The sequence below is a fragment of the Excalfactoria chinensis genome, chromosome 1, assembly GCF_039878825.1.
Source record: "Excalfactoria chinensis isolate bCotChi1 chromosome 1, bCotChi1.hap2, whole genome shotgun sequence".
Lineage (NCBI taxonomy): Eukaryota > Metazoa > Chordata > Aves > Galliformes > Phasianidae > Excalfactoria > Excalfactoria chinensis.
This window is the reverse complement of record NC_092825.1, coordinates 34,976,131-35,048,219: the sequence shown is the minus strand read 5'-3', so window position 1 is coordinate 35,048,219 and position 72,089 is coordinate 34,976,131.

Sequence of the window (72,089 nt, the reverse complement as noted above, 5' to 3'; positions counted from 1 at the left end):
GCCCTTGTGGTGAAGAAGGCCAGTGGTAGCCTGGAATGTATTAAAAAAGAGTGGAAAAGTTTCTTTGCAAGAATCTGTTTGAAAAAGAGAATTAAAGCTACGTGTATTTATATGTACAAAAGTATGTAAAGTCACACACAGTGCTAGGCAAGACTTGGGATATTTCCTATAACCTTAAATACCTGGGAGCATAGGCTGAAAACTGCTGAAATAAGTTGAAAAATACATTTTCATGTGAAGGATTTTGTTCACAAACTAGTAAAGTCTATAGCAGGAAAATTTAGAGAGGAAATGTCTATAGCATCTACTTTGTAGTGAATCTTTCATGGTAAGTTTCCAGCCCCTATAGAAAATGAGGAGCTTTGGTTTTCCAGAGCATCAGATTGCTTTAAATTTGCACTGGTTTGAGAAGATGTATTTTTCTAGAGTGAGTGTCTCTTTTTTCACAGTATCACAGTATTGTGCAAGTTGGAAGGGACCTTAGAGAACATCTAGTCCAACTCCCAGGATTCGAGCCTTCTGTTCAGAGCGGCACTTCTACTACTTGCACCACAGGGGGGATTCGAACCTGGGCCTCCGGTGTTGCAAGCGGCACTTCTACCACTGCGCCACTGGAGTTCCTCTGTGGTAGGAACACAGTAAGCAGACTTGGACTGTGCCTAAGTATGGGACAGTTCTCAGTCAATGCACAAGAAGAGTCCTCAGCAGGGCTGGAAGCAGAGGGCTACAGGGAGATCTGTGAGCAGATAAATCAGCCAAGGTCTTAGGTAAACCTTTTCCAGGAAAGCAATACTTTGGGGCCTATCACTATTTCATATTATTTCAAGTAGATCTGCCAATTCCAAAAGCTTTAATCATCATGACAATAAAAATACAGTAGATGAATCAGTACAAACTCTACTCTGTATTCCATGCGCAATTGTCTCTTATTAATCTGGAGTGTATGGAAGGAAATTGTCTTCAGTCTGTAAGTAATCATCGTGACAGTTCTTGTTTACTATTTTTACTTCTCAACTTTTTATTCAAACTCATTTTATTGCCCTATAAAATTTGATAAAATGTATTTGGTACTTTAGCTAAATATTGATCAGTATGTTTATAGGGAAATTACTATGCCTTCTGGTTGAACAGCAAGAAGCTATAAATTGTTTTTAAAAGAAACTTCTACATACTGAGAATCCCATTGTATCTTATAATCTAATACATTACTTTTTTTGCAATTAATTTCCCTAAATGTGCCCAATATTTTTATCATTTACTACAGTTCTAGTAGAGTCTCAATCGAGTTACATAGATTCTTAGTGGGTAAGCATGTATCAGTAGCAATTAGTGTATATTAGCCAGATTGAAAACAGAAGTGAGGAGAGATTTGCCTTGTTAAGTGAAATTCAGATCTGATGTAACTCAGAGAAAATGAACTAGAAATTTGTAGTCTAGTAGCTAAATTGAGATAAACTTCATTTTGTCATAGTCTTATTTCTTTTAGTCTCCATCCCACAGCTTTCTTCTTAAGTTATTGTTCATGGCTATTGCTCATTGAGAAAGTGTCACTTACACAACAATAATAAATAAATAAATGCATTGATTGCTGCTGACCTAGATGTATTTTCATTCTTCTTCCACTGTAAAGGATAGGTAAAGAAAGATCATCAGGATGACCATAATGCAATACTATATCAGAGTTTTTTACTGAGTGCATTAATTTTGTTGCAATTGGCTTATAGTTGAATAAGCTTCTTTCAAGAATGTAAAGAATGGGTTTGACTCTGCAGTAAAACTAAATACACTTCACAATGATTTTATTTTTTCTGTTGAGGCATGGCTTTTCAATTTAGGTTTATCCTAGAAGGTTCAAGGAAGAAATGTGTGAATTATCCACCTGCAACATCACTGCTGCATATAGAAGTCTCTGGAGAATCCAGTGTGTAAGCCAGATTAACCGTTTTCTCATTACCTTTGTATATCCTTTAATTCTCAACTTCTCGTGTAAATGTGTACCACTGGTAAGGACACTGCTTTATTAGATAGTTCAGTGATGAAATCCAAGCTTTCACACATGCCAGACTAACCATGAGAAGAGCATGGTATGATGTACTCTGCGCATAAATTTGGCATTTACCATATCTGTAGCATTGACTGTCTAAAGCAATAAGCCAGCACAATGTGTAGACAGCAAGAGCAGTGGGCTGATTTCTACTTTGAGTTTGTTTAAACATTAAAAATAAATAAATAAATAAAAATCTACTCAAGGAGAGTAATACAAGCTGTTCTACTAGCCCTGTTGTAATTTAGTGTTTGACCACTCTTCTTGGTCTTTTCTTTCTGGTTCATTTGCACTTCACAAATCTTTTTCTTCTCTGCTAAAGAAAGCTATAGATAATTTAGAGCAACACTGAGGATATAGACTTGTGCATTTTCCTCTAGGAAGCCAACAAGTTTTTTTCTTAAATTAATCTTTCTTTTTTGAAGCTATGTTCACTACATCACAGCAAACATTTCACATGAAATCAGAAAGGAAACTCTAGCAGTTTTAAGTAGGTAACAAAATGTGCAGATTGACATAACATTTGCCTTTCCACACATAGATCACACAAGTCATTTCAGTTGACCTTACATCTCTGAAGTCCTCACAGCATAGTTAACCACATTTTACAGACTTGAAAGCTAGAACTAGAGATCTTCTGACTGACCTACAACTGCTGTATTTCAGTGGAGTGTAGTAGTGCTTTATCCATAACTATGTTATCCAGTTCCATGCAAAATGCCTATTCTGATACCAAGAGACAGATGCTTTGCATTTCTCCATCAATATGGTCTATTGGTAACTGCCTGAACTATTAAAAAATCTGCAGCTTATTCACAATATTAGCTTGTTTGTCTTTTAAATACTAGCTATTTCTTGCTTCTGGCTTTCTGTACTAGATTTAAAAATCTCTTTTGCATATTCCTTGACGGGACTTTATTTACCTCAGTCTTATTGTCTCTCAGTCATCTTCTCAGTTAACTAAACATACTGAGTTTTTAAAACATATTCTGTAATATGTGAATTTTCTTATATTCACCTCTGCTTTTTCAGTAAATTCACTGAAGTATTTCCTTGTTTGAGTTTTATTCAGTAAATCAAACAGTAGGCATCAAACCAAAAGGTGGTCCTCAGTCTCATGGACCTTGTCTACTATCAAAAGCCAAGAGAGGGATGCAGAGGCAGAGTGGGAGTAAAAGGAACCATTGGGGCCCAGAGCCAACATGACAAGCAGTTATCCCAGCACAGTCAGAATCAGCATGATGAGTAATTAACTCAGCTCACCCAGAGACTGACAAGTTTTTTGTAGGAATCATGGCAAAGGATAACTTTAATGAGGGATTTGAAGGAAGATAATGATTTAGTTTCACAAACTGCTTACATGGAGCTTCATCCAAGCATAAGTAATTAGCTCTGATAGTGCTTACTATCTTCAATGGGTGTGGAGGTGTTAAAGAGTGTCTGAATTAGATAGTTTAGGTACACCAGGCATGCTGTTTTCGAACATTTTGACAGTATACTGTTGCAAACACAACCAGCTTCTCCACACAGTTAATTAGACAAGATGAAGACTAGCATTATATTGTTTCCAGTACTTTGAAGCATTATTCAGAAGTAGTAGAACTATCCTTATGTCACTGGTGTTGCGTGGGTTTTCCCTAAAATGCCAGTACATTACAAATAGTGAAATATAGTAGGGTTGTTCTATTTACTTTCCTCTGAATCTGGAAGTTTCTTGATAATACATTGCCTTTTCTGGGTCATATTTAAGAATAGGAAATAACATATTGATTTTGTCATGCCAGTGAAGAAATGTTAACCTGTCAACATCTGTAGTCACTCCATCCAGCATCCTGATCCTCCATCTTTCTGCCAACTGTAAAGCGATGAAAAAATAGTCCTACTGAAAGGGGGAAAAAAAAAAAAAAAAAAGAAAAAAAAAAAAAAAAAAAAAAAAAAAGGACAATTAATCAACATTCAACCTGACTTTAACTGTTTGACAGTATGTAATAAAATTGCTTTTTTTTTTTTTTTGCTTTTTTTTTTTTTTTTTTTTTTTTTTTTTTTCCCTTCTGTTCCGAAACAAATCTATTCTGGCAGCATGCTCCATGCAGTTACATAGCTACAATAAGTTCAAGCCAGTTCCAGCTACAATAAGTTCAGCAACTTAAGCAATGTGATTTTAAATTAGCTTGTGGGAATTTAATTTCTGATTAAACATTCTGCATTTCTTTTTGGATGGCATTCACCTCTGCACAGACTATATCTCTTGGTCCAAATGTTATGGTTCAACACTCTTTGTGACTGCTGATTGAGAGTTATAGCAGTCAGTATAGCTCTGTAGTTGAGTTCTAAGTTTTTATCCATAGAGAGTTACTCTTTGTGGTGACATTGTTTTCAAATTGGAGTCTCCTGAGAGATTCTCAGTAGTGTTTCCCCAAGGATAAAGAAAGAAAAAAGGACGGGGGAAGATGTCATACAAAGGATGATGAACTGCTTATGATGTAGAGGGATGATGGGAGTAGCAGGAGCAAAATGAGTTGCTTCTGGGATATTCCTCTGTTCTTTTGCAGCTATTCTAAATAGCTCTGCTCCTCTCCAGATAGAAATATCTACAAAATTTTCAGGGGCCCATCAGGATTGGTTAAGAAATAAGGTGTGGCTGTACTGACACCTCCAGAAGTGGAGGTGTAGCCCCTCTTTTGCCTATAACTTCAAACAGGTCTGCCTGCATTTGTATAATATGAAAATGCATTAGTTATAATGCACATTTGTAATGAATTCACTATAGCTAGGAGTTCTCAGTGTTCAAGAAAGACATTATTTTTACAGTTTACGGTGGAGTTGTAATGTATTGAAAATATAGGTCTTAACTGTCAGTAGGAATTTTCCAAAGAACTGCAAATCTTGCTCCCAAATGCAGCAGGATTTCCCCTTAGCCTTAAATGCATTGCTTTATTTGCTCAGAGACCACCTTTACCTTTCCATTAGACACTGAATATTTTTGGATTCCAGATGTTGCAAGTCTCTTTCAAGCTCATAGATCACAACCAAGACAGGCAACAAAGGGCAGACCGGGGCAACAAAAAGCAGCCAGAGGCAGCTTCATGAATACGAGACAGTAGCACTGACTAGTAAACTATTTCAGTGTTAAACAGTTTAAAATCAACATTGAGCCTTGAACCACAAAATAAATAAATAAATAAAAATAAAAATAAATAAAAAAGTTAATTTTCTAGCTACAAAGATTAGATACATACTTTTTGACTACATCCTTCCTATGACTCAGAAATATTCATTCTAACCACACTATTTTGCCCTTCTGCAGTGCAGAGACTGATGAATGATAACATAAGTAATCTGACTGGCCAATGTATGGTTTTAATTTTCTGAATATCATTAAAGCAAAATCATAAAATATAAAGAATGCTACTCACTAATAAGAATGATAGAATAAAAGTCTGTATCTCCACATGACTGTGATATTAATCCAATCATAGACTGATTTCAAGAAAAAAATCAACAGCTAGCTCTTTACAATATCTTAAGTCATCAACATGCTTCTAGTTGACCTCTTGTCCCTGGGGAGAATTTTCTTGCCTGGTATTGTCTAATTAGACTTCAAAATTTTGACTTTTAGCAGACTGTATTGTCGTCTATTTAAATCAAGAGTTATTCTCCCATATTTGCTGATAGAAGGAAACAGTAGAGAAAATCTCTGAACTTCCTGCAGCTTACAGAGGGAATTAAAGGGGATGGACTTAGAGAATAGCTTCAGAGACATCACCTAACTTCAGCATCACTGCCGCAAAACTCTTTGTTTTTGCTGTAAATATTGCTGATTAAGGAGAGAAAAACCTGTCTACTGATCCATTTAATATCTTTCAAATCCCTACCCTTTAATCCATCATTTTTGAAGTGACAACACTTCTCACCACCTCATCCATTACATACAGTACAAATGGAAACTTCCCACAAATCAGACTCATATTGAAGAATGCAGACATTGATGAAAATATATATAAAGGTCTCAAACTGGGAGCTGAGCTAGTGAACTGTAGCACGTTACTTTTAAACCAGTGTAGAGGTTTGTATTCTTTTACTTACTTCTGAAAAACATTTCACATTCACTCTACTTTGTTTTCCATCTGTCAAAGTTAGAAGTAAATCTAGTTTATCCCTATTGTTTTTATGCTTTTACTTGAAACTACTTTATATTTGACACTTTAAAATCCAGTGCATATATTTTTTTAGCATTCAAACTGAATTTTAGAATGCTGAAGGAAAACATTACAATGTATTTTGTCCATGCACAGTTAACAGACTGCAAACATATAAACTGTATTAAGTTAAAAATATATACTTTTCTAAATCAAATTCATTTTCCTCAAAAGTGTATTTGGAAATGAAAATAAAATGCCTTTACTTTGGCATTTTAAATTGTGCTGTTGTTTTCAATCAACTGTGACTTTCCCTGAAGGTAAAGTCCCAGTTTATGCTGAACGTAATACTTCAGGCTTCAGAACTTCTGATATTAGCATGAGTTGAAGAGTCAAACAGACAGGAATTGTTTCTATTCTGGAGATTAATTTGTAAGAATTTTGTCTCTTTTTGCCACACTGAGAAGAGTCTTTTTCTTCTCTATCCCCTAACAGATAAAAAGATCCTTGAAATCCTCACTAAGGAAGAGTCAAGCATTAAGAGAGTAAAAGACAGAACAGAATGAGGAAACTGCGTACAAAAGAAAGCAGCAGCAAGGACTTATTCAGCATGATAGTTAGAGTCTAGGCAGTAAGAATGCCTTTCTAACAGTCAGTCTCCTAGTTTTCAGACAGCTGTTGGGATGCAAACCAGGCAAACTAGATAAAATGCAAGAAAACACAGAGAAAACACATTCTCATTTACCTGCAGAGGATAACCAGTTAATTAAACTGATGATGGCAGGACTACAGAGTCTGAGTACTGAACATCTCCTAATCTTTTGCAAAAGAAAGGAAAGAACTGCTAAAATTACTAACTACTCCTAAATAAGTGAGCAATATTGCAGCACTATTTCTTTCTACTATATATATACATATATATCTGCTGTGAGGAGACATCATTGCAAGCTTCCAGTACTTCAGAGGGGATTATAAGAAAGATTAGAGTCAAATTTTATAGGGGTAGACAGTGATAGGACAAGGGGGAATGAGAATCTCAAGGAGGGAAGGCTTAGACTTGAATGTTAGTTTTTCAAAAAGAGAGTGTGGTGAGGTGTTGGCACAGGCTGCCCAGAGAGGCTGTGGATGCTCCATCCCTAGAGTTGTTCAAGGCCAGGTTGAATGGGATCCTGGGCAGCCTGGTCTAGTACCATATCTGAAGGTTGGTTGCCCTGGAAGGGGGTTAGAGCTTGACGATCCTTGAGGTCTCTTCCAGTCCAACCCATTTTATGATTCTATGATTCTGTGATTCTATGCTATATATATATATATATACATATGTGTATTATTTTATTTTATTTTATTTTTCTTATATATAATTATATACTTTATATATAATTTGGTCAAATGTAATCAAGAACTGTAACTTCACAAACTGATGTACTCAGTCCTAATGTCTTCTCTGATACAGGGTCGCATCAAGGATAAAAATATCCCTTTCAATTTTGAGATTGAAAAGATCTATACATTTCTCTGGTTCTTCCTGTAACGTTTAAAATTCTTGCCTACAGAAAGGTTTTTACGTCCTCAGAGAAATTTAATTTTAAATGCACTGTGTGCTCACTGGGGGAAAATTACCCAGACTAATAGAGTTCACTCTATTCTGTTCTCATATTCTTCTTCCTGTATCACAAAGACAGTACACATATATTTTGATTTTCTTTATATCACAGAACTGCCTTGTTACTTCAGTATTTCTTCCATTTATATTTCAGTATTTTCAGAAAACACATTCTTGAGAAGAAAAAAAACCACAATTTGCAAACGTAAATCAATGTTCAAAAGGCCATTGTTGCCTTTCTTGACTTCTATAATTTTCTACTTTTTTTTTTTTGTTTGTTTTAATATAAATGTTATTTGGCAGTTTCTATGCTATGACTATGATGGGTCCCTAACTGTATAAATATTTCATATACTCATAGAATAAATTATCTAACTGCATATAATTCCCCTCTGGATCTATGTAAACATCTGTAGATAAAAAATAAAATAAGTGCATGTATAGAAATGTTTAGTTATCTATTATTTTTAGCATAATTTCAGTCCGCATCTTCTTAGACTGAATTATGAAATAATGTTTTGGTACTTTCACACCATCAATCTGACTACATGTGAATTATTATTTTTGTTTGAAAATTTTGAGTTCAAAAAAATGAGAATTGTTTAACCTACACATGTCTTCCTTTAAAAATATATAGATAGATATGCCCCGCATGTAATTTAAGAATGCATAAATAAGCTATTTTTAAGCACATAGTTAAAAAAATCCTACCGCCCAAACAGGTAGTGCAGAGGTGTTCTGAAGACCTACTGTCTTCAAAATAAACTCATTCAAGTGAACAGCAAATATTGGCAAAACCAGTCCAGCTGAAGGCAAGGATAAATTTAAGCTGCAGCTTCTTACCATATGGGGGTGGAAAAATCCTCATAATTTTTTCTTTAGGTTCATACCTTCATCTGCTAATGCTACTCTGAATATCATGCTGGTCCTGCATGACCAGCATGTATTATACATTGGCATCTAAGAAGTATGTCTACATAGAAAGCTGAGTACAATTTGGTAGTCTTATCTAAACTCCAGACTGAACTCTTATCATGATACTAAGGCCAACATGATGGAACTGATCTTGTCAGTGTCCTCTTCAGCACTGAAGAAAAATCTGGAAACCCTCAGATGAGGAAGGAATAGAAACAAAGTCTCCATGGAACTAGATGGCCTTTCCTGGTAGGCTTAAACAGAATTGGATTGAAAGGAGGCAGCTGTATTACCACCTGCAGATATCACATTAAAAGAAAACACTGTTCATGTTAGCAGCTCCTAACCAATTTACTGCAATTGAATTAGACATTCATTAGATTTTGTTAGTAAGCAATATAGGTAATTCTAAAAGATTGTGGGGAAACTATAGAAGTTAACTCAGGTTATTAATTCAGGTCTACATCCTGGAGGAATCTTTTGTAGTTTTGGAACACTTGATATTTGACCCAGATCCATTAAATGGAATTATTACATTAGAAATTCTTCAGAGTATAATCTCGGAGACAGAGTTCTCTCCAGTCACTGTCTATAATTACAGCATGGCATCAGGAGTGAAGTTTGAAAAAGAAGAGTGACTTAAGAAACAGTGGAATAGAAGAGGAATAATTGGACAATGTGGAACATGAATTTAAAATCTAAAGAGGCTGAAACTCTGCAGGAGTACAGCAGATGACTGAAAAGGTTCAAGGAAGATAATTGTATCTTTATGAAGCCAAAAGAAAGTCATGAAAAGAGAAATGGAAAAGGCAGGTTTTCTCATTTTAATATTGCAAGGTGTGGGATTAATTTAATGATCAAGAGATAAATTACGAAGAGCAAGCTACACAACACACTATGTTACTGAAATTTAACAAGTATCACAATCCAAGGAGTGGGTTAATTTAGTATGTATTTAAAGAGTGCTGAGACAAGCGCACTGTTTTGGGAGCTTTGACAAATCTTTAACTTCAGATAAGACTATACTGAATATCAGAAATCTGTAAAAAGATATAAGAAACATACAGCTAAGAAAGAACATTAGATTTACATTGGATTAGATTGAGAAAAAGAATATAATGGTACCAGTCTGCATAATAGAGAGATTAAATTGTAATGTTGCAGAAGAAAAACTAACTTGCAGGTATGTCTAACATCATAGAAGTGGTCCAAACAAAAAAAAGAATGCTGAATAGATGACAATACAAAACTGAATCAGGAAAAGAAAGAGAGAAGTATAAAAAAAGAAAGCTCATACTTATCAGTGCTCAGATTTTCAGTGGAACCACTATATTAAAGGGAAGCTAAAGTGTCCTGTAAAATTTGACAATAAAAAGACTGAAACTACATAAAAGAGTGAAAAAGAAGAGTCATTTCTGAGAACAGTGCATATTTCAACAACGCTCTTTGATGAATCTGAACCTCAGAAAAATCTTAATTTCATAGACACTTATTGTTCATGGACAAGCTAACATGATATCTAAAAGTATGATAAATTATTTTAAAGATAGAGCATAGTCTTATTTACACATGTAGGTAGGAAATGTTCTGATAGTTCACAAAAGAAGTTCTTTCCATTGAGGAAAGCAGAAAGTAAAATAAAATCTTGAAAAGACAGTTTGAATTGTTGCAGGAAAGGGAGCACATATTACAGGGCTGAAAGTGTGTCAGACCCTAAATCTCACTGACAGAGGTTATTGTGAAGAGACAGAAGGCTGAGAAGATGGAAAATAGAAATGACAAAGAAAAAGTAGGACTAAGAGAAACTACAAACCAGAAGAAGCATCATGGGGGAACTTAAGGGTTGTGTAGTCACAAGGAAAAAATCACACCACTCAGTGCCATAAAATTTTAATTATTATTATTTTTTTTATTTTTTTTTTTTTGCTAACCAGCATGAATAGAGTGAGTTGGTAGCACTTTCTGTTTTACAACATGTATGCACAGTGCGCAGGTACACCCTCACCAGCTCTGGTCTTGGGTCCACCTGGGAGAGACACCACAGACTCAGGGTAACAGAGTGACCCACAGCCAGCCAACAGGACTGAGCCTGGGCTTTCACATGGTTCTTCCTTCTTTGGCTTACCTACATTGTGCTGGGAGGTCCTTCAGGGAGATATTCCCTTCTGAGAGTCCTTGTTTTACCTGTTCATTGCTTTTTAACATAGATAGTTGGTATAACTTTCTAAAAGCCTCACTGTTCTGTTATGCCAAGACGAAAGTACTTTCAGCTTTCTTCATATTTAAACCAGCTAGCTGTTTCTACATTTCATCTTAAGTGTGTTACATGACATAGCATTCTTAAGGAACCTCTGTGTTTCTTGGTTTCTTTTTCACACATTGCTAAGCCAGTGATTGTGGACAGATGCCGTTCAGAAATACTGGGTGTGGCTCCATGATCAGTATTTGTGCTTGGTTTATTTTCCCCATACAAATTGTTATCTTCTAATAAGTAGGAACCAGGCAGATATAGCCAAGTTCTCAGTTAACAGATTAGAGCATTCAGGTAAGCTTCAGTTAAAGACACAAAAGAAAAACTGTATTCTCAGAGAACTCAGAAGTTACATAAATAAAATTCAATCATAACACCAACGCTTTTGAATAATTACATTCAAATCGGATTCAGAGTGGGATTTAAAAATGCTGTATTGCATATAAGAATATATAAAATTAATAAATGGTCCACAGTTCATGTGGACATTTTTAGAAGTGCTAGAAAATACCAGTTGATTTTGGATTATGATTCCACTTAACAGGATAAAAAGTAGAAAATACAACCATTACAAATTTCATTTCATGGGTAAATCAATACAAGATGTGACACGTGAGTCAAAATAATGACATATAGCAAACAAGTTTTAGCACTTCAAAAATTATTTTAGGTATATTTCTTCAGTTCCAAGAGACATGCAGTCAAATACAAAAATTAAAGCAAAATTAACTCAAATATTTAAAGGATTTTTAAATAAATAGCACAGATGACTGTGCTAGCTCTCAGTCCTGGTAAGTTTTTTAATCCAAGTTCTTACTTGCTTGATGTTATTTAGAAAAAGAAAACAAAGATTTAGACCTGCCTAGCTTCTTACACAGCTAAAGCTGCTGAAAACAGGAATATTGTGAACTCTTTTCAAGTGTAATGAGAACAACAAGCAGAAGGGTCATATATATTAAAAGTGTAATGACACAGCCATATCACAGTGTGCATAAACCTGAAATGTGGTCTTCTTTCCCCATGAAGCTCTTTTTTTTCCCAGTTATCACTCCTTGAGAAAATTATTCTGACTGCATCATAACGTGTGGTAGTGGTTACACTTATGTGCCGCTTGATTATGGTTGTTAGGTGATTTGGCTTTGGGAAGAACTTTTAATCTATAGAAGGAAGACCTTCTTCACCAGACTAGAATCAGGAAATCAGATTAATACTTACGAAGAGGCTACAGAATTGCTTTTCATTTTCACCTTATGTTCCTGTCTCTAAATAAATATTTATGTAAAATTATGTTACTAATAACATCATAAAAATATGATGAGTAGGACTTTTTTTTCTGTTGAGCAGTATGCAACTTAAGCCTTTTTAATGACAAATCTAGAATTAAAAACATTAAAAAGTAACTATGATTATCATATGGTAACTGCAATAAATGACTTGAAAAGACTCCAAATATATGCAAACAGTACATGGAGAAGAAAAGCAAATACCTGACATAATTGTCAGGCTGCATCAAATTGAAACTGAAGAGATGCACCAAGAATATAAAGCCCTACTGTCTCCTATGTTGTATACCCAGAAGTTTTGTTTCCCAGTACAACAGCTTTTGCAGATGAGGGAAGGCAGAGAAAAGGTGACATTCAGACAAGCAGTCTTCAGTTCCTTCTTGGCTGCAGCATGCAAGTTTTGCAGCTTTTTTTTTTTTTTTTTTTTCCAAATTACCTCTCATGACACACAAGAGGAATGGACATAGATATGAGTTTAAGACAGAAAAATAAACGAATGAATTGGGAATAATGGCTTCCAGAAGAGCAAATTTGATATTTCTTATTTACATAGACACTCTGCCCATCCTCATGTTTTCCGGACTGTTTATGAGTACTTGCTAACTGAAGGATGTAAGGTCCTATCAAAGGAGCCTGCTTTTTTCAAGCTTACATGGAAGGTGCAGAAAAGACTTATATAAGCGAAGCTCTGAGTTAACTATGTATCATGTCCTTAGATTCTGAATTGTTTCTGAATAGTAATGAATCCAGAGGTAAATAGGTCAAGGTTTAGGAAGCTCCAAATAACTCAAATTAACTACTGACAAGTTCAGTTTTGCTAAAAGTGCCATCAAGTATTTTCTATGTAACTCAAGATCTGAACAGGGCCCTCAGCTTTTATGCACTCTAATTTTCTGAAAGTAAGGACCATTTAAATATTCATACACATGGTGGCTATTTTTTTCTTTTCTTTTCTTTTCTTTTTTTTTTTTTTAATCTTAAAGACTTCCATTGTTTGATCGAAAATTGTTCAGAAATTATTTTCCTTTAAGCAAATTCTAATGGCTGTCACTATGATTTAAAGTCTTCTACAGAATCTCTCACATAAGGTATGGCTGCCTAAATTACTTTGGACCTAATTTTAGATAAACTGCTATAGCGAGTTTTGAATAAATGCATGAGTAAGCAAAGAAAAGCAAAACAGATATTTAGCGTTTGTGACTGGTGTTATCTTTCCAGAGTATTTGAATAGAAATAGTTTAGGTTTGTTAATTAGGTTCCACACAAAAAATTCATGTTCAAAGACATTACATTACATTCATCATCTCTCTAAAAGGCTTGTCATTTCATTACTACTGGCTAAAAAACAACTCAACGCAGATCAATGCCAGATGCATTTCTCTGTAAGACATTTTCTCATCCCCTGGCACAGTAAAGGCAAGTATGAGGTGAACACTCACGATGAACATGTATTTAAACCAAGTTTATTTTGCTGAAAACAATAGGAAAAAAAAAAAAAAAAAAAAAAAAGTCAATAAAAAAGAGAATGTGGAAGAAAAATAGAATTAGTCCATACTGATACATATTAAAATTGTACATGCAAAGTGTTCTTCTGAGCTGATCTTCTTGTTAATAAACATTTGAGATTATTCAGTGACCACTGGATTTGGATTTTTTTGTATGTTCTGTTAACTTTAAAAACAGTATAATGCCATAGTGTTAAAACTTTCTGGTTTTTAATCTTTCAGTTTGAGGATGGAGTGGAAGGACCAAGCAAGTACAATGAAACGTTGAACTGTGATGTCTATGTTTCCTCTCAGGTTTCCTGAAACCTGAATTAGGGCATCCAGTATTCAGCCTAAGGCTTCTATGATATAGAAACAGTATATACCTAAACCTAACACATACACCATAACAGGTGACCATAAAGGACCCTTTGTTTTAGTTACAGGGTTGCAGATAGATGTTTTCCCACTATTTTTATTGTCAGTTCAATTTCACCCTTTATTTTATCCAGTCAGAACCGTAAGAATCAAATTATTTGTACTGGAAGTCACACAGCATCCAACTTTATCTAACTTTCACCAACCACTGAAAATTGGTTTTTCAGAGCTATCATTCTGCTTGGCCAAATCCCTTTGAAATCAATGGGATTTTGAGAGCAGAGTGACTGAGATGGTGTGCCCGATCAATAGGGAGAGCAAATTTTGCATACAGGTTAAAGATGAAAGCATCATAGGTCATAAGAGGAACGATATTAAATACTCTACTTTACATCAGGAATTTTTTTGTGTATCAAATATACCTGAAAATCAATTAAAAGGAAAAAAAAAAAAAAAAAAAAAAAAAAAAAACCAGACACCTGTCTTCTATAAATAGGCAACAGCTGCAATTGATGTCTAAGCCATTATCTCTCATTAAGCTGAACTGAACTGCAGCTCAGCTCACACTGTACAAACACAGGTGGGTCATGGGAGTGACATAAACCTCACCTTGTAGCTCCTTGTCACAAGGCGATTTCTGATAGTTATCAACTTTAAGCCTCCTGAAAAATGCTGTAATTCTAGTTCCAGTGGCAGCACAGATTTGAATTGCAGCTTTGGATCAGCAGAATTGGGGGAAGAGGCAGCCTGACTCACACAGAGAGCAGTGGAAAAAGAGACTCAGCAGGGGAGAAATAAGCATTACACTGACAGAAGGCAGGTCTCATCCATGCCTTGTAGCCACAGTACCTCTGTGGTACCCTGATTAGCAAATGGTGGCTCAGCAATGCTGTCTCTTCTGAGTATCCCGAGTGCAGTTCAGCAGGAATGCAAGGAAAATCTCTTTCTGGGAAGTAAACTCTGGCAACATGGATGACCAGCACCATCAGAGACCTATGCAGCCGTGTTCAGCCAGCTTAAAGCCTGCAGGGCCATGGAAAACAGCATATCCTGGTGATCCACTCATGAATATCCTGGAGCTGCTAGGGACATTCCCAAAATCATCTAACACTAATCAATGGTGCTCTTGTGTGACCAGTCTTAGGCCATATGCCAGCTGGAAACCCTACCACTGTTAATACATGTACTGAAAGATACAATTTAAGCAGTGTTGTAATTATTTCCATCCAGCAGAGAATTCAAATTCTCTTGGAACTGGAATAGAGATCACTGCTCTGGGTGATGAGTGATGTGCAGCTTTGCTTTTCCAAGTAGGAAAATGCCAGTTTTGCAAACAGCTGCATATTTACTTTGATCTTTTCAGTAATAAAACACTGAGATCAATAAGTAGTAGTTTCTTACACGCATAATCATCATGGTTATTTAGCGTGTTTTTTTTTTAAACGTTTATCCCAAGCAAATACATTACATCTCCATAGCATTTCCTGAAGATATATTAAGTTACAGAGATGTTGCATAAATTCATACTTATGGCAATGGTTGACTTGTAGATGCCAGCCTGCTGTGCCAAGATCTGCAGTAATCACTCTTTTTCCAAGCTCTGGGTAGAGAGGGCTTATCAGTCTCCTGATGAGTGTGAAGTCTACCCTACCAATTCTGAGGCAGATTTCTGACACTACAGTGAAAACTGTTTACACGTGTAAACAGTGGCCAAGTTTTGTTCACCTCAGTTATTCCAACCCTGTGATGACATCAGGGTAGCAGATGATAAACACCCATAACTTTGTAGCCTTCAGAGGTGTGCATGGAGGTGCAGAGCACTTGCCCATCTAGTCAGCTTCTGACATCCACCAGCTGGGAATTTCATCTTGTCTGAGCTTTGGTGTGCATTTTAAGAGCAATGGAGACAGCTTGCACATCCTTTCTGAGAAGTTGTATGGTAGCACATACATACATGGATTGCACATGGAACATACAAGAAGGATGAAAGATTAATGCTGTGGCAAGGCTTGTGGAAAATAAGCATCCTCAAGAGCACTCCTGAAAGTGAGCATGCCTTGAGCCTTCTGCAAGCATACTGGCAGCCTACTGTGCAAATGCTGATGAAGATTCCCACTGCTGGTGCAGCTACAGGGGGAGCCTCAGGGAACAGCATAGTACTACATGGTTCCTGTGGACATTCCCACTTGCATAGGAGCTTTGGCCCAGCACATTATCACACTTCATGATCACAATCACAGAACTTTTCATTCAGGCGAGGCACCACAATGAGCACTCATAAGAATTCCATATGGAAAACCAGTGCAATGCAGAAATAAATCAAGTGGACTGTATTTACTAATGGTTAATATCCACAGCCAATGAGTGGTTCTGCTGAAATCAGTGAAGTTGTACTGATTTACACTAGCCCAAGCTCCACTCTAGTATTTTAGAAATAATAGTCTAAAAGCCTCAGATAATATATACTAGAACAACTCAAGTTCATGCATTAACTGATGATCTGACCTCTTATTGAAATGAGAATGCTCAAATTCCCCCTTGGTTTGTCTGAAACATTGCAAAAGGGTTACGTGGTTGTTGGTTGGCATGCTACTAACCCAGAGGCACAGTAGTTCAGATGCTGCTTGCTGCGTGGTTTTGGTTTGTCTGTTTGTACTCAGCAACACTGTAAAAGTATTTCAGAGCCCTGACAGAATAGGTAGTAAGAAAGTAAACCTGCCCTATGGCAATCCTTCATCATGCATCTCTCACTCTGCCAAATTTCAGAGTGAATGTTGCATATGGATTTTGCCTTCTGGAGCATGAAGTCTCGCTTTTGTTGGCTTTTTTCTTTTCTTTCCTTTTCTTTTCTTTCCTTTTCTTTCCTTTTCTTTTCTTTTCTTTTCTTTTCTTTTCTTTTCTTTTCTTTTCTTTTCTTTTCTTTTCTTTTCTTTTCTTTTCTTTTCTTTTCTTTTCTTTTCTTTTCTTTTCTTTCCTTTCCTTTTTTTTCCTTTTCTTTCCTTTTTTTTCTTTTCTTTTTTTCTTTCCTTTCCTTTTCTTTTCTTTCTTTTCTTTCCTTTTTTTTTTTTTTTTTTTTTTTTTTTTTTTTTTTTTTTTTCCGTAGCTTCAGTAAGTATTTATCATGGCTCATCTACTTAGAAAGGGATAGAGAAAAAAACTGTGCAAATATAAAATTGAAAGCTCAATGGATTTCACAAGCTCTTGGCATTTTTTGTTTTCTTGGCTTAACTTCATTTCTGAGAAGAAGATAATTTAAGTAATAAGCAGATGCACATACAATTTTTCAAACTGTAGGTGAGCTGCATTTGCACAGAAATGAAAAAAAAAAAACTAAATATCTAATATCCATCCCATTTTTCTCCACTCTATATTCCTTAATCTCCACGTGTTATGATGACTGCTATTACTGGATTAGTGCATAGTCTCTAACAATGCATTAGACAGTTTACAGAAATCATAGCCATGTTCAGAAATAGCATACAATCTCAGGCATACTATGTGCAAATACTCATGGTTGGGAATAAATTCAGATGATACAGTTTAGTTCTTCTGAACTCCATGGGAATAGTTCTGTGAGTAAACTAACTCATAAATTAAAAATGCTTGCAGTGTTAAATTTCAGATTTAAGTGAAATGGTGACTTTCTGAGGTTTAAGAAAGGAAATGAAAACACTGATTTTGGTAGCAATTCTACCTCAAAGGCAACAGATGTGCAGGTACACTAAATAAATAAAAAAAGACAAGAAGGTAAGTTCATTTGTTCAGCTGAGACACACAATTGCTACAATGAGCCATTTAAATCTGGTCAAGTGTTTTAGTGCTATTATTCTCCTTAAGAAAATCTACATTGCTGTGATGAAAAAAAAATAAAATAAAATAAAATAAATAAGGGGGAAAATAAGCAAGTCAGAATAGTCCATAATATGGGTCTTTTTTTCTCTGCACCTCCAATACAGGATTTTCTAAGAAAAGCTCCAATCAGTGAGAAGTCAATGCCAATCAAACCAGCGCAGGGAAGTTATTCTAAAGATTAGAAGGCATCATTAAAATGACATAATCATGAATAATTACAGTAATGACCTTGCTTACAGACGTCAGGGAAATCTGAGTCACTACCGGTTTCAGTCAAAATGTATTGATTAAATACCAAAAGAGCAACATCACTAGATCAAACCTATTTTTTTCACGTTTTCATGGGATGTGTTTGAATGACTGTCTTCATACTTAAAATCTTCAGTGAGTTTGAAACCAGAGTTGACAGAACAGAGTTAGAAGATGGTTTTGAAAGGATTAGTAGCACAGACCTTCCACTAGGAAGAAACTTAAAATTCTTCTCCAGTACTTTCTTTGTTCTCAGGAGAAGTAGATAAGGCATTGAAATCTCTGAGACTTAAGAATGCCTGCCTTGTCCTTCACAATTAAATTCAACATGGCATACCTACAGTTCATGCCTGAATGTCACTTGGTAGCAATTTCATCTGTATTATACCTACATTTGTCTATATTGTACCTGTATAGTGCAAAATTATGATTGCTGCACATTGCATTCCAAGTTACCTTGATTCAGTAAGACACAACATATGGTCATTTTATGCATTAACTGTTACAAAATGATACTGCTGGAAAGGTACATTGCCTCTCCTCTCCCAGACATCCAGTTCTCCAAAAGCAATATAAAAACCTTATGCCTGAGTCTTTGGCATACAGATGGATTCTGGTAGCAGCTTGGAATCTATCTACCAGTCAAGTCATATTAGCCATGAGAGGTGTGTGCAGTAGGTTCTGCTGAATAGCATAAAGGGGTCACAGTGGTGGGAATAGAAAGGGAAAAAGCATTCAGAAAGAAAAAAAAAATAAAAATAAAAATGTGAGCTTAGGAAGAGTAAACAAAATTGCTATGATGTGCACACTTTTGAATCATTTGATTTTCTTCCTTTTCTTTTTGTCTTTTAAGAGTGCTTGTGTCTGATATTTTTCTTTCTGCTCACTCTCCACTTGATGTTACTGTAGCTTTAATCTCATTGTTGGTTTTTTTTTGGTCTTTAAAGCTTTCCCAAATACACTGTAAATCACAAGAAGTACACGCTGGACATTTTTAATCTTCAAGGCCACAAAACACTGAGTGCAGATTTGATATTACAAATACACTGGGATAGGCTCCAGTGCTGAATTAACTCCCATTCTAATTACTTTGTCAGCAGGAATTTGCTGTTAAGAACAGGAATACATTCCTAATGACATGCTGAAACCATGCTTTTAACACCAATGATCTAGTGAACTTATATTTCTCAAACACAGAAGGCTTCACCCTGAAGGACTGTGCTTTTTCCACAGCTAAACAGCTGGGAGAGACAGCCTTCTGAGTCATGCCTTAGCATGAACATGCTGTGCTGTCAGATCTCATGCTGTGGACATGTTTTTGGCGGGGAAAAATGCTCACTGTCCTGCCATAAAATGTATATATATAAAAAAAGTCTAGCTATATATAAACTAACTCTCTAAAAATCCGGCATTCTAATGACCCAAGGAAGGAAAATAGGAGAAAAAAATAAAAAATCAATAGTCTGAAATCAAAAAGTAAACTGTTTCTTCTGTTCTCAATTCTGCAGGTGCAGGTGTGCCTATTAGAAAATAATCCCCAAATGTTCTCTTTTTGACAGGCTGATATGTTTGAGGATTTAAACTGCAGAGAATGAAAATGTCACACATACCTTTAGGCTTTTTCTGTAGAGCTGAGTTTGATGTGATTTGATGGCTCACAGGGCTGGTTTAGAATTACCATAGTCATGCTCAATACCTGACCTCCCAAGGACTTGCTGGTGGCCCAAAAGTACAGAGTATTCTTTGTACTTCCTTTTTCAGTCATCTGTCATCCTGGAACATCTGGAATGAGAGCACACATGAAGAAATTTTTTTTGTAAATGTTTATTACCTATGGATTCTACAGGTTACTCATTATATATATATATATATATATAAATAAAATAAAATAAAATAAAATAAAATAAAATAAAATAAAATAAAATAAAATAAAATAAAATAAAAATAGATACTAAAAGAATTAGAAATTTACCTGGCAAGTAAAAAAGTGAGGTGAGATTTCTTTACAGAGCTAAGACAGCTGGTTTATCTTGTCAGGCACACAGTTATTCAGCTTTTGTTCTTGATGAGCATGACCAGTTTACTGAGAGTTTACAAGTTATGAAATAATCATTTCTAGGACGAAATTAGGAAGAGATATTCCTTTCCCATTCCTAGCATAGTACACTGAAGATACATCTCACACATGACAGTAGGAAAAAAAAAAACAACAAAGAGAAACTTTAAACTAATAAGTACTGTCTTTGTTTATGTGTGTAATTACAAGTGGCCAGATTTTGAATCTTATTTATTTTATGCTGTGCCTCTAGCTCAAACCAGAGTTCCAGTCCTGCAAACATATGTCCATGCCTCTCTTTATATAACCTCACACATGCCTAAGTATATATAGCTACCATCAAGCCACCAAGCAAGAGAGAGAAAACTTACGTGTATTCATCAGTACTCTGGGGACAAGAAACTCCTGAGAATTAGTCAAAGAATGAGTTATAAGGTAATATAAGATAACTAAAAAGTGGAATGATGTTTTTAGAAAAACCTGCCTATGCTGTTGTGCAAAAAGGCATGCTCACAAAATCTTATCTCACAAAGCATCCAACAGCATTAAGTTGAAGAGGCTGCAGGAATTAAGTCCTGTGAATATGAAAAGAAGAAGAGGAGAAAAGAGGAAAAAAAGTGGGACAAATCAAATGGGTTATGTTTGGCAAATGATTTGGAATCAAGCCATCTTTTTCTTTCTGTCACCACCGAAAGAAAAGCAAGGTGCTTTCATCTGTAACAGTGTTTACAAATTTGCAAAAGCATATTTCCCCAAACAAAATTATTACTTAGGAAGTAAATTGAGGAAAGAGCAATAATGCAATTATAATTGTTCACTCTGCACTACGAAAGAACAACTGTCTAATTGCCATCACTGAATTTTAATAATGTGGAGGATTTTTAAACAAAGAGGATAGACTTCATAACTAGTGAATACTGGCCTTGCAAGCCAGCTTGCCATTCCCCTCTGCACTCCCTAGGGCCATAACCAGATTATTTATTTAATCACAGATTGTTTGGCATGACTGGAAGTGCTGAGATGTGAAAAATTACGTATAAACATTTGGGAGTTTAAATTATAGACATCTCCTCAGAAAAACCCTCAGATATGGTTAACTTTTTTTGAGCTGATTTTCAGCGCTACGGGGAGATTCTGGTGAAAATCTGGGGAAGTCTTGTGTTTTCTTTTTATCTCTGCCTTAATTTTATTTCTTAGTCTGTTTGTGGCAGCAAATTATTTTCTGCAAAGACAGTTCACCTAGAGACAGATCCGTCCCCAAGGTTTATTGCTTTCCCTTAGGTAAAGCAGTAGCCAAATCTTTTAGCAGCCAAATGTTGTTTGGGGATTAGTATGAAAACTTTGAATCTCTGAGCCAAATCCTAAAACATAGCTGTTCATAAAGTAGAAGTCATTGTTCCTGAAGATCCTTTCAGGAACAGATGCATAGACTTAAAGAGATAAATAAATGTCTACCTTTTCCAGCAGTTGATATACTGTTATGGTCCATTTTTCCATTTTCCATTCAGAAACCACCAAGCCCACAAATGGGAGACAAAGAACAACATCACTCATCTTTAACAGCATTAGAAAAATAAAATGTGGGCAGATTCATTTCTAATTTTCCCATTATTAGAGGTTTTAAAGCCTGCTCATATAATCATAGAACCATAGAATCATGGCCTGGGTTGAAAAGGACCACAATGATCATCTAGTTTCAACCCCTCACCACTATGTGCAGGGTCACCATCCCTGCTGCCCAGAGATACATCCAGTCTGGCCTTGAATGCCCTCTGGGATCATCATCCTTATTTTCTTTTCTTTTCCTTCCAAGCTGAGTAGTGGTCCTGGAAAGTCTTCAGAAGTTAACTAAAATGTTTGAAATTTCCTCAGGAAAGAAAAAAAAAAAAAAAAATTGTCTATGCAGTAACTTTCCTATGAATTTGGTTATTCATCTAGAGGCATTTATCTTTAAAAGGCTTGGATCTCATTCATTTCAGCATTATTCATGTTCCTTTCCATACGCTCTTGGATCACGAGATGTTTCGTGCTTAACAATGGAAATTGTACTGCACAGCACATTAAGTTGCTTATTTTCTGTTAGGCAACACTGCTTCTCTTTCAGCTGTGAAATGTTATACTCTCTTTCCTCACATGGATGGCATAGATGCCACTAGGAAGAAAATATTGACTCTTATCTCTGCAAATATGTTTCAAAATATTGTTTCTTTGACAAGCAGACAGCTGAACTATTTCTGACAAACTATGAATTCAGTGCTGAAAGTGTCTACTACAATGGGAAGTTTTACACTTGTGCATAATTTCCTCCAAAAAAAAAAAAAAAATGAGGAAAAAAATGAGTCTGAAAGTTTATGCAATTAGAAAGAGTGCACTAAATATCTACTGTTACTGATACAGTGCTGATAAGGAGCGCAAGGTTGAATGCAGATAAAGTTACTGGCAATTTGCTAAACTGCAGAGAATGACTGTTTATAATGCAATGAGAAAGAGACTACTGCACTATTGGATGTACTGTGATTGTTGTATGGCTAAGCAGAAAACGTTTATAGCCAACAGTGTAACAAATTTCCTGGAAACTATATGTAATTGTACTAAATTAATTTGGTGCTTAACTTCTAAATTTGTCAGTCAAAAAGGATCTCAAAGAGAAATCACACTTTTCTGCTATGACTTCTTGACTGATTCCATAATTAAAAGTTGATTGGAATTGATTTTACTAGTGGAACTAGTATATTTAAGGAATTGTATCAAAATTTGCTCTTCCCAGAAATTCAAGAAATTGATACACCTGAAATACCTGGAGGTAATTACACAGTTTAAATATGACAATCCTCATTAATTACCAATTTAAAATTGTACCATACTAATCACCCCGATTCTGACAATTTCTTTAAATCTAGTGATTTATGGTGAATAAAAGTTTATGGAAACTGCTGAACATTATCCTCTACAAGTCATTCAAGTATCTTATGAAGTCTGACTCTAAATGTAAAAGATGTTTATTAGAAATTCTGACGGTGTTTTCAGAGTAGAAACAAAACAAGCCTTGTATGGCTGGATCTCTTACAATTGTTTATACTGATATTTCTTCAGTATACATGGAACAGTAAAAATGAAACTTGACTTGCTTCAGTGCTCAGTTTAGATTAAAGAGATGGTGGCCATCATCAAATAGGAGTAACCTGAAATTGAAATGAACCTTTCAGTAGACTGTGACTCTTCAGATAAAGCAGACTTTGTTTGTACCACTTATCTCTCTAAAACTCAGTATTTCATTGTTGGCCTACATAAACAGGCCTCCTTTGTGTAAAACAGTGCCCGCAATTACATACTGGTGACTTGTAATCAAAATGCTTTTACACAAATTCTTTTCCCATTATAGAACTGACTAGAGAGTGAAAACTCCATTTCACAACAAATACTGAGCTTTTAAACTTCTTTTCTCCTTCCTGACTGATAAAAATCAATTCTGCAAATGTTTTCAGAAGAAAAAATAATAAATAAATAAATAAATGTGTTATTCAGACTGCTATCTTCACTCTTTGCTTGGAAGTTCAATGCTTGTTTATCTGTAACTCTTTATTTGGAACCAACAAAAAAAAAAAAAATAAAAAAATCACAAAACATTCAGATAATTCCTCTTTAAAATAACTACATGACTCTAAAGCTTCATGTTGTTCTTTCCCCTCCCTCTTCCAAGGGAGGTATTGGTCAGAACAGCTTAAGATTCTTCGGGTTTTAAATTGATTTCCTTTACACAAAATATGTCCCAGATACAGAGGTCAATCCTGTGTAACAACTTTATCGATGGCCTGCACACAATGGAACACAGTGCACTTTCTTCACTCTCTCTTTGTGCAGATGACACAAAACTGGGAGAACTGACTAATATGCCAGAATCATGCTGCCATCCAGAGGGATATCATTGTTGAGAAATGGGGTAGCAGGCCATGATGCTCAACAAAAGGAAATGCAGAATCCTGCCATTGCAGCAAAATAATGCCAGGCACCACAAAAGATTTGGGCCAGGAAGACTTAAAAGCAGTTTTGAAGAAAAGCCCTGAGACCCCTGATAGACTTTTAGTTGAACATGAGCCGGAAATGTGCCCTAGTGACAAAGAAAGCTAGAAGCCTTCTGGACTGCATTAGGAGGATCTCCAAATGTCTCATCCAGCCTGAACCACTGACTTACTCCATGAAAATCCACCGTCAGCTGCATTCCTTTGTGAATGTCCCAACAGAAGTAAAGCCTGCAAAAACAGGCCCTCATTCTTTTAATATGCTACTTCCTTCTGTTTTCCCTACTGATCTTCAGAATTGTATGCTTTGCTGGCTTTCTGGTTTATGAGTGCTGCCCCCTGTGATTCAAGAGTATGTGCTTTCCTCTAGTGACAGGACGCTATTTAAACTTTCTCACTTAGATGTCCTGTTGCTCCCAACTCTGCAATATCACCATAAAGAAATATTTAGAAAGGTGCTGGGGAGGAGGGTGACGTCCTTTTCCTCATCTGACCTTTAGACAATCATTTTCAACCAAGAGCTGTCATCTGAAGTCAATGTACTGGCTTTAAAAAGTGCATGCAATCTCAGATTGTTTTTCCATAGAGGATGCTGCATCTACTAAACAAATTGGAATGAAGCTTATTTACCTGTAGGCCATTAAAACAACAGTGGCATCCTGGTAAAGCAAGAAACATACAGCCAATTTAATCTGCAACTAACAGGATAAATCTATTTGGCATGGGAATATAAGGGGAAAAAATGATAAAAAATAAAACAAAACCCAAGAGCTAAGACTTAAAGACAAGAGAGAGTCTCATAGGACAAGCTTCTCTTTCTTCGTCTCTTAGAATAGTGCACTTTTTTATTTCTGGGTGTTTTGTTGTTTTTTTTTTTCCTTCTCAAGATTTTTTACTTCTTTGTTTCACTGTACTTGCTAAAATGATTTTCTATGTAACAGCAAAGGTTGAAGAGTATGAATATTCTTTTATCTGCAAGACGTCAAGGTGCATGCAGGTTCCCTCCGGGCTACCTGGAGGGAAAAGGCAGTGGCCTGTGCAATAAGCAGACATTCACAGAAATATTTTAGACCTTCATGAACCTCATGGGAGGAAGCAAGCTTCAGGCTTCTGCAGCCTGGAAGGAGAGCAGACAGGCTGATAACTTCAGACCTCGGCAGCTCTGTGCTAAATACTGTCTAGAAAGAGAGATGCTCTGAGAAGCACCAAGGGAAAAATAAGAGAAAGGATGAAAACCAATAGGAGAACTGACATTAATTTATATTTATCTCAGGTTACAATTGTGTGACTACTGATAAACTGCTATTTTTACATTATGTTGCAGAAATCTTGTCCAGCACCTACCAGTTCTGTGACCAGCATACATTTACAGGTATGTTTCTAAATCTTTCTCTTGAGAACTTAACCACTCTGATTCCCCTAGCAGAAATTCTCCAAGTGATGCTTCTCAGTTATTTCTCAGTAATATGTCTAGTTAATAATACAGGCCACGTTGCTTCAGGAGGAACCAATTAAGTGTGTTCTATCCAGCACTAAATATGAGAAAAGGAACATCATCTATGGCATGTGACCTGCTTTGGCACAATGCTTTGGCACACCTGTCTGAAGGAAGTACTCGTTACCCACCTATATCCTCTCATCCATCCAGTACAGCAGGAATTTTTAATTTCATTTTATATTCCTCAGCTATCTTCAGACATATGGTGCAAAATACAAGGTGCATAATTGAATTTTCCTTGTTTTACTGACATTTCTCATCTCATTCTGACATCAAATTTTGAACATCTAGTGAGAGCCTGATACTGAGCAAACCGGTCCCATTATGAGGAGAAATCAAGGAAAGCAAGCTTTAAAATTAAGTCACTCCCTTACAGGCTAGTGCTTGGGAACCTATAATGAGGAGGGCATCAAAGTCCCTTTAAAGGACTCCTGGCTGTTTCCATGCACTCAGGACATTAGTTTTTAAAAGCATTGGTTTCTTCTGTGACTCTTTTCAGAGAACAGAATGAAATGCTTGTGATTCATTGCTGTACTGATTCCATAAAAACAGATAATTCTGGAGCGATGCAATAATTTTTCATTTTCATTTCCAATCTGCTTTCCAGTGATCTTAATATTCTTCAGCTGAGATTCAGTAGCACGTTATAGGATACAAATTTCCAAGCTTCTGGGATGCATAACACCCCAACTGCTTTGGCTTGGGATGACCTATGGTCCCACCTGTATCACCAGCTGTTTCTACCATCTTTCTGTGACTTTACTTTCTTCCTCTCTGTCTTTATCTGACATTTCACATTGTTTCCAAAATATTTCCAGTAGTTTTCATGTTAAGCAACAGCTCACTTTATTACTGATATTGCATATATCTTTTTCTCTCTCTTAGACTGTTTTTGTTATAACCTAGGATGCTGGCTGTTGCGGGAATGTTATGGGAAACATATTTAATTTTTCATTTTTCCTATTCAATTGCATTTTTTCAAATTATGTCTCTCATCACCCACTAGATAAACTCATGCTGCTGATATACTCCTATGGCAACCAGTTTCCATTATGACTATTTGTGCTTCTGGAACCTTGTGTTGAAATGCTAATAACATTTAAGTTAAACCTGTAAGTTTTAACAGCATAGGAGTCTCCCATAAATCAAACTAAAAATCTGCTCAATTATGTTTCTCAAAAAATATCTTCAGTTTTAAATTAAACTATTTAATTTAGATGTAAAGTTGTGCCTAGTAATAATAATCCTGAAAATATGCAGCTTCTTTTTGACTAATAGATACAAATTATCCATCATTCTAAACCTGATATTAATACTAATATTGATATCATACCACTGAGATGAACTTCTTTTTTGTGAAGTGTTATCATTGCAGACATCTGGCAAATTTGTTGTTAACTTCTAACACAATTGATATGCCATTCATTATTATAATATTCTGTTTCAACAAAAGAGTGCCCATTTCCCAGCGATGAACCATTTTAATGACTTCATGTAGGAATACAGTTAATGAAAAAAAAAAATAAATGACAAGGGACTTATGAATTCAGTTTTCTTTTTTTCCCACTCCAGCAGTGCACATTACAATATTGCAAAATGATGTCTTATGAAGATGACACACAGGTACACCTCAGTCTCCTTTTCAGGCTGCTTAACACAAATAGGAAAAATTATGCCAGTATCAGGAGAATGCCCTACAATGCTCAGATTGTCCAGCAAATAAAAGCATTGTAATAATTTATTCTCTCTACTACATTTGACACATGCATTATTTGAAGCATTCATCTTTCCCAGTTATGCTGTTCTCTCTTGATACAAACATCCAAATGAGAAAATGAAAGTTCTAACTAAGGCTAAATTTTAAAATCAGACTAACATTATTTCTAGGTTTTAGAATATAAATAAGACACTAGAATCATGATTGAAACTTCTTATTGTCACTGCCACTATATTATATTTTTTCTTGACCAACAGCTTGTGGCAATTATCCAGAAATATGAAAGAACAGAATGATATCAAAATGATCATGCTTGCTTAGTTCATCGGTCTATTTGCCTCAATATCCAGTCTTTATTAATAATAGTTAATGGCAAATGTTTCCAAAGAAAGTATGAGAATGATGTGATCCTGTAAGGATGACACTTTTTCCTTTCATTTAAGGGGTTAAATTATATGCCACACTGTGAATGGTTATGTCCCTTTCTATCTTACTGTACCTGCCAACATGTGGAAAATGACTCAACAGTCATGGAGATACTGTGCTCAACAACCTGACTACTCCTCAGGCACACAAAAGAGCGAGGTTTTGATCCCCATTCCCTTGCCACCTTCCGTCTTTTGAGCTATGACTGGTTTTGGTGGTTTTTTTTGTTTGTTTGTTTGTTTTGTTTTTCCAATTTATTTTTTTAAGGTAAAGCAACTGATGGTAATGAAGAAGGTGCTGGAACTGCTTCATGGCACTGTGCATTAGTCCGACACTTCCAAGTTGCAGGTTAGATAGCCTAATTTTTTTCTTAATATGCTTAATGTGCTGATAGACTTTAAATGTGCAGTTCCTTTTCAACAATTATGCTGACAGTTTCAAAGTTTTTGTATAAGATTTCTGAGACTGCAAAGAAATTCAAGAAGAAACACCAGCTTCTATTTGCTCTACCTGTAAAATGTTTTGTTCCAGATATGTCTTTTTTCTTGTCAGGAAGGTGTTAATTGGCCTTTTTATTTATTTCAGCCACTTGAAATGATTCCAAAGCATGGTTCAGTGATCAGCTCTATTTTGGACAACATCCACATGGTTTCAAGATATAGAGATATTCACTACTGTCCAGTCCCACGGGGTGGTAGATGAAGCTTTTTAAACCCTTCCCTTATTAGGTCAGTATTTAGAGTGCTTTTTATTTTTTCAAAACTGTACAAAGCACTTAGTCTTTGGAATTTACAACTTAATTTACCAGTTTGGTCTAGCATGTCCCACATGAGTGCTTCCAGGACTCTAAGCACAGAGTGGGGGAAAAGAACAGTCCTGCACAATGATAAAGTCCAGCACTTTGCTGAACAGTCTTGTAAGCACAATAAAACCTGAAACAAAATACTTGCAGAAAGTATGCAATTTGTCTGTGCTCCAGGAGATACAAAGCACAGCCCAAGAGCAGTGTAAGTGGCACACTGTTCTGCACTGTAATCATGAGAGAGTCTCACAGCAATTTGCTGGAAGTCCTGGAAAAAAAAAAAAAGAAAAAAAAAAAAGCAAGTCAGAAGAGTTTTGAAGGATGCGGAAAGCAAAAAGCAGAAAGGCTCATTCATGTTCAGAGGATAGCACTGAAAAAAAGGCTGAAATGGCAGTACAAGAAGGGTAGAAAGAACAGCTGTGTAAAAGTCATCGGCTAAATGGAAATGTGTTACCCGTGGAAATCTTCTGGGACTGAACCATGGAAGCAGTCTGTTCCCAGCTACAACTTGGGTCTGTAATGGGGAAGCTGGTCACACACAACTATATTTGTTCTCCCTGAGGACAAGCTCAAAGAAGAAAAGCTATTAAAAGAGTTCATACCAAGCTAAAAAAGAATGAAGGAGAAAACTTAAGAAATTAATGTAGGAGGATATGAAGGGGAAACTGAAGTGAAGAAAAATGTAGAGAATATAGAGGGAGGCCACAGGGAATTCTCCCTTGCAACACATTATAAATGAGTCCTGATTTGGGTGGCTTGGAAGGGATCTAGAATGGGAGACATCAGATTCTAAATATAATTCCTTAGTAAACATGATATAACTTCATGAGTATTTTTACTCAATACACTACCTTTAAAAAGCTTATTTCTTTGTGGGAAAATAAGTATAGGCTCATCATTTTCATGTGGGCACTGTACAAATCATCACCTGTGTTAAACTCAATATCAGTGTCTCTGAAGTGCCATTTATTGTACTGTCAGTAAAAAGAAAGCTGTGCTGAAAAACATTAATAAGCCAATTATTTATTTCCTTTGCCAAAGTAATTGACAGGATTCTATTTTGAATAATGCAGCAATTAAAGTTGAGTTGATACAGGGCAATATTAGCATAAAGGCAGTTTTCCATGCTTGCTTTAACAGAACATAGAACAAACAAAATGGAAATACGCACTAAATGCCATCCATTATTCTTTTAATAACATCAGCCTATCTTGCTGACTAGCAAGTCCACTAACACCAGATCTTAAATCATACATAAGCTGATGCAAATACCCTGATATCTAACCCATAACAGCTATATGCAATAAATTCTATTAACCCATATCATCTTTCTCTGAGGATAAACACTGCCAGACTACAAATCTTTTACTAAATAGACATTTCAAAATTACTAGGAAGAAGTAAACATGATTTCATTCTGAATCAGTCAGGATCACATTAGGAATTGTGATACAGTTCATTACTTGTGAGATGTTACACAGCATTAGAGAGTTCTATAGGCTTAATTTGACATTAAGCCATCAAACTATGTAAAATATTATAAGAAAATAAACTTCAAATACATTTACCTTCCAAACATATCTGAATTTTCTGCACATTTGTATTTCATGGGCCTGTGAAGGTAGAATATGATGATACACTGATATTTTATTAGAACAAGCAGAAGTATTAATATGAACCCTTCTTTTTCCTTGATCTTTTAGCTCACAATTAAATGTGAGGAAAATGAATACTGAAAAAGTCTAGTATAACAGTTATTCCTACTTAAAATTTCTGTAACACTTGAGTATTTTCAGTATGCCAACCATCATACTAAAACAGTACAAATGGTTTGCTACTCTTAATATGGAGATTGGTGTTTGTTGTCCATAAATTACTGGAAGGAATTCAGAATACTTTGGTCTTAATGTCAACATATTTTAGCCTTTGAATTCCATGCATGTTTCATTTGTGCTTCAGTCTGAGCATTGCTCTAACCAATCAAAATAAGCAATGCATGATTGTATACAAATTCATTTTAAAATATAATCGGTCAGATCAAAGGTGACAGACCTGTACTTCAGACTAAGTACTTCAGATGAAGTATAGGTAGATTAAAATCCCTCCAACTGGCTCACCTGTTACATTAGCATTATGAGAACTGTGTCTTTTCTCCTTAATGTATAGAAGGGGGTGGGGAGCACATTGGAGCATCAGCATGGCACAGGACTGCCTGACACATGACTCATGACCTTTGGTTCTAATGAAATCTACTGCAAATCTCCCTTTGCTTCCAGCAGTGCAAAAGGTTTCATCTACCAGGTGAGCAGGAATGAAAATTCTCCATACATCTGATTTGGAGATTTTTCAGATCAAGATTCTCAGAACTACACATTATTCACAGGTGAAATTGTTTTCACATGATTTTAACTTCTCTTTTTGGGGTTGTTCACATGATTACGGATAGATACTTTATGTAATCTCCCTATATTTATTAATTTCTCCTTTTCCTCTGCAAGGCGTACTCCTTTGGAATAAAAACCTGCTTAAGTCAGACTATTTTTTATTTCTGTTTCTCATTTTCTGGTTAGTGGGTTCACTGTTTTGACCGCCATGTGGAAGTCTTCCCACTTTTCATCTTTTATCTGCATCAGACTCTGTTAGGCTCCTCTGTGTGTAGATGCCTGGCCTTCAGAAGAGGAATGCCCTGAGGGAACAAAGGGATCAGCATGGACTTTGCTACAGGACAGAGTGAACCAGGTCCAAATACAACTATCATGTAGTTTTAGGCAACAAACACCACCAGCATATGTTGTCTGAAGCATTTGCAAGCATTTTGAAAACTTGTTTTTCTTTGGACACAGGTATTGTTGCACTTGAAATGTTTCAATATGGTTCTTTAATTTCATACCTGCCTTATGAAAATAATAGGAAACTACTTAATTAAAGATACTTTTTCTTAGAAATGGCTACAGACATGGCCAACAATCAAGCTGCGTGTATGCAGACTAAACCATCTCTACAAATTTTATTCATATTGCAAAACTTTGCAAGGCAGAAAGTCAAGATTTCTAATTTCTGCTTCGTGTGTAGTATTTTGCTATTCTATCATGCTCATTCTGATAACTTATCAGCGGGCTGATCGACAGCAGTGTTAGCTTTGTAGACAGTCTGAAGAGAAGACATGAAAACCAAATCTAAAGACACATAAATTTTCATGGTTAGGAAGGACGTTCAGCCCTGTGAAGACTTTGAAAAATGAGGGAAATAGCTGCTCTTCAGGAAAGTACCTCTAAAAATGCAACACCTAAAGAAAGTTTGAAGAAACTTTTACTATTATTTTTTTATATATACCAGAAAAGTGGGGGGCTGTAGAATAAAATTCTTTGAATTTGTGAGAACCTGTGGCAACTAACAAAGAGTCTGCTTCCCATATCTGTGAGAGAAGAACACATCATCACTGGTGATGAGAGATTTTAGTTTTTAGAAATATTTTTTACTCAAAAGATTGATACTCCGAGAATCAAACCTATGAATTTTCAATTTCTAGTAGTTTTTGAGGGCTCATTTTGGATAGGTATCTGTTCAGCATGGCAAGACAAGCACGCTTCACTTGTTTTACAAAAGTATCTCGTGTTTCATGTCACCATTAATTCCTACAGTTCTGTAAACCTTGAATAAATTGCATAAATGAAAAAAGCACACACTGAATCCATAGTTCAGCAAAACAGTTTTAAGACAGAATTTATACTTCATTAAATAAGATGTTCATGTGCTAAGTCTGATGAAAGTGATGAAAGTAGGGTAAAATGAAAACAAAGTAGTGAAGACAGTGCAGCTGATGTATCAGAAAATAGGCAGGAGTAGAAATTCTGTTTATGTCAGATGAGCAATGACTCAGTTATGGCCCTATTACTATCCTTGAATAAATTATTAGTGAACAACAGAGACAGAGGCAATAGTAAGGATTAGTGATGCAAAATACAATGGAATAGTAATTAGGATTCTATGTTTACTATTTTTGTTTTGCCTACAGTATGACATCCAAAATAGAGCAACTTGGAAATTGTTTGAATCTACACTGAATTTACAATATCATTTGCCCCATCATAAAAAAAAAAAAAAAAAAAAAAAAAAAAAAAAAAAAAGCAATCCATTGTTTTGTAAGTTTGTTTTTGTAGGCAAAATAAAACTATTTAAATTATAATAATAAAGACCAACATTGAATAATGATGGTTTGCAATCTAGAATATATTTTTTGTAGTCATGGCTATGGCATAAACACTTATTGTAGAACCCTAAACATTTTATTTCGCTCTGACACATATGACTATCAGAAATGTAAACTACAAGCCATTTACTGCTTTTAATTTTAGCTTGAAAACTGAAGATCAATATGGAATAAAGGATTTGAAGGTGTTGAGCAATAGGGGAAAGAAAGGTCTCTGAGTCTGAAACACCGTCATCAGTTCCCTCACAATTAAATAAATAAATAAATAAATAAATAAAATTAAAGTTAAATATGAAGAATTTAAATCAGATAAAGATTGAACTTCACAGCTGAGATGAACACTGTTTAAAAGATGCAGGTAATTCTTCATTAGATAATAAGCATTTCCATTGGCAATGTATTGAGGAAATGATTAGAAAGAAATTGTATGGCTAATAATAATTCAAACAAACAAAATATTGAACCATATATTTTTGAAAAGGCTCTAAAAAAGAATTTATTTACACTTTTTAGTGCAAAAAAATTCATAACTCTCGAGATTAAGAAACTTTATCATCTAATATATTAATAATAGCATACTAATATTTTCTTACCTTTCATTTTCACAGCAATTACTGCAATTTGCATCTAATTTACATAAGAATTGGTATAATAATGCACGTTATAATAGTATTGCACATTATAATAATTGATGTCAAAGAGCATAAAACTTTTTTTTTTAGTAGCAATGATACTTTGAACCATTAAGCATTGGCATATATGCTTTTTTCCTTAATATTTGATCAAGTACAATATACTAAAGTATGAGGTCTAAAAAGGAAAGGCCAACTTCAGAGATGCACAAAGGTAGTTAGTTTTAATTTGGGACTGGTTCACTATAGAAGTAATTTTTTATTCAAATTATTTGTCTCAGAGATTGAATGTGCCTTCAGGTGATACTGTAACTTTTTATCTCTGATTAGGAAGAATATTTTGTTAGTGATAAATATTACAGGTCATGAGGCAGGTCCTGAGCTGACAGAATACTTCAGGAATTATGCAGTTTGAAAAGTGCATCTCACTCTTTTCTTCTAGTCTCATGGAGTACAATTCTGCCATAGCTTTAGGTTTTTCTGTGTTAGTTCATGGAATCACAGAATCATAGAATCATAGAAAGGCTTAGATTGGAAGGGATCTTTATGATTACCAGTTCCAGTGCCTCACTGTGGGTAGGTCTGCCACCTACCAGATCAAGCTGCCCAGGGTCCCATCCAATCCAGCCTTGAATGTCTCCAAGGGTGGGGCATCCGCAACTTATCTGGGCAACCTATTTGAGTGCCTCACCACCCTCTGAGTAAAGAATTCATTCCTAACATGTAATCTGTATCTCCCCTCTTTTAGTTTAAATCCATTCCCCCTTGTTCTATCACTATCTGCCCACGTAAAAAGTTGGTCTCACTCATAAGTTCCCTTCAATAACTGGAAGGCTACAACCAGGTCTCCCCACAGCAGTCTTTTCTCCAAACTGAACATGGCCATCTCCCACAACCTGCCTTCATAGCAGAGGTGCTCCAGCCCTTTGATCATTTTCATGGTCCTCCTCTGTACCAACTCCAATGGCTCCTCATTCTTCACATCCTGGGAACCCCAGACCTGGATGCAGTACTAGAACCTCTCAAGGGAAGAACAGAGGGGGAAAATCACCTCCCTTGACCTTCTGGCTCTTCTCCTTTTTATGTAGCAGTTCATGAGCTTCATTTGTTTTATAGAGTCCTGCATATTTTTGTTTCAGAAGCTAGAGCTTTGTGATACTTCACAGAGTATACATTAAATTCAAATTGCAAGCATTATCAGCCCTAGCTAACTCTGATTCCAACTGCTCAGGACTCAAAACTCCCATTAAAGAAATTCTATTCTACGTGCAAAATAACTGCAGGACTTCTCCAAAGCTGTTTTTTTCCCATTGTGCATTTTAAAGAGATTTTCTACTGAGAACAGTCAAAACCAACACATATTCTCCCCATGTGCATACAATGCCACTTTGCTCCCTTCAGTGAAGAAAATAAATGTCTAATGCCTTTTATTTCTACTGGCCTTGAAGAAGTAACCCTTCTGAAACAGATGATGCATGACTTGCTTTTGCCTGGGCAATCATAAGTTATTTGCCCAGTTTTCATTGAGTGACCAAGTGCTCATGTGAATACAGTTTCAATAAGATTAAGGAATGCTTGGAATATAATATATAATCTTTTTTATGTTTTCTATTGGAAAAAAAGTAATGTTATGTAACTTGACTTTTGAGATTATATTGAGTTTGCAGGACTCAAAGCTGGAAAAAGTCTTGTTTTTCTCCCTGTTAAAATGAACTCTTTCAATTTTGAACCAATTCAAGGACAATAAATGCAGAATGTTATGATGCTATTTCTACAGCACCACTTTTCAAGACTGGAACTACACTTTGAAGTCAAATTTGTCAAAACATGTCAAGAAGTGATGAAGTACCAATGGAGTCTGTACAGCACAAACTGAAGTAAGCCACATCCTTCCATTAATCCTCCCTCACACTCTGAATCTCTTTCCTGCTCAGTATCAGGGGATTACTGAGGTTCAGCACTGTCAGCTCTCCTTACCTAGGGCAGACTCACCTTCTTGTCTTAAGGTATTTTCATGTGTACAGCACTTCTATTGTGACACTGAAGAAACAATCTGTGTTTACTGTCACATAGGATTGATATTATTAAGTGTACAAGATGTCCCTTGATTACATACTTTTTTCTCTTGTTGCCTTACAGTTTTTCAACAAGCTTTGAAGGTCTGTTTTAAGTTATGAGCTTACTGAAATAGCAGTCGCAAATGAACAGGGAGCAGGAGGAACACACAACACTGGGCAATGTGCTTCCTGTTATGACAGCAGAAAAAAATATATATATTAACTTAAATACAGATTAAACTAGTTGACAGTTCATCACAGTCATGATAGCAACTATTTAAACAGCTGTGAGTATTTTTTTTATTATAGTCATTGAAATACACAAAAAATACAAATATGTAAGTGATATCCAACAAAGGTTAGAAATAATAATTGCTCATCTGAACAAGAAACAGAATTGCAATGTGTTTTTTGATTTAATAAAATCCAGAGGTGTATTGTTTTGATTTTCTGAGAATACAACTGACACCACCAGATAATGTAGTGCTTGAAACTTTCTAAGCTTCCTTTGCTCAGCTGATACCCATTAAAACTAAAGTAAGTGAAATTCATGCTTTAAGATTTCTATAAAAAGGAGGGTGGAAAGAAGTCTTCTTAGTATTAGAATCAATGTGATATCTGGACAGAAGCACACAACAGATCTAACCCATCTTCACAGAGAAATACACAAGAGACTAGTTCACAAGAGGGGACTTTCTCCGGGTCTATAAATATCTAAGGTGTGAGGGGCAAAGTGGCAAGGCAGACTCTTTTCAGCAGTGTGTGGAGACAGGACAAGGGGAAAAGACCAGAAACTGGAGCTTAGAAGTCCTGTACGAATGTGAGCAAGAACTTCTTTACAGTGAGAGTGATGGAGCACTGGAACAGGCTGCACAGGGGGTTTGTGGAGTCTCCTTCTCTGGAGATACTCAAGACCCGCCTGGATGCCTACCTGTACAACCTGGTGTAGGGAACCTGCTTTGGCAGGGGGGCTGGACTCAATCTCTGGAGGTCCCTTCTAATCCCTACAATTCTGTGATTCTGTGATTCTTATTTAAGGCAGATTTCATAAGTTTTTGCTGCAATTAGTTGTGTGAGTTGTCTTTTGTTGTGATGGATTTTTTTAAAATATGCCATGTGTCATATGACAAATAATAAATGCTATAACTGTAATAGAAGAGTTTGCTAGCTATTGGTCACCTCTTCTTTACTCTTTGTGGAATGGGGAAAGTGGTCTAAAAAGACGAAGGCAGAGCACAACCTATACGAATCCCTAGAATTAAAAGATATGTTAGTCACAATAATCTCTTGTGAAAAGACAGAAATGAAGAAGGAATGGTAAAAGAAGGGAATGAATCCTGCTTATGGATTCCAGGTTTAGGCAGGGATGTGGAAGATTTTACCTGGAAACCTACAGCTTGGGTGGAAGCAGCAGAAGGCTAGCCTCCCTCTCCACCCAAGAAGAACCGTGGGGGTGAGCCACACAAGGATCTCCCTGGGCTGCTCACAGAACTCAAGAAGTATCCAGAATGGTATCCTCTATTGGGCACTTGTATTATCCCATTGACTAAGGAAAAAATAAGTCAATTTACAATGAGTGAGAAAAACATCTCTCAAATATCCAGCTATTAAAAATTCAGTCCTGGAGCTGTACTTTAATCATTTTTATAGCAGCTGAAAGCAGAACACATGATAAATGTCGTTGCCTTTCTATCATGATGAATGCATGATGGACAGCCTCAAGAATACCACTGACATGAGTGTCCCCACACAACATGGCATACGGAGCCTGCAGGACCCTAAGTTTATACCTTCCACAAGAGATGCTCAGTCAGCTCCTGTCACTGTATTCAGGAGTCCAGAAAACAGAAAGGTTAGAAGCCTAGCTTGAAGGGTCAAAGTCAGAGAGTTTAGAGGCTTTAGAGACATCACAGAGTTTATTACTTATTCCTGGGTTTAACTCCAACAGTTTCTTTCCTGTCTTATTTTCCACGGAGAAATGAAAATTATTTATATACTTGCATTTATTCAGAAATCCAATGTTTGGATGATTATTCCAAGTCCCTCCAGTAATATTATTTACATATACACTCAATGTTGGATGGGAAAACAAAGTGTAAAACATCTTCCAGTGCCATTTGCAGAAGTAGATTGTCAACAAATGTTCATGACTGTTGTTCAGATTTCCTGCATCAAAGATTTAAAGAGTGATGTGAATAGATCTCAGTCTTATTGAACCTTCTCACACTTACACTGGAAAATAAATTACAGTACTAATTTCTTTGTGCATATTTATGAAATTATTACCCTATCTGGTTTTTGATCTCCTTATCTGCTGAAATCGTGATTGTTTCACACATTTTAGCATAGAGAGAGAAACATTAAAATCTTACAGTAAATGCATATATTCTAACTAGAAGCTGAAAGCACTGTTATTGTTATTTTTAAGAAAGGTTCTTATCTGCTTGAATCATCCTGTTTTTCCTGCTTAACGTAGCTACCAGCAGGGCTATATTACATGTTTTGAAGGCAGCTATTTCCAGCTTACTGTAGTCTTATTTGGACCTCTGGTCTTGAAAAACAATTTACAGGTTTTAATATTGTCCCAGCTCATTCCACACTTGCCTTTGAAATTACAACAACATGAAGTTCACACAATTAACTGCAAGATACTGTACAAACACTGGAAATTAAATACAGAGCAGACTGTGCATTGCATGGTATCCAATTTGAAGGCTAACTGGAAAGAATGGGAAAAATGTGAAGTCTGTGATATTAACTGAATCATATCTGAATATAAAAACATTACACTTATCTGATATAGTGTATCATTGTATAGCAAGATGTCATATCAGTACAATTCTGTTGCTTGTGATAATATAAATCATTGCACCTCCTATATTATTTAAGGCAGTAACAGAGTTACAACTTGGGAAAATGCAGTGTGAACAAAATTGCCTGCATATGTAGATAATGCATGGGTTACTGTATTTGTCAAATTTCAACTCTTTTACAGAAGAATTCAGTCATACATCCAAAATAAAGTAATGGTTTGTACAACAGTGTGGATTTAAAATTCTACCCAGAACTGTAACTGACACACAGTAAAAGTGTATGAGGAAAAAAATAATTATTAAAAAAAAAAAAAATAAAAATCAGTGAACTATATTATGTATATGAACTTACATTAATAAATAGATCCAAAAGAAACTAGTGTATTCCTTGCTTTTGAATGAATGTTGAGATCAAATATATGGAAATAAGGCAGCAAAAACATGACTGCTTGCCCTATCTCTATTATAGTCACCACTACATAAGTCAAAAACTGTTTAACAATATAACATCATGTATGCAGACTTCCTGTCTGCATCTTTCTGACTGTAGCAAGCCTTGGTAAACTTAATATTCTAAAGAGAGGAATCTACAGATACTAACAGTTATGTAACAACGTAATCATGGCATTATCTTAAATCATACCTCCATATAATGGCAAAAATCTTAAAAACTGTCAAAGATTCGTTAAATTATTGACAAGATCCACTGAAAACTGTAGGGTAGATTGTGTACATGTTCATATTCACGCAATTTCACTGAAAGCAGAGAACAAAATTTACTACTTAGGACCAGAGGGAATGGTTTCAAGCTATGTCAGGGGAGATTCACACTGGACATTAGGAGAAAAAATTCCCTTCTCAGAAAGGGTGGTCAGGCACTGGAATGCACTGCCCAGGGAGGTGGTGGAGTCACCGACCCTGGGGGTGATCAAGGAAAGACTGGATGTTTTGTTGAGGGACATGGTTTAGTGGGAGCTATTAGTAATAGGTGAACGGTTGGACTGGACTGGATCCAACAACTCAGTGAGTGCAAAAAGCAAAAAAGTCACTTGACAAAAAAAAAGTGGACCTATCAGTTTTGTGTCACCCCAGCGCTGTTACTACTAATTCAGCCAGCTGATTTTGAAGCCTTTTATTCAGGGAGGTCACTAACGTGGGTTTCACTCCTACTTCTTTAGATACTTATTTTTAGAAACTTTTTGGAATTTCTTCCATATTTTGTCATCAGAAGTATTTGGAACTACTCAGGATTCTGAAAAATAATTTGGGAAGAAAGTGGATGTGAAGGTACAACGCTCATTCCCAAATGCTTTTTGTCCCGTAGAAGCCTGGCAAGAATTCAGAGTGATCCATTGTGCAAATCTCCAATTTCCTAAGCTGCACATATTAAATCTTACTTTTAGATAAATTTAATAATTTTTATAGCACTCTACCTTCAAAGTTCTTCTTGTAGGAAAGGGCAGTAGAAAATTTATGGGAAATAAAGATATGCTGAGTTCAGTTTTCTTTTATAGCAGAGGAATCGTTAGTCTTCTGTAGTATAAATCATAACCAGCCTGAACATTTAATTATATAAAAATTGCAAATGGAAAAGCTCTCATACGTCTCCTCTCCAAAGATGTTCTGATAGAAAGCTTAAATAAGAAAGAAAATTCAATAAAGATCATAATTTTTTACCTGGTTCCACTGAAGGTTTCATGTTTATCACAGCTTTGTTATACTCTGATTTTGTTTGCCTTTAGCAGTAACAAACAGAACACACATTACCACATCGAAACTTTCATCTTGTTGATGAACTAAACCTATTCTCATTGTTTCTCTTTCTCGCTTCATTGACAACAGGCTTTTGTGTCCAACTGTGATAATGTCCTGTGTTCAGAACATGCACATCTCTGTATGAGACTAACAATGGGCAATTGACATCTTGATGGCTTTCTTGTCCTCCATAAGGGGATAAACAAACACATGCATATTCAAACCATGCTTAAAAGAAGAGAAGAGCTTGTTCTGACTAGCAATGCTTTCTAACACTTTTCACGTTTAATGTGTTTAATGCGTATGTCAGGCACCAACTGTGAAAAACACTCTTTTCCCTCCCCAGTGCTTCAAATAAGTTGGTCCTAGTGCTAAGAAGCCCAGACATTACAGAAGTAAAGAAGCACATGTTAATGGCCATCCATCAAGGCCTGGGGTTTCAGCATAAAAAATGCATAAGAGCAAAATGATTTCTAAATCAATGAATTCTTCTGTTTTTGCTCATATTATTCACACAGTACCACAGTGAATTCCCATTACTTTATTTGTGGTGACCTAACTGTACTATGACTAAGTAATTGCTTTAAAATATTGTGATTAAATATTCAGTTGGGAACTGCTGTTGAAATTAACATTTGTTTTAAGTAAGTCTTTGTCCTCATATCTTTTTTATCTCTTGATTGATATGCAGTCAACCCTTAATTGTGGGTAATTTTATGAGCTTTTTCCTGTATTTAAAATATTCCTTTTGTATTTGTTTAACTACCTCAGTGCCTCAATGGTTAGATAACTTAAAAATAATAATAATTAAAAAAAAAATCTTAATCTAATTCTCCTGGAATTTCTTTATGAATTGTAATTTCTCTCTTCAAATAGATCCATTGTGTACAACTCTTTTTTTTAGTCTATTTTGCTTCTTCCCTGGAATAAATCTCAACTACTTAAAGCCTGGTAGTATTTGGAAAGAACCAAATTCTGTCTAGGAAATATTTTGGGAAGGTTTCCTTCATTACCAGTTGATCAGTGGAAGCAGCAATAGAAATTTACTCTGCTTTTCCATAGTGATGAATGTAACATTTTCTCTGGGTGAAACTAAGAATTCAGAAGTGCATTAGATACCTAGATTTTCAGGCTAGAAAGTGGAAGCACAACAGCACCCAGAAAGAGCAAATTAATTCAAGAAATGATAACAACCTACACAATCAAATAATCCAGTGTGACATCAAATATTAAAGCCCAGCTCTGTCTTTCATAAATAGATGTCAGTAGTTTGTATTTAACTATTTATATGATATTATTTGCTTGACACAACACATTTTTTCAAAGAGGCCATTGAATATTAGTTATAGTTAAATGTGTTATTTTCTTATTGTGCTTAATGTGATCAGGTGGAGCTGATGATGCATTGGAATAGGTTGTCTGGGAAAGTGGTGGAGTCACAGTCCCGTGAGGTACTTAAGGAGAGGGTAGATGTAATACTTAAGAGACATAGTTGAGTAGACAATACTGGTCGTAGGTGGATGATTGTTCTAGATGCTCTTAGAGGTCTTTTCGAACTGTTATGATTCTATGATTCAGTTCTTAATAAAAGATATTTACTTGAAACTAACTGTTTTGCTTGCAAATGCATTATTCTAACTTTGCCAACCATCTTATATTTCTAGTACTCATACCTCCCTTAATCCTGACTTCTTTCTTAACACATATTTGGTATTGGGGCAAAGGTTTTAATTCTAACAAGTCAAAATTCATTCACTTGGGAACCTAGATATATCTTTTTTCAAATGAATTCCAGATCCTGAGAGTTTTCTTGGGGAAATCTTAAGTTTAGTCTATATTTTATAAATCTCAGAAACACTGAGCTATTTTGTGTGCATTCAAAATAGTAAGCTAGTATTCCAAAGTTATTACACACTCTTAGAACTATGCAAATTAAAGTAAATTTAGTTTTGTCTTTTATCTAGGAAAAGTGTTGTAAATAACAATTATTTGATATTCAAGTTTGCATTAAAGATAGCAGTATTTAATTTTAGAATGGTTCCTGCCTGCACATTCATTCTTGCTTGAAAGTAGAAATATTGAACATCTGTGACAATCTAAATACATCATTAAATAAGCTAAAGGCAAGTACGTCCAGAGTTTCAGAATGGGAAATATAAATGAAATGGTGTCTCTTCACAGATCTCCCCTATTCTATTATCCTGTTCTTAAAATGGCCCATATATGCTGGTCACCAGTTATGTACTCTGTTGTATAAGGCTTACATTAAAATCTCTTTTGACCTGTCTGAGTAAAAAAAAAAAAAAAAAAAAAAAAAAAAAAGGAGCACTGAGAAACAGCTTATCAAACAATTTTAGAGTTGAGCAGGAGAAATTTGAACCCAGTGGAAGAATTACAGGGTCAGAGAAAAAAGATGGAGGAGGAATATTTGAATAATAAATAAAACTCATCTTTTCTCTCATACATTACATATTCATACTCTATGAGAGAAAATTTCATTCAGCGTTGTTGTTTTTTTGTTTTGTTTTTGTTTCTGTTTTTTCTGTTACTCCTTCCATTTCTTTTGTACCTCACATGCAAAGTAAACTTGATTTCATAAAATTATAGAATCATAGAATCCTTAGGGTTGGAAGGGATTTTTAAAGGTCATCTAGTCCAACTCCTCTGCAATGAACAGGGACATGCACAGCTCAATCAGGTGCTCAGAGCCTGCTCCAGTCTGGCCCTGAAAGTCTCCAGGCACAGGGCTTCCACCACCACTCTGGCAATCTGGTTCAGTGCCTCACCACCCTCACTATATAAGACTTTTTCCCTATACCCATTTTAAATCTGTCCTCTTTAAGTCTGAAACCCTTGTTCTATCACCACAGACACTGCTGAAGTGTCTTTCCCTTTCTTTCCTACAACCTTCCATTCAAACGCTGGAGAGACACAGTCAATGAGAAAAAATACCTTCCCCAACAAACACAAAGAAGACGTTATGTCACCTGAGTACTGGTAACATTACAGCGCTTCAGAAGCATCCAGGTTATTAGAATTACTGAAATATCTTAAAAGGCTGCAAGGGTATCAGTCTGTCAGACAGTGCATCCGTATCATTTTAAGGTGTATCTGTTTTGTCTGTATGTTGACATCACCTACTCTTGCATCATAGTGAGCGACTGAGCCATTCTCAGCAAACTTCTCTTTCAGCTGGGAGGCCTACTACTCAGCCAGGCTTTTGCAGTCCCTCTTCTAATTCACTGTTTCACTCTAATCTTTTATTTGACCTGAGTTGACCATTTGGGAATTAAAGACATCTTAAATATATGCAACAAAAACAACTTTTTTTCTGGAAGAGATCTTTTCTGATGACACTATCAGCTAGATTAAACTGAGCACAGATTTCTCTGTATCTCAGTGATTTCTTTGCCTCAAACTTCACCTTCAAGGGCACTACACCACCCAAGCAAAGGTAAGAACTTGGAGAAGGAAGATCTGTCTGCTGTTAGCAAAAATCAGGTTCAAGATCATATGTAGAAACTAAGGTATATATAGAACCTAAAGGTAAACAAGACCTGATAAAATCCATCCATGGGCTCTAAGGGAACTGGCAGATGGAGTTGCCAAGCCGCTATTTATCATATTTGGTAGGTCATGGCAGGAGGGTGGAATTAGATGATCTTAAAGGTCCCTTGCAACCTAAACCATTTTATGATTATATATGATCTTCATCCAAATTTTCTGAATTTCCCAACTACAAATTTATGAAAGCTAATGTACATGTAGATTAAACAGATTCAGTAGTTTTTTGACAGTGAATAACCCATTTATGTTACTGTGTGTTTGCATATGTATGTGCATACAACACAAAAAGGCTGTCCATATTTTTGTGCTAATCACTTCCCATTACTGTCACCAAGAAAACCTGAAACAGCCCTAGCCTCAGAAGGGAATACTGAATTACTAAGAAAAACAAAGGTGACAAAATTATATGTCTTCCTTTCTAAAACAGAGAATTTAATAGTAAGACTTTTTTTTTTTTTCTTTTTGGAAAAATAACACCACATTCAACTAACTGTTTTTCAGATGATGCTCTGAAAGGAGGTGAAAAAGACAACTAGAAGGCTGACAAAATTGTGGAAGTCTAGAACAGCCCCAGAAGCAATGAAAATGAAGGATGGACCAACATAGAAGGACCTACTCTGCACACTGTACTGTCTTTTAGAAGTCCTGATGGAAGATTATAAGAAACAGTTACTGAGATAAAAGAAGATGAAAAAGGCAGTGGCACACAGAAATGTTTTCTGCCTGTAGAAAAAAGCTAGCTATTGTTGACAACATGAATAAAGAGAGTTCTAGCTAACACTTGGAACAATATCTACTAGTCAGAAAAATAACTAATAATACTAATTAAAAATGAAAAAGCACAGAAGGTAATCCCATCTCTTTCTCAGTACATAATTTACTATAGCCTCTTCATCAAAATATTGTCTTTGGTTGCTACTGTGCAGTTTTGGGTGGATGACAATGCCTGCCAGTGAGGGTGTACCCATGGGTAATCCATGAATTTCTTCTTTGAGAATCTTTATGATCAGTTGCAGGTCATGTGGCAATACGCTTCTTGAGTTAGCATTTTATTTTCTTAGCATATTAGTGTTGATTTTGTTTGCTGTCTTGTTTGGAATTTATTTGCATTTGCTTATTATTTTGCCTAGATCTCCTGCGCTGCTGATTTTTTATAGATCATTTTTCAGCTAAATTCCCTGATGTATGAATACTTGGGCAATAAATAGAACCAGTAACTTCAAAGCAGAGATTTTAATTGTAAATGAATACATAAAATTGATTATCTCAAGGGGTTATTGATACAGTGCTTTAATGTTGTGCTCCTATTATCTCACCACCTAAGATCTGAATCACTCCCTGGAAGTTCATATCTCTATTGTAAATAAATGGTGCCTAGGGCAAGTGGTCTGCAAATGTAAGCATGTCAGTTGCTTGCCTAACATCAAATAGACCAAGTTCAGGACTCAGAATGGCTCATAGATCAGAACGACTTATATTCTTCAGATTAGTGTTATTTCTTATTTGCTTGATCATTGGATGCTTACCTAGACAATGCATGGGTCAGCTACTACAGTGATAACTGTGCCAGTTTATAATGTTATGATGATCTATTTCAGCTCTTGTCCTCATCTGAAGTGAATAAAATTCAGATTAGCTGGTGTGAATGATTATCAAAATTCATTGACAGGAGTAGCTTTGAGAACTAGTCAATTCTTTTTGCACTTACTGAATAGGATTAATAGACAGAATTAATCTAACCCTGTCCTATTAGCTCTTGAAATATATGTGTGGAGTAGATGTAGTGTTATCAGATTCAAGAGGAAATGTTTCATCTTGATGTCCTTTCCAATTTTATAAATTCAAGTTAGCTGTGATTTTCCAGAAAAAGTAAAAACAATTGTATAGATAAACTTTACAACAGGTTATGTAGATAAATTCCACAATGTGTTTGCTGAGCATTCATTCCACTGGTAAAGTCTTGATTCATAACATTGCACTTGATTTCTTGCACTTCACAAAATAGATAAGAAACCTTGTGATATTTATTCTTTTAAAATGATGAAATAAATAAAATACAAGATATGTTGGGATCTAGAAATATTTGTGCAGCTCTGATTGCCATTGTAGAATGATATCGAAATATTATCACATCTGAAAAAAAGCTATCAACTTAGGTTATGAATGTATTTCTTCAAATAACTGAAGCACTGTATTATAATGAATTATATCTGCCTCACATGTACCTAGGAAAGTCTGTGAAAAAGAAAAGAGATGTGATCTTAGAAAATGGTTTCTCAGGAAAATTCATCAGAAGCAAGTGGGAAAGTATGGTTCAACCTACCACTACTTACAAGAGTTCTTGATTAGTCTCTAGATATGAGTTCTAAACCAGATCATAGAAGATAAATCTAATTAATTACAAAAAGCAATGCTATTGCATCTTGAAATTATATCACTAAATTGTGCAGTAAAATCATGGCAGATTCCTCCTAGCAATGACATAGATCTGTCCATATTAAACTAAATAGTGAAAACTCAGATGTGTACAAATAGCAGAAATCATTGCACAAGGACTTTGAGTTTGATAACTATGAGGACAATGTCATTCTTTCAGCTTCCTGAGTTTGCAATTCATGAAGGACAATTACTCATCCTTTGATGAAACCAACTCCATACTCAAATGTAAAGTTTTCCTGAGTCACACACAGCACAGCTGTTGTCACAAACAGATCAGTCTTAGCACATTATAATCATAAAGCTACCAGAAGCTTTGAAAAGAAGTGTTCACATCAAAAGTTGAAATTTGTTCATCATCATAATCCTTAAGCATTAGATGATTATGGAAAAGAATCTTCAATACTCTGCAGAGCCTTAATTTTATGTTCTTAATTTTTATAAAATATTTTGCTGCTGCTGTGTATCTTTACTGAAAAAAAGTTTTTGCCATTTTCTTTTTAAGCACCTATTTTATCCTCTATTCTGATATTGCTCCAATCAGGAGAAATACGTAATAACAGCAAAGTATTTAAATGAAGGTTTGAATTCCTATCTTCTGTGTCCATTTATCACTGGGAGGTAGGGTTCGGCTTAAAACACCCAAAATTAGAGGCTTGCATGTAGGAAAATAACCATGTAGTAGATAGGTGTGGAGATTGTCAGTGCAAACCTCAAGAACAGCTCATGTGTTTAAATGGCACATCTTGTGCCATTTGAATTATGTAACACACCCCCAGTTTGAGTTCACCTATTCACTCCTGGGAGAATTATTTACTATAAGCTTTTTCCAAAGCTTAGAAAAGAAAGAGCTATACCAAAGCACTGGCTTTTTTGAGAATAAGCAAACCAGTGTGATGGTACCTGCACAGCTGCAAACTTCTAATGCAGGTTGTTAAACAAAACCAAACTTCTTAGGGGTGTATTTGGGAATCTCTGGGGAGTATTTCTTTGTTGCTTTGTCGTGCCAACAATTGCTTGTTTTGTCCAGGTTCTGGGTGAGTTACAAGCACTGTCTCTAGCCACGATTTGCACAGCACTGCCTGGGCTCTAGTAAGATTTATCAAGCTACCTTCTGATTTGGCTTGGTAAAGTATGAATATATACTCTATATGCTAAAATTGCAGTCACATACAAAACCAAACTGTGCACATTCAGTGCCCTGAATAACCATGAAATTATACATGACAACACATTCATTTGATGCTTCTCAATAGTGCTGTTGCTGGTATTCATTTGTCTAATCACAAATGAGCTTATAGATTTCAAGAAAATGCATTCAAAAAGGATAACTTACTCTCCCTAAACCTAGTCCTAAATCCTTATTGGATATATCCTTTATGTAGTGAAATAGAAGGTAGGAATACACATACCTGCATTTATTCTATCTTTTGGCTTACTGGAATATGTCATTGTAGACTGCCCTGTGAAAACAGTTTCTTGAAATACTGAAATATGAAGAAATGTTCAGTTCCTTTTCTTAAGAGACATTAGTTCAGTAAAAGAGAAACAGCAGTTACAGTCTGGTTGGATCCTGAAATAATCCTGCCAGTTTTTCTGATGCCTTGGGGACATATTTTAACCTCTCTAGCTCAGCTTTTCAATTGTAAAATTAGGGTAGCAATATGTAATTGCTTTTCTTAATGAGGAAAGTATAAAAATTCAATAGTTTGTTTATGTACAATTCTATGTATGTGCCAAGTAGGGCTAATATTTCAAAAAAATAGGAAAAAGTTCATATTTATGCATACTTCTCCACTTTTCAAATAAGCAAAAAAACATTGTGTATGGAAAACATGTAGAACATAATCTCCTGACTAAAATGAAATCCAACAAGAAAACAAGTACCATAAATGAAGAGAAGTAAATGAGTATGCTAACTGGAATATGATTAGCTTTGACATATTTTATCCATACATATTAACAATTGCATGACAAGCTGATTGTACAAGCTCATTAACTTGGATCTGTGGTTTGAGACTTGTTTTCTTCTTCAAGAAGACATGCTTTGTTTAGGAGAAATCAGCTGAAACTGATTTTCAGCATTAAGCCAAAAAGCTCTATATCTCTATATTAAAATAGTTTCATTTCTGGAGTGATTTTTTCAAACCATTCAGCAATACTGAAATTCTTCAAATTGCACCCACTGTAAAACTCCCACTAACCTCAACAGTGGTAGAATTTTTGAATAATATGAAACATGCTTGAAAATATCTCTCTGTCATACTGCTTTCTGACAAATTTATTTTTGTATGATCACTTGTACTCTAGCATCTCCAACATTGATATAATTAGTTTATTACAGGACTCTGAATCAGTGATGTCCTGTAAAAAGATCTCTAATGCTGAAGACAAATAGAATTTACTCACTGAGTAGTGTGCCTGAAAATTAGGCCAGTGCTGTCCTTTTTAGGTCTTTACAGAAAGTCATCTCTGCTTTTAATGATGTCTCTAAAGGAACAGGAAGCTGTTAAAGAAATTGAAGCACAGAGGTCACCCACTTGTATCAGTTTAACAAGCAGTACATTTTGCTGTACATCAGCAAAAGAATCTGAACCATCTACCTATACTAGTACAGGCCATTTTACAGCAGATTAACCTGAAGTTAGCAGTGGCATGAATTACTGTAACAGTGTACATCAAAAAGGATAACCAACTTGCCACAGCCATCTGAAGATCTGAGCTGTCAAGACACTCAAAGCAATCAAATCTCCACAAAATCTCCTTGTAATGATAATACCAAAGCACCCTTCAGTAGAATTAAGTGCTTCCTCTATTCATACTAAAAAAAAATAAAAATAATTAAAAAAAAAAAAATCTCTGCACATTTACAGAGAGGAAAAGAAAGCTAGCTGACATTCAAAATAAGTAGGTCGGTCAACAATGCTTGTAAAAATCAGCACCAGTGGAGATGACCCACTGTTTCACAGTTGCTATGATGGCATCGTTGCCTATGCAGTCCATCTTTCATTGGCTCAAACAGATGGAAATCAGGAGGAGCCAAATCCAAATTGTACTGTAGGTGTGGTAGAACAGACCAACCAAAATTGGCAATGTGCCCCATGGTCCTAAAACTGACACAGGGCCAAGAGTTATTGTAAGAGGAAGGTTGCCTTCTCCTCTGACCTGACTCTGGAAGTTTCAGTCTTCATCTGAGTTAGTGTCACAATGGAGCCATCAAAGTTGATGGTTTGTCTGGGTTCCAGGGAATCCAGAAGGATCACCCATTTCCTATCTCAAGGACAGTCAGTGCGCATCACTTTACCTACTGACAGCTGCATCTTGAATTTTTTCTTTCATGGGGAATTCACACCTACACTCCATGGACTGTTGTTATGACTCCAGCTCATCTTGGTGGCACTACATTTTGTCACTGGTAATGATGCAATCAAGGAAACCATCACCTTCAGCCTCATATTTGTTCAATATATCCTGATAGACTTATAGGTGGTTTTCTTTCTGTTCTGCTGTAGTCAGTCATGGGACCCACCCAGTACAAACTGCAACATACCAGCGTTGCCACCATTGCAGTGCACTGATATTCAACTCTGTACACAGTTTCCTGTGTACATTCAGCAAACATTAATTAATGTCAACAGGTGCCACTCTTTTCACATGTAGGAATTCAGTTCCAGACCTTTGCTTCATAGACTCTTTCATTTCAGATACCATTCTGTAAGATTGCCCCTCTGTTGCCACCTGTCACATGGCAATGGAGTGTTGGTGGGAAGGTTCAGCCCCTCTTGCCATGCCACCAACATCCCCTCTGATGCTGTGGGCCAACATAGGAGGCATTAGTTTTGGAGCAGCCCCCATACTATCTATTTCAGCTGAGGAAGGATGACTAATATCATATCTCTGCTTCAGACACAGGAATATATAAAACAGAGTAGTGTAACAATGCAAGTGATATGACAACCACAGAAAAGTTTCAGGCTTTCTTACTAGTATATTTTTTCTTTATACATAGGCTTACACACACACATGTTCACACAAAAATATTTGGCATTTGGTTTGAACAGATGGTGTCCTATACATCTCCAGGGGAAGAGCCTGTGGAAACACAGACAAAATGCATATTACCATCCTTAAAATACTCTATGAAAGAAATAAAGCACTGAAGAGAACTCTTATCCATGTGTTCAAAATGACTCATAGCCCCCAAATAAGCCACCAGTACCTTAGGGTCAGATAAAGAACAGCATGGTCATTTAACATGTGTTTGGCTGCACAACCAAAACTGTTACTGCAGATTCTCAGCAGCATTCACATCAGAAGACTGACATTCTGGAAACACAGGGCATCAAGAGTATTTTTGCAATTGGATTTTACAAGCAGAATACTCAAAATATTCCAGTAGAGATTTTTTATGTAGAATGGGAAACAAACTTCAGCCTTACGTATGTTTCAACTCATCCAGGAGAAAAATAAATACATAAATCCAGGACCTTCCAGAAAGATTCATCCTCAGGCAAAACAAATTCATGCTAGGAAATGCTAACATTGCTGACTTTTACTATCCACTTAATTCTCTCTATTCAGCCTTAAAAATTCTAATAGCTTATTTTATTTTGCAATTATATCTCTATGTATCCAAAATCAAGTGGCTTTAGAGTTCAGGGGAGCTTATAATGTAAATTAAAATATCTTCACAGAAATACAGATCTGCATAAGAAAGCATCTATCTTGCTATAATCCCAGTATAGAGGGATGGGTGTTTTTTTGCCTTGAAATAGTGTTCAGAAAGTTACATTGTCAAAATGCAACTGGAGTTAAAATTCTCTTTCTTCAGTATAATAACTGCAAACACTCAGATTTCAGAAGACTTCCCTATTTGAGCAAAAGACAGCAATATCGCGGAAAGACAATCTACATTAGAGATACAGATCACAGCTTCTAGAACAGTAACTAAAGGTAAAGTAAATGGCATCAAGCTGTCAGCAAATGTACCTTAGAGGATTCTGAAGAATTCTAAAAGGTTTTAAAGATTAGATATCATGAGTTAGGTATCATAATTTGTCCATTTTGTCATTCAAAAAGTGCTATTTATTGAAGTCTATTTGTGTACTTTATACAAATCTCTACTCCAGTTTTCTCTTTAAAAAAAAAAAAAAAAAAAAAAAAAAAAAAAAAAAAGACTGCGTTAGTTATATAAATTGTGAACAGTTCTGAACAATTCTATTTTGCTGACTCCCCTCTTCATATTTGTTTTAAGTAATTCAAACAAATATTTAATTATCTGGTCAAACTCCATCACAGAATTTATTATTATTCTTTAAACATTTAGGAATTGATTCAGCTGCTTTCCCAGAGATCTATTGTACCACATCAAACACCTGAGGATATCTATGGTTTCTACATAGAAACTGCAAATATAATGTGGGGCTTAATGGAGGAGACCCATTTCCAGTGGAGCTCAATTGAGGATTAAACAGGATGCTACTATCCCTTATGCAGTTGGCCATGGATTAGAGATATGGTTTTAATTTCTCCTAGTAAAACAACTCCAAACTAACTACCTCATTAGCTGTCTGAGACAAGTAGGGTGCGTTACTCCTCAGAAGTATCTACTCTGCTCTAGTTCCAAAAGAGTGAAACAACGTAACTAGTATAGGTGGCTCAAGTAACTAAGTCTCCTTAAAGAGAGTATACATTAATATTTTTTCTCAAGAGATTTCCTTAAGTGCTGTTTCTGTGTTTGACGCTGTTCAGGTGTGTGCCTGACAGGAACCTAGACAGTGCTTTTGTCTTGCCAGCTTTCCAGTGTCAAGTAGGAGCATACTGAAGAATGAATTTACAATATATTTAAAACCTGATTTAAAAAACCAATTCAGTTAGCCATCTCTCTTTCAACAAAACACAAACACTTAAAAGCAAGGAAATGAATAGATGCCATCACAAACTGTCTACTGCTGCCTCAGAAAATAATGCTTGTATCTCATCAAGTGTAATGAAATGCATATTTCATTACAATCCAGTAACCTTACCAGCGACCCATGGGAAGGTAGGTATTATTAGATGGGGAGGGTTGTTATCTTGATTTCAATGGCCGAATATTTTCTTTAAAGGAAAGCTGTTACATGGACAACAGTAGCAGCTAATTATCTATTGACAGGAAAATGCCATGGTAAGATACTCTTGGTACATTAAGAAACTGTGTATATCCTCAAGCAAGGACAGAAGAATAGTTTCAGTTCACCCAAGATTTATGGCTGGATTCTGCCTACTGGCTTTAATTGTCTCACATAGATGCTACAATCAATACTTGCAGTGTCCTTGCCTGGTCCTAGCAAGATGACTCCGATTACCTAAATTACCTGCCTATCGTATCTTGTCTCTGTATGTTGTCCATGAAATAAGATTAGGAAGCCCTGCAGAATGAGTCAGAGTGGGATAATCTCTGCAAGCTCTTCCCAGCCAAGCCTGTTGCGCAGCTGCAGGCCTGCCCAAGAGATGAGCCTTTACCGTCATGTTACAGTGTTGCCAGCAGGAGCAGAGAGGTGATTGTCCTCCTGTACTCAGCTCTGGTGAGGCCGCACCTCGAGTACTGTGTCCAGTTTTGGACCCCTCACTGCAAGAAAGACATCAAAGCTCTGGAACATGCTCAGAGGAGGGCAACAAAGCTGGTAAGGGGTCTGGAGCACAGGCTGTATGAAGAGAGGCTGAAGGATCTGGGAATGTTCAGCCTGGAGAAGAGGAAGCTCAGAGGAGACCTTATTGCTCTCTATAACTTCCTGAAGGGAGGTTGTAGTGAGCTGGGGGTCAGCCTCTTCACTCGTGTCATTAGTGATAAAACTAGAGGGGATGGTTTCAAGCTGCTGCAGAGGAGATTCAAGCTGGACATTAGGAAATATTACTTCTCAGAAAGGGTGGTCAGGCACTGGAATGGACTGCCCAAGGAGCTGGAGAAGTCACCGACTCTGGGGGTGCTCAAGGAAAGACTAGATGTTGTGTTGAGGGACATGGTTTACTGGGAGCTATTGGTAATAGGTGAACGGTTGGACTGGATGATCTTTTAGGTCTTTTCCAACCTTGGTTATTCTATGATTCTATGATTCTATGTCCTCTGTAGCTCTGAGGGTGCACAAGGATTCTCAGATGCAGGCAGATCTCCCAGTACTCCTCCTACAGGACATTATTTGAGTGATTTGCAACAAGTTCTCTCGTCCTCCACCTCTGGGAGAAAAGGTGGAACAAATTTCAGACAAAACTATCTAACTACATTTAGGTAAGGTGAGGTCCTGGAGGTCCACTGGGTGAATAATGTTGCAGTTAGTAAGAAGGCAGATACCTGCAGGGTTCAACCACGTATTTTGATAAACATTCTGTGCAATTACATTTTGTGCTTATATTTCACAAGATTTATGCTGTATTACACAGTTTCTAGCAAATCTACAATATTTTAGATATACACTTCACTTTGGCTTACAGTTGAAATGCTGTTTTGCAATAAACTGTCTGTCTCTACTCTCTGTAAAAGTAATACAGGAATGCTGAGGCTGATAGGAATACCTGTAGCTTTATTAAACTTCAGAAAATTTTATCTATGTTCAGAGAAATTCAGCTCATACTTTTTTGCTTATTCTTTAAACAGTACCAATTTTAGATTATTCCTAATTGTGCTTTTATTTGGTTTTCACTGCTTGAGATTTCAAAATATATGACAGCTGCTGGCCTTTCTGTTTTCACTAGGAATAATGAGGAAATTATAAATATTGTGTTTGTTTACATCTCTGGCATTTTGGAAGGTAGAATGTTTCATTATTATTTTATTTAGACATACAAAATAAAACTTGACATATATCTTTGCTTCTTATTGTTATTCTTTTATTTAGACAAATAAAATGAAAGTTGACATATGTTTTTGTTTATCAGTATCATAAATGCTACCTATGATCTGCCTGCTCTTGAGCCATAATGATATGAAAGTCCTCCAGCCCTAGATGCTAGACAAACATACTAAAATACACTTTCTCTTGCCAGAATTATTCTATGGTTTAAAGAGAGAAGAGGGATGAGGAAAGGTTATCCAGAGGTGTTACATGTTGATTAAACAGTGTTGCTTCACTTCAACTCCTTATCTACATAGGACAGAGTATGTTTTAAATGTAATTGTCTTTGCACTGCTATTAGCCTTGTGGTTTCCATTTTCATGCCAAGTTATCTATAGTGGAATATGGTATGAAGAATGAAAGAATGTGGGTGTTACTAAGACTTTCACATGCATTCAAGTAGGAAAAAGTAGTGGGTGGGAAGGATAGGAGGTGGAAAGAAGAGACAGAGGAAGTGTGAAGAACAAAGACCCGTGCAAGACAAGTGTGGATACTTGGCTGCAGCACTGCAGGACAAGCAACAGCATACAGCTTTACAGCAAAACAAGAAGCTAGGGCAAAATATCTCTCACTTTCATCCATGCTCTGCAGAGGTCTGACACTATGCCTAACATTTAGCCTCAGCATAAATCTCATTAAAATCAAGCACGTGCTAATGGCTTTAAAATAGGCTCTCCTGGCAACAGATATCTTTAACTAGCTGGAAACACTTAACCATCCATAGCTATCTTTCTGCACTTGCCTTGTGCTCTTGCCTCTATTGCTGCATGATCAATCTTCATTCCCGTCTCTTTGTGCCTAGACAGAAATTGCTTTGGTTCTTGAAAATCTTACTCACTCAAATTTATTCCTGTTCACTTCCCTTCCTCCTTCCTACATGTATAGAAACCTTTGCCTTCGATCAGCAAACCTCGTTGAGAAGAAAACCAAACACACATCCTCTGGGTGTCACAGTGACTTTGAGCCCTCTTTCCTCCTTGTTTTGCAACTTTTAACCCAAGAAATTGTATAGGTTGACTGTGGGAAATGAGGATTCCCACTTCTTCAGTTTCAGGTTGTTCAACAAGATATGCTGTGTATTCCATTAATGATTTCAACTTCCAAAGTGCAATCTTTCAAAGCATGGCAAGATTTTGATAATAGTTGTCTGCAGTAGTTTTTAGCCTTATTTTTCTTTGATTGTTTTCTATTTTAAGTAGCAGTTTTCTATTTAAGTAGCAGTTTTATCCTGGGTGCTATCAGGAGAGGGGTGGCCAGCAGGGGCAGAGAAGTGATTCTCCCTCTTTACTCTGCTCTTGTGAGTCCCATCTGGAGTACTGTGTCCAGGTGTGGAGCCCTCAGTACTAGAAAGACGTAGAGCTGTTGGAAAGGGTCCAGAGGCGAGCGACGAAGATGATCAGGGAACTGGAGCACCTACCCTATGAAGACAGGCTGAGGGAGCTGGGCTTGTTCAGCCTGGAGAAAAGAAGGTGACCTCATTGCAGCCTTTCAGTACCTGTAGGGAACCTATATCCAGGAGGGGAGTAAACTCTTCAAAAGGGCTGATAATACCAGGACAAGGGGAAATGGATTTAAGTTGAAAGGGTGTAGATTTAAGTTGGATGTTAGGGGGAAGTTCTTTACTAGGAGAGTGGTGAGGTCCTGGAACAGGCTGCCCAGGGAGGTTGTGGATGCCCCACCCTTGGAGGTGTTCAAGGCCAGGTTGGATGGGGCCCTGGGCAACCTGATCTAGTAAATGGGAAAGTTTGGTGGCCCTGCCAGGCAGGGGGGTTGGAATTTCATGATTGCTGAGGTCCCTTCCAACCCAGGTCATTCTGTGTGTGATTCTGTGTATGACCACTGTTTTGATTTCAACCCAACAGAAAGTTTCAATGCTTTTTGAAATCTACAGTTTTCCATTCTAGCCCTTACTGAACATGTGTTGAGGCAGCACAATGGGAGTGCAAGGTGATTCATTATATTCGTTCACATGTGATGACTCTGTTCACCCAAATATTTAAGAAAAAAGGAAACATGCATTCCTAACAGAGGAGGGCTTCTTAGAACTTTTTTCCTTTGGAATTCACTTAGGCTGGGATCCTCAAGAGTATTACCATCCTAATTTTCATTTAAAATCTGTGAAATAACTCCCTGACCTGAATGGCTGATACATACATAAATAACATTTAAATCTTGACCACTTGTCTCTTGAAGGTCTTTTTATAGATTTCATGGAAATTAATGAACAAAACAACATCAACTGTATTGACTGTGGCCTGAAACAGAAAATTTCGGATTTCCCAGTTACATGATATTAGAAGCAAGCAAATCCCTTTCATCTAAATATAGCTCTGCATCCACCACCTTCATATGTAAAATTCAGAAGTTTAACTCCACCACTATTATCACTGAGATGCTTTTCCTAAGCCACGTTCAGAAAAAGCCATCAGAAATGGTTTCTGTGTGTCATTTTCGGTATCAGTATTGCAGTTTCTGTCCACTGCAGATTAAAAGTCTCTTTCAAGCACCACTTTGAATTTAAGTAAATCACAGAAGCATTCCAGCTACCCCATAATCTCTACTGGAACACTTTCCTGGCATATTTAGACTACAAATGTATTCCTATCAGCACCATGGAAGGCAGGAGACTGTGAAACCTCTTTGTTACAACACAGTTCCTGAGGAGAATGAAAGCTTTTAATTTAGCAATCCCTTTGCTGAGTACATTATTACTGTGGCAGGGATATTTTCCTTTTAGAGCCAGGCTAATCCAAGAGAGTAATAAACACTATTATTGGTTGTATTATATGCTGACTATTACTCAATTTAATATAAAAATCTCCTCTCTATGGAATAGGTTATTCAAAATGCCTGAAGTAATAATTGTTTTAATTAATATGATTGCAATACATCAGTTTATATATCAGTAAACATCATTAGAAATAATTAGCCAGTTGTCTTAAGCGTTAAGTTCAGTTAAAAACTGAATTTAGCACATTTCATTGGTTCATATAAATGGATTTGTTTTTATTCTTTAAAAAATGATAATAATAAAAAATAAATACATAAAGAATTTATATTTCTTCTTTAATATCTTCCTTATTCAGAGTTTGGTGATGCAAATATTCTTTTTAACATACAAAGTAGACACTAATGTGAGAACATGATTCTAAGATTCTATGAACATACACATGAACACAAAAGATCAAGTGTTATAGTCAGAATTCATGCCCCCAGCATCAGACAGTTAGTGCTGTGGTTCTGTGTTGTAAATGCAGACAGAGGAGCAACTCATGAGAGATTTATGACTTTGGCAGCTTAAGTCACCCTTTGCAGGTGACTAACTTGCACCATGGGGCAGTTTTATACACATATTTAATCATTCAGTCCTATAACCTAACAGACATTTAAACCTCTACTTTCCATTGCTATAAATTTATCAAGGACACTTTGATCAGTCAGGCAGTGTCTAGTGAGACTTTCAAAAACAACTAGGTATGTAGGGCAGGATTCAAGCTGTCTAAATTCAGATGTCTCCAATATGATTGTATTTAGAGTTTAGCTGCACATACAGGTTCTGATTTCAGCAAATACAGTATAGATACAGCATGATTCCTTTGATCAAATGTAGAGGTTTGCTATAGATTGAGGGCTGAACATATATCCTTAATTCAAATATACTTCACAGAGAATTTACCTTTAATAGTCAATACTCCACTAGGCATATCTTTAAGTATTTGAATAACATTAAGAAATTAGTCCTCACAGTCCTACTGGAAAACCTGCTCATTTTCAACAGAATTTGGATCAAGTTCTGATGGTATTTCCTATTATATAGTTATGAGTATCCGTTACAGCATTTGTCTATGACCCAAAGTGAATCTGATCATAAATTCATGTAGAAGGGTCATTTATGAGACAAAACCAAGCAGAATCTGCTTCTCAACCTTCTCAGTGGTGAGACTTAGTAAACTCTGATTTGGACTTACTTACTTACTTCTTCTGGGTAGGAGTGACTTTATGGCTACCTAAAGCATTCTCATTAATTCAGGGCAGAGTTTCTATGTACTGCATGTCTTCAGCATCAATTTTTCATTTGCAGTTTATTCACAGAGCTCTTTGCCCTTGAAGAGTCATCTTCTTCAAATGACTGAACCTACTGTGTTACACTAAGGACACCAGTAAAATGTTTTTGGGAAGTCAAACAACATTTCAAACTACTTTTTTCAAACTACTTCTGATATTCATAATGCCAGATTATTCATAGAATAGGAATGTAGCATGAGAAAAATATGATTCTGGCACTGGATATCCCTTGAAGTCTAGATTATGAAATATATTTCATATTCATACTTCAGCTACTTGCAGAGAAAACCAGGCTGGAAATAAGCTGCCTATTTTTTACTGTAATTTAATTAACTAAAACTTATATTAAGAATATTATGGATTCACTGTCATTCAATCTTGCTCTAATAAAAATTGTCTGCCTTTATCTAAGATGTACAGTGCATTGATTGGAAAATGCAGTCTTGATATTTGAAGTACTGTTGTAGATGCTAACGAGGCTGAACCTTGTAGTACAAGCATATAGGCGGTAGCGGGGCTTTTTCGGGATGTGACGGTGATAGTAAACCAGCCTCTTCCGTCCCCTATCTAGTGATGTACTTTGGGCGCGCGCATTTCAAACGTGCCCTAGGGGGCGTAGACGAAGTAGTAAGGTATATAAGGTATTGATTACTCCTAATAAACGCCATTTTGCCACCTTTCTTGATGAGTCACGGTGGTCCTTTTGGCCCTAGCGAGGGTCTCGCTAGCACCTGGGCAAGTATGGGGTTTGGATTATAATTGTGCATGGCAACAAAGTACTTGGTAAACTTGCATCCTGCATTACAGGTCACAACTTCTGACCAATATAGTCCTTTTTACCCATAATAACTGAAGCTTTCTCTCATTCAGACCTTGAACTCAGGTCCACTGAATTCAGTGGGAAACTTTCATTCAGTATCAAGGGATACCTTCCATTTACCCCCGGAAAAGGGATTTACGTGATGGAACAGAGTGTTTCCATCTGCATGGGCATAAATTTCACACTGGCAGCTTTCAGAATTGCTGTCTGTTACACTAATACAGTACAATGTAGATTGTTCAGTAGAAAATGCAGAAAAAGTCAATATCATGGAATAAAAAATAATTACTGGTTAGAATTTTAATTCTGCAGCCTACATTTACATTTGTAGGGGTATATTTTGATATCTTGGGGAAGAAATGTAGACTAATGTAGACCCCTAATTGTTTCTCACTCTGTCATTCATTAAATAAATAACACAGATGGCCACTTTTCTGAGAGAGGTATAATAATACTCTATTCATATCTAAATTATTGTGGTGAGACATTTCAGTGTGTTGTAGGTGGTATTCCTAAAATTTTAGTTACCATATCATCTCCCACTGGTTCTCAAGTTGATATGTTTAAGATTAATGATACAGCGCAACATTTAATAATATGCATTTAATTATTATCTGTATTATTACATGAATTAATATAACCTGAATTCCTTATTACATGTCAACTAAACGGTGTCTGCTTCACTCTGACAGAAGGACCCAAAACTCAAAGTATTCTCATTGACATTGTTCTGATAATGGCAGCAAACCAGACCAAACACAGAAGCATCAAAAATTCCATCAGAGTCCCTCTGTGGAGACACCATCAACGGGTCATTTGAATCTGAATTGAAAGTAGTGGACAAAAGTTACAAGTACACTTAGCAACATTGTTATTCATTTTGCAAGGACAACAGTTTCACAAATAAGCACATTTAAATGTATCTCTGAAAATGCTAAGATATAACTTCATTGATATCACGGATTTGGCTGGAATATCACTGATGACAAGTCAGTACAATAAGGTGACAACAAGTCACCAGTGGTATTCCCCTAAGTTACGTACTGTGGCCAGACCTATTTAATACCTTCACTGATGTTTTGTATGAAGGGATTGAGTGACCCCCCTACCCTCTAGGTAGGTGTCTGGACAGGCTGGATTGGTGGGTGGAGATTCAAGAAATCTAAGCACTGTCCTGCACTTGGATCAAAACAACCCCATGCAACTCTACAGGCTTGGGGCAGAGTAGCTGGAAAGTTGTGGGGTGGAAAAGAATCCAAGGGTGCTAGTCAACAGCAGTCTGAACATAATCCAGCTGTGTTCCCAGGTGGCTAAAAAGGCCAGTGGCACCCTGTCTTGTATCATATATAGTGTAGCCAGCAGCCTAGGAAAGTGATTGTCCCCCTGTACTTGAAAGTAGTGGGGCTGCACCTCGAGTACTGTGTTTTGCAACCCTCTCTTCAAGCAAGGCATTGAGGCATTCTGGAGTGTGTCTTTGGAAGATTACTTAAGCAGGTGAGTGGTCTGTAGCACAGGTCTTATGGGAAGCAGCTGAGGGAACTGGAACCACCAGTTTTGTATAGACAATCAACTTTTGTTTGAATGGTTGGATTGTTTGGATGCTTCTCTTTTGGTTTTATCTGTACATCTGCTGGAACTTTATTGCCAAAGATTATTTATTTATTTATTTATTTATTTATTTATTTATTTTTTCTACAAACATTGCTCTTTGGAAGGAGAGATCAAAAGAACAAGTATCTGACTAGAATGGAGGAGATCCCATGAAATTCTTCCTGTTAATACTATCTAAATCACAGACTATATCTATCTAACTACAGGTACAACCTGGACAATTCTACCAAAAGACCAAGTTTTTGATACCCAGCCAAAAAAAACAACAACTTATATGTCATATATGAATTTTGTATGCCAATCTGTCTTTCCTCATGAGGAGTTATGCAAAGCTTTGTTACTTATGTCAGAGAGACAATAATATTCTAACCAAGAAAACTGAAAAAATAGAGAAATTTTAGTAAATCCACATTGGATGATAATTAAAACTCCACCTTCCCCACACTTAAATATCATCTGATAGACTTCTAATCTGATGTCTGCTATGTAACTACCACATAATTTTCACACAGTATCACAGTATCGTGCGAGTTGGAAGGGACCTTAGAGATCATCGAGTCCAACTCCCGGGATTCGAGCCTTTCTGTGTAGCAGAGCGGCACTTCTACCACTTGTGCCACAGGAGGGATTTGAACCCTGGGCCTCCAGTGTTGCAAGCAGCACCTTATAACACTGCACCACCGGGGGCACACATAGCTTTTATCTTTTTAGGTATCCTTACTCTTTTCACAAAACACTCCCCTTTACCTAAACTGAAACTTTGGATTTGCTTTTTCTGTTACTAAATCCATGCCACCTGTATTTCTGGTTTCCAAGTCAGCAGATCATCATATAAGGAAAATGAATTTAGCCAAGATACAAGCATGTCTCATACAAGAAATGCCTATAAGCATAACTTTAATGCCACAATACAAATGAGTTTATATATGAAACCCCTCCACTTGACTGCATCTGTAATACTGGTTAAATCAAAACTGCACAAACAGTCTGGAAGTATGAGGGTTCTTATCCACAAAACACGGAGGAATTATAGCAATATTATCATGAACAGATAATAAGAATTCATTTGCAGTGAATTATAAGGGGGTTTAAATCATTTGGTTTTTAACAGTCCTTTTACTTCTGCCTTTTGACTGCATTCAAGGCTGCCAATGCATTACATTGGCAGACAGACATACTCAGAATTACAATAATCCATTCTGAGGAGGTCATGAGAACATGAATCTAATGAATCTAGGCTAATAATTACAGCTCATTTAATTACCTCTGAGATAAAGCAGGAGTTGTAATTTTTTTATAATTGATGTTGCTGATGTCTTTGTACCTTTTAAGTTGTATTAGTTGTAAAATCTGCCACGTTAAAGTTGAAGTTGATAAAAATGTCACAAAGTAAAGCAAAGATAATGGAACAGGAGAGTCTCTAAATGTCAAATAAGTGTAAAGGTTTTGATAGATACTTTACTGCATTTATGTTGCACATGAGCACTGTAATAAATGTAGAATAAACGTAAAACATGCGAAGAAGGAAATAAAGATCTCTTGCATAAAATATTGCCAATATTTTGTTTGGTCAAATCTTCTCAATGTGATTCTAATTTGTTTTTATGATTGCTCTAAGCTGTTATCATGAAAGTGGATGCTTTAGGCTGGACGCTTGGTGAAGAAATCTATATTATTTTACAGGCATCTGTATTAAATTATTGGCTAGATTCAGGCCCTGAAACTGGTAAATTCATAACTTCATGGCAACCATATTCAGATAAATTGCCTTACTGAAGTTTTGTATCTGCCATACCAGAAACGTGGAAAACAGCATTTTCAACAATTAAAAAAAGATCTTTTCTTATTCAGAGCATTGATTATTCTTTCTCCATGGACTGATCCTGTGCCATTTCAGCCAGTGAGAGCTTTACAATCAATGAGACTTTAACTTCAGCAGGAACAAGAGCAGGTCCTCTATGCCTAATGGACCTTGAAATTAACACAACTCCTTTATAATTTTGCTTTTTCTCCAACACCCCCAGTACTGAGCAGATTTCAAATCAGTATTTCAAAGCTCTATCCTCCTGCTGGATCTTGGCTAGCAGAGAACAAAAGAAGCTGAACAGAGGTCCCACATGAACAGAAGTTTGCTATGTTCTGTTGCTTGGTTGGTTCTTGAAAATAATATTTGCCTTAGTCAGCAATTTAGGATCCCTAATTTCCTCAAATCCTTGGCAAAATCTTGACGGCCAGGGATTTGGCCCATACACCCGAAGGACGCTTATGGGACAGATTCACAGAGTTCCTCTGGGCCCAATGGGATTTTGGGCAACATGCTGGCAGTAAGATTAGCAAGAAGCAGCAGCCCGGAGACAGCAGTCTTCTTTGCGCACCATGGACCAGTCTTCTCTCTGTAGAGCAGCTCTCCAGTGTCAGGTAAGAGGGATCACTTTATGGGGAAGACAGAAGATCGGATTATAATGAAGATACCTCACTAAAGTTGTGTAGATCTGTTTCCTGCAGAGCAAAAACAATAATGTGCACTTTTTCTGCCTTAATTTAGGTTAAAATTTCTTTGAGATTACTTCTGCCTGAATTACATTTTCTGCAGCCTATTTGACCAACACCAGTCATGACCTGTTATAAAAACATTATGAGTATTTGTTATTTGTAGCATCATCTGAAAGATAATAACTAAAATGAATCCTCTTATTGCCCTTTAAAAAACAAAACACATTTATACATGCGTACACACATAAATACACAGGGTAAATTGTACCCTGTATAAAAATACCTACTCAGACTTGATCACATTGCAATCACAGCAGAATTAAAAAAAAAAAAAAAAAAAAAAAAAAAAATCAAATAGCAGTAGTGGTCTCAATTTTTTTTCTTTTTTAATTTGTACTTGTTGAACAAATTTCATTCATTGATATATACCTAAGAGAAAAGATGAAATTCTTCTCTGTTTATGAACTAATGTGAAGTGATAGTCATTCAAGCTTTTGTCGTTTCACAGAAAGTTTAGCTACAACACTTATTTCAAAAAACAAGAAGCACATTGATTCACAAATTTAATGTGGGCATGTAACAGTGAAAAATGGATGAACCAGACTCTAGTATCACCTATTAAAAATTTTTGGAAAACATATACATTCAAGAGGAAGGAAGTAATAAACTCTTTAACTTCTGCTTCTTTGATCTTGTATGTACCAGGGAAAACAACCAGTCATAGAAAAAGAAGAAAATCATCCCTAGGTTTCACAGTGTACAAAATGAAAGGACCATGCATATTCACTTCTCTTAGCAGACTGTTATGACACAGCACCTTTAAGGACAACATCACCAAAAACAAAGAACCATACAGACTCCTCATCTCCTTTAATAATCTCATATGATTATTCTGGATATTTTATATTTACTGAGGTGCTGCCAACTAACCAGTTGCAATCTAACACTTCAAAACATATTTTTTTTGTTTTGCTGTACCGATGGACTAGAATTGATATCAGTTACAGTTACATGATTTTGAATGATCAGAGTTCTGTAAGACCTTTAACCAATGTACCACTAAATTCTGTGACTCCTATCATCATGATTACATTTGTATTTCTGTTTTAGCACTTGCCATGTATCAGCTGTCTTTAAAATTCTTGGTCTGAAGATGTCTTCAAATGACTGAGCACTCCAGCCCATTCTAATATCTCAGCCACTTCAAAGTGAACTGATACCCAGAGTAGGGAATTATGAGTTCTTTGGAACATAGGAGCAATACTTCTTGTGAAGAATCATTTCTTAGAACAGGAAGAAAGTCAAATTATAGCAGGTCAAAAGAGTGACTAAAGAGAGAAAAGGAAATAATAGAGACAGAAGACATCTGTAATGCAGTGGGCAGACTGACACTGATGGTTTCTCATGTCCGCTCCCACCTACCATTCATACAACTCATCTGTAGGCACAGTCTTGCATTAGTCTTCAAAGCATAAATGTGTGGAAGAGTTAGAAGAGCTGATGTGACAATAAATCCAGCTTCTCCAGCTAGAAAGTCTGAAAATAAGCATGTTATATGAAACCTGTTCTCACATTCCTTTATCAAAATGGAAATCAAGTCTGCACATTTTTTGCTGTTCATAGGACTGTGTTTAACCAATGTATCAAAATGCATAAAAATATTTACCATAACTTGAGCTTTCCATAATTTAATTTTGATTTCAAACTCTGTTACAGTCACAGATCAATTTTTACCATGAAGAAATATGTTAAACTTGTTTCAGTGAGTGGTCAAATACACCTAAAGTACTAAACCTGTCAGCCGTTTTAGTATTATACCCAGCTTAGGCACCTTAGTTCATAAGAGTAAATGATGTCCCCATAATCAGGATCCATACTTTTAAGGAACTCCTGGAATTGGTGATAATTCAATCCCTTGGACTTCTTGAAATTCACAGTTTTTATGATGATTTGCATGACATTAACCGTTTTCAAAGTTTTAAGTTTCTTGATGCATACTGCAGTGATATTTCATTTTCCTGAAGAATCTTGCAGCCTGTGGCTTGGACAGGTACATTCTTTGCTAGGTAAAGAACTGGCTGGAAGGCTAGGCCCAGAGAATGGTGATGAATGCAGTTAAATCCAGCTGATGACCAGTCACAAGTGGTGTTTCCCAGGGGTTCTAGGGCCTGTCCTGTTTAATATCTTTATTTATGGCCTTCACAAGGGCATTGAACGCACCCTCAGTAAGCTTGCAGATGACATCAAGTCAGGAAGAAATGTCAGTAGTAGAAAGAGTAGAAAGGCTCTGCAGACAGATCTGGACAGGCTGGATTGCTGGGCCAAGGCCAGTGGAATGAAGTTCAACAAGAACAAGTGCCAGGTCCTGTACTTTGGCCACAACAACCTCAGGCAGTGCTACAGGCCTGGGGCAGATTGACTGGAAGATTGTGTAGAGGAAATGGACCTGGTGGTATTGGCTGATGCTCAGCTGAACATGAGCCAGCAGTATGCCCAGGTAGCCAAGAAGGTCAATGGCATCTTGGCTTGTATCAGAAAAAGCACTGCCAGCAGTAGCAGGTAAGTGATCACCCCTCTTTACTTCTAGTGAGACTGCACCTCAAGTACTGCATTCAGATTTTGGACACTCACTACAGGAAAGACACTAAGGCACTGGAGTGTGTCCAGTGAAGATGAACAAAGCTGGTAAGGGATCTGGAGCACAAGCCTTATGTCAAGTGGCAGAGGGAAGTGGAATTGTTCAGTCTGGAGAAGAGGAGGCTCAGGAAAGGCCTTATCACTTTCTACAACGTTCTGAAGTGGGGCTGTGTTGCGTTGGGTGTTGGCCTCTTCTTCCGTGTAACTAGTGACAGGACTAGACAGAATGGCCTCAAGTTGTGCCATGGGAGATTCAGATTGGATGTTAGGAAATACTTCTACAGAAAACTGGTCAGGTGCTGGAATGGGCTGCCCAGGGAGGTGGTGGAGTCACCGTCTGTAGGTGTTCAAGCAGCATTCAGGGACATGGTTTAGTGGAAAATATTGGTGACTGGACTGGATGATCTTTCAGGTCTTTTCCAACCTTTATGATTCTACAATTTGGTGATACATCAAACATGAGTTGCTGCCAACTTCAGTATCTTCTATTCATTTTATAGGTCCCTCTTTTTACCATGCTTCATGGAGACTCCTGCAGTAGCTATACCAGATATGTTGACAAAGGTTAATAAAATTACTTTAATGTAATTTTCACTGCTTCATCCAAATCAAGAGATGTAGTTGTGTCTTTTAATGACAATAAGGAAGCTATTTCTTTGGTGACATTGTATTCATTATCAATATCTCTAATAAGAATGACTGGTTAAACCATATCTGTATCAGCAGTACTTTTATCTATCACCAAAGAATAACATTTGAAATTAGCAGCTTTACTCTCAAAATTTCTTTCAATAGACTTTCCTCTTTCTTTAAGTCACCCTGCTACAGTACAGTGAAACAAGAGAGAGGCCTCTCAGTGAGGCAGAGAAGCCTCCATGATGGCATGGGAGATGGGGGTGGCCTCAGAATGGGCTGGACTGGGCTGCATATGGCTCATGGGTCATAGGCTGGATATGTCTGCAGCAGAAAGAAATTTTTAGAGAAGTTGCTAGCTTTGGTATGGCCACTTGCACTGCTGATTTCTGGATTTGGTCAAATGAATTCATCCAGAGCATACACTTAAATCTAAGGCACAACTTATCTTCTCACCACCTACAGGGACAGGATATTAATGGTTCAGTGTGTTAATCCTTCCTGTCTGCTGCTCAGATTTACATGTTTCACAATGCAGAAATTGTTCAAGGAGTAGCACGTGACCACACTGGTATTAACTGTCCAAATATATAGCTAAGAGATATTTGCATTTCCAATTAAGTAATTAACATAAATATAAAACTAATGTGTGAAAAGTCAAATTGATTACCTCTTCTGCACGTAAGAAGAGGAAAACGGTTGCCTCATTTCTAGCAAACAAGGGGATAAAGTAGGTGATGCAAGCAAGGTCAGCGTGAGACAAAAATTTGGAGGCAGATACCAAATAGGAGAAAAGCTATCCTGCTGGCTGATGCAATATAGAAGGAGCTGTTCCCAAACTGTTGCACTGCAAAAACAGCAATTTAGCCTCTGCCTTGCATTTCAGCAGCACTGAGAAGTGTAAAGGAATGTTACAAACATATTTGTCAGAAAGATTTTCTTTTTGTAATTTCAATAGTTATTTCTCAAATTTCATACTCCAAGATACGTGTTGTCTGCTTTATAGTATTCATCACTTTGAACTCATGTATCATACCTTTTCTTTGCTTTTGGCCTAGCAAGTCTCATCGAATCCTGAGCTCAATAACTAAAAGAGATAGATCACCTTACTCTGTTTCCTTTAACTTACTATAAAGAGTGTCAAACATTTTACCGCATATTCTAGGTTGTGCTTTATAAGTGTATAAAAAGGAGTGAATGAAGATCAATGAATTTTAATCTTGGTTTGTTAGTTGGTTGTTTTTTTTTATTATTTTTTTGCACCAAAATAAAATCTTTCCTATTCTAGCTTCAGGAGATTTAAATGGCTAACATTTAAATGGCTAACAAAGAGAAAATGACTGCAAGAAGTGATACATAACCCTTTTATCTCTGCTCCTGCACTTGTCTTGCTGTCTACGGATGCTTGGGGATAAGTACATGAATGTCTCTCTGAGGTGGAGTGCTCTCCTGAATTGTGGCCTTAACAGTCAAGAGAGCTGGCTATGAGAAGCATTTCTTATTTCACTCAAAATAAACCACCACTGGAATGGAAAAGACAAAGTTTTCCAGCAGTATACAGCACCATTATCCAATAGTTCATTGCCAAAGATCCATAACTTCTTACTCAGATGAAATTCTCAGAGGCAATTTGAGGTAAATACAATATAGTTTTCTGATACAGAATTTAACATCTATCTTAGATTTGCATTTTGATTTGCTTTCCTTTTCCCCTGAAGTAAACAAAATGTGTTGAAAATCTACATTTCAGTGCCACAGAAATACATTTTTCTAGGCATCCCATATCCTGTTTTCTTCTTTCCTAAGTTTGCTGCTCTCAGCTTCCCAAGTGAAGCAATATCCCAGCTGCATCTGATAATTTTCAACTCAATGACAACCAAATAAACAAACAACAAAAACAACAACAAAGACAGAGGAAGAAGAAAAACTCTCCGCAAAAATAACATAGTCATTTTCATGCCAAGTGAAAAGGATTAGTAAATGAACATCTGGAATACAGTAAATGATTTTAACTAGTTTAAGAGAATTTTATATACAATCTTCTCTAAGTATTTCCTCCACACCTGCAGCTATCTCTTTTTTCTTCAATTTCTATTCAATTCTGATTTAAGATGATAACATGGGATCCTGAATCACCAGTTAATCTGGAAAAAATCCTAGGTTGCAAGAAGCACAGTTAATTCTACTTTTTGAATTGATGTTTTCTCCTTTATGCTTCTCAATGATAAAGCCCCAGAATTATGTTCAACTATTATATTAGAGTGATGAAGAATTTTGGTGTGGTGAAACAATTTATTTTTCAAGAATACTGAAAACTAAACTTTTATTGTAAACTGGGTTGTTTTCATTGTTTTTTATTGAAACTCAGGAAGTTCCTCCCCATACAAGAGATGGGGATGAGGAAAGAAGGTACCTGTGTATTGACATAAAAATGTTTAACAGAATCAATTAACACAAGCCATGAGAGATGCACACCTCAGGAGATTATAAATTTCCATATTCACTTAAAATAAAGCCCATACGCCCCTTGCTGCTTACCTGTTAGGACATGAATAATAATAGTTTACAAGGAACAGAACCACTGGAGGTGTACTTATCTTCCAATGCCATTTGACTGACTAACATTTTTTCAGGCTTTGTTATTCACATTCCAGGAAGTAAATAAGTGAGTTTTATAGACTTTATGTTAATTTACTATGGCAGTTAATTTACTCTAGCAGCATTACCTTCTGGAGTATTACACAAAAGTTTGTATTGAAGGGTGATGAAAGCACACAGACCTCGTTCAGTCTCTAACATTCAGACACTCTGGTTTCTTCCATATTTTGCTTGTGACTTCATATGATGAAAATTTATTTCAGTACAGTAGGTGTAAAAATGTATGTACAAGTCTTTATTATATACATATCATTTTCATTATTTTTGCAAACCTGTCAAAAATGTTAGGAAAATTCAAAGTAGATGGTCTGATGAAGACCTTAATAAATTCACTAGTGATACCACGTGAGCTTGTTTTTTAGAAGATTTTGCATTACCAACATCTTAAGCTGCAAAACATCTGAAAATAGGCAAAAAACTGCACCCAATTCCTATGGGATGTGAGGATACAGCTGACACGAAGCCTCCTGCCAGAAGTGCAAGTGCTGGAGGATATGTTTAACAGAACTGATATCCTTGTGTTTTTTTATTCACTAGCATTGCTTTCATGGTGTTGATAGCAGTTCTCTCCACTGCAGAGAGAAAAATGGATTCAGCTGCTTTACACATAAAAGAGAATGGAAGTGGAGAAAACAGTATGTATAGTCCCATGTCAAATGTAAGGGCAGAGGGAAGCGGGTGGCAGAAGTCCCATCTTTTTCAATTGGGCTGGAGTGAAGCCTACCCAAATAGAGCCTGCATTGCTCCAGCTTGCCAACAAGATATGCAGAAGCATGGCTTGGATGCTGCTGAAAAGCTGGCAAGACATAAAAGGGCCTCCCAACCGTGGCACACCACTTGGTTTTGTTTACTTTTTTGTTTTCTCAGGGTATTTTCCAGAACAAGTTCTTTCTCTTGTTGGTTTGATTACTGCCCCTGTTTGTTCGCCTTGTCTTTTGAAAAGTTTGCCTCTGGAAAAAGAGAAATTTCTTTTTGAAAATGCAAGAGGGACTTAAAATGAAAAGAGTGTTTGGGAGGTGAGAAATCACCTTTCTGCTTTCGTTTCAGTGCATAAGTTTTGTCCTATCCTTTGGCGTGCACAAGGCACCACAATTTCCTCACACTGCTTTTTGTAAATTGATGAATTATGACTGATTTCAAAGGAAGAGAGCTGTTTTGGAAAGCATCTGAAGTTCATAAACTTGAGAAGAAAACAAATTTGATCAAATATATGAAAATATTGATGCCGTTATTTTTGCTTTGCCGTCAGCATGAATTCAAGGCATAGTTGCTTTTTTTCCCCAAGAATATGAGAAATCTGAAAAGACAAAGCTAATCTTACCTTTACTTCGGTATTTTATTTGAATTATCTTTGTACTGCCATCAGGCTCCAGTTTTATTCACTACCCACTGAATCAATTACCTTTCCTGATAAAACAATTTTCCAATGTTTCAGACTTTAAAATATGTTATTTTACCAAGGCAACAGTCCCTGACTTCATACTGAGAACCTTTTTTTAAATTACTACACACCTCATTCGCCTTCTCTATAAAGAAATGCAATTTAGTGAGAATAAGTTTGTTAAATTAGAGCAGTAGGTGCCTCAGACACTGGCAGTATTCTTTAAATGCTGTCTTATGAATCAGTGCAAATGTATGCATACTGGAGAGTTGTCTTTAAATCAGAGATAACATAAAAATGCAGAATAGTGATGTTTGCCCTGTGAGGAAAATGAACTTTCTCCTAAAAATGCTCCTCATCCAATGGAAAAAAAGTCTGTCCTGCAGTACCAAATCAGACTATTCTTTTTATGTATTCAAACATTCCCTTCATACTCTTGTATATGTTTAAAGTTGAAGGTAATTCTTGCTTTGCACTGCGTGTGCTATCAGAGTACATAGAGGATCATGTTATGCACAACAACATCAGCTAATTAAAAAAGATTCATATCCGACTAGTATAGAGGAGATTTCCGTGCTCACGTTTCTTTACTTGTGTAAATATCAGGATGTAGGAATGGATGCAGCCTTTAAGGATTAGTGAGTCTTGAGAAAAAGATAATTTAGATATTTACTTTTTTGCAGATTGTCACAGCGGATTATCTCCTTCTTGTCATAGAGGCTTTTGGACATGCTTGAAGACCTTCTTGTATTAGTGTTTCAGAAATCTGGTGTAAGTAAAATACTCAGAACACAGCTCATTTCACTGAGGGAAAGTAGATGACTCAGAGCTTACAGAAACAGAAATTCTGGACCATCCATTAATAGTCCTGTAAGGGATGGGATCCTCCAAGTGAAATAACAATACTACTCACGTCCTCTGACCCCCTGACTGTTGGTGAGCAAGTCTTTTCAGCAGAGCAGATATTGCTCTGCTTTGCTAAATGTCCAGTGAGTTCCTTTTTACTTTCCCTTGGCTGAGACTGCTCAGAAAACATGAGTCAAAATGACAACAGCTGATAGAAAATTAGTCCATGCCATTTTTCAGTTCTGGCTGCTTTCTTGGGGCTTATATGGGCAGCCAAATATTATTCATATAACTATTCAAGGCAGATCCCAACCTGGGAATTTGAAGATGTTAAAAAAGGGAGATCTTTGACTTTGTTTGCAAATTGGAAAATTATTCCCTGCAGTTTTCTGAGGTAGCATTTCTGTAGTCTGCAGCAAACCTATACCAGTTTACGCCATCAGAAGTGCTGGCTCTGACATTGCTTTGTCAGCCACTCCATCTCTCAGTGTCAAACCTTGCATCAGAAATAGTGGCACTGTGGAAACAGCTGATGTCTCTATTCTTTTTGCCAACCAGAGGACACAGTGTCAGATATAACACCTGTTTAATCTCAAACCTGGAAAGACTTTTCCTTCTGTTGTAAGGTTTTTTTTGAAATACTGAGTTTTACCATGGCTTCCTCCTTTTTCTTTGTGACTTAATCTAGACTGTGACTTTAAATAAAAAAGTTAGGGTAGAAGAAAAGATATTGCTCAAGTCTAGGCAATGGCACGTATTTTTGTGTGGTTTTTTTTTTGGTATATGATATGCGTTCAGAGAAGTCAGGAATATTTCCTTCATTAAAAATAAACATCTTACTTGCTGATTTTTCTTTATGTGAGAAAGGTATTAGTTAGGTATCAATCTGAT